General features: G+C 44.8%; 2 long non-coding RNA genes and 1 pseudogene across 3 annotated transcripts; 1 reads left to right on the forward strand and 2 right to left on the reverse strand.

Annotated features, from left to right (window-relative positions):
• Positions 1-1,101: 1,101 nt before the first annotated feature.
• Positions 1,102-3,844, reverse strand: LOC140705472 (uncharacterized). Its single transcript, XR_013543758.1, has 3 exons — positions 3,383-3,844; positions 2,678-2,819; positions 1,102-1,689 (listed from the first exon to the last, which is right to left on the reverse strand). It is a non-coding gene; the product is annotated as an uncharacterized LOC140705472 (long non-coding RNA).
• A 13,756-nt stretch (positions 3,845-17,600) lies between these two features.
• LOC140702333 (small ribosomal subunit protein eS4, X isoform-like) lies at positions 17,601-24,132 on the forward strand (annotated as a pseudogene). Its single transcript, XR_013543468.1, has 2 exons — positions 17,601-17,811; positions 22,548-24,132. The product of XR_013543468.1 is annotated as a small ribosomal subunit protein eS4, X isoform-like (transcript).
• A 22,105-nt stretch (positions 24,133-46,237) lies between these two features.
• Positions 46,238-63,098, reverse strand: LOC144588268 (uncharacterized). Its single transcript, XR_013543759.1, has 2 exons — positions 61,548-63,098; positions 46,238-60,434 (listed from the first exon to the last, which is right to left on the reverse strand). It is a non-coding gene; the product is annotated as an uncharacterized LOC144588268 (long non-coding RNA).
• Positions 63,099-72,089: the final 8,991 nt, after the last annotated feature.

The following is a 72,089-nucleotide window of genomic DNA, read 5'->3' on the forward strand; positions in this document are numbered from 1 at the left end:
TCACAATAACACGGGAGAAACTATCGCTTTCCATCAGCCAAGGAAATAAGCAGCCTTTGCATTGTCTCATTTCAGGAAGTGCCACTGATGGGTCAATTTTAATATTGGGGTAGGGGACATGTTTCTCAGCCCCTACCTGGGTGGATGTCAAGGAAATGCTTTCCATGGTCTTCCCTGAAGAGGATTCAGTCAGTTGTTAAGAGTCTCTCTTGGGGTAGAGAGAAGAAAACAACTCTGATGGGGTCGTTTGTAGCTTCTGGGAATAGCTGATTCGAACTTTGGGGTGCAGCACACTATTTTAAGCAGAAGTGTGCATTAAATGGGTAGAAACACACCCATAAAAAGACTGTTTCTCTTTCCCCTTATATACCCAAGAAAATAACATCCCTTTCTTCTCATTTATCTCTATTATGCAAATAAACCCCTCTTGTCCATCCCTCTCCACTCCCAGGCCCACCCCTTTCCTTTCACAAACCCTCCCGCAATGCCCCCTCTGCTCCCCGCTGCGTGCCCTGCCTACCACAAATCCCCCTTCACCCTCAACGCTCTTCTCTCTCCTCCCCTCAAGCCCCCTTTATCCCCACCCTGCCTTTCTGGCCCAACCCAAGCATGGTCCCTCCCACCCGCCCCGCTCTCTTGTCAGTCCCTCCTCGACGCATCTCATCTAATGCCCATGGCCTTTTCCTGCCCACCTCAAGTGCATTTCTGCCCCCTCCCCTCCCCTCATTCCCTCCTCGACGCGAGCCCTGTCTATCTCCCCGTATTTTTCTGGCCACCATGAGCGTGGATCCCCACCCCCCATTCTGCAGTCATTCCCTCCATGACCCAAGCCCTGTCCATTTCCTCCCCCCGCCCCACAAGTTTGCTTCTCTCCCCCATCCCCCAAGGAAGTTCTGTCATTCCGTGCTTGCCACACCATCTGTCTTTCCCCTCTCAGGTCATTTCCTCCCCAACACACATCCCTTCCTGATGCCAGCTGTGTTCTATTGTTTTTCTTTTGCTATCAAGGGGGCCAACTCAAGTCTCTCATAAGGAGGCATTTTCCTCTCGTTTTGCCAATGGTCGTTGGCCACAGGTTGAAAGAAAAAAGAATGGCTGGACTATGTTTCAAGTTCAGGTTTGGCAAATATAGCACTTCCACATGGTCTAGTGTGGGAACGCTCCCCTCCAGGTCACTAGCTGATGTCTGTTCTTCAGTGCAGAGTACACTCTCCTGGCATAGTGAGAGCGGCTCCTGACGGGGAGGGGTGACTCACCCATTCTGCCTATTTTCCCTTAGAGTTAGAGCGTAACTTCAAAGGATTTCTCCGGCCTATCCTGAGTGGCCATGAGGTAACTAGTGTCCCATCTGAATTCTGTCAACAATCTGTAAGCTTGTTAAGGTTCATTAAAGGGACTTCTCAGGGCCTTGCCTAAGGAATTCTGCTGGCGGACATCTACATGTCCACTGACTTCTTGCTTCTCTCTAAAGTTAATCGCTTTCTCTTTGTTCTGTGATCACCTAAACCTTTAGTCTTTGTTTCCTGATCACTATAGTCTAGGATGTCTCTCAGGAGTGAGACGTTTCCACAGATGCAGAAGCCACTTTGTTTTATATGCCGTCACTCCAGTTCTTTCAACCAAGAGTTCATGTGCTTGCATTTGATGGCTCACTGAGCTTTCTAATGGAATGTGCACATCTCCGACATTCTGCAGGGAGAAAAGAAGACAAAATTGCAATGGTCAGAACACTGATTTTTTTTGCAGGAATAAGTACTTTTGTACTGAAATACTTCTGCTGCAAGTTCACAAAAGCATTAAAGGCAACACACCTGCATTGTTAGAGTTTGCATTTGGAAACACAGCTCTAAGCAGAAAAACACACTGGAGGCACTAGAACCCTGACATTTCCATCCATGAAAAATCAGTCAAGAATATTAGAATATTAGAATGAGATATGTAGAATAGAAATTTAAAATCTGGCACAGAAGATCTTTCTTCTTTACATAAGAAAAGAACTGTCAGAAGAGAATACTGTAAATGTGGGAAAATGCACCTTTATTTTGGCCATTTGACAATCCTGAATCAACTGTACGCTTTGATCTTAACTCCCGAACTCTCTCATTCACTCTTTTTGACTGCTGCTTTTATTTTTTTTATTCTGAAGTAACCTAAGTGATGCCGTGTACACTCTTCTAATCTTTGATCCTTACATGGATGAACACTAGTTTTCACCTATCCATAACCATGTTCTCAACCACTGCGTTACAGTTCTCAACATTAGGTGGAGAACTTTCAAAAAGAATTTACAATGTCATAACATTGTCCAATCCTACGTTTCTTTATCTCTGTAAAGGCGGCTCAGATGCACCCTTTCTCTGAACCTGAAAAGTCGCTTGCACTCTTAGAGAGGCATTTGGCAGGCACATCTGGTTTGCTATGAACGGAAAAGGCCTTGCGACACACGTCCCTTAATAGCTCCTGGACAGACTGTGAAGACAGTCCAATTCCAACCAGCTTTTAATGACGTACTGTGCAAGAACAGGTTTACCTTTGCCACTGTTTTAATGATACTTTGCCCACTACTGATTTTGTTTTAATTTTTTTAAAAAAATGCTGTACATCTGTTTATTTTACGTGCCTTAAATAAGTTTCTTTAAAATGAACAAGAAAAGAAATACTTCCTTCTAAGGTTTACCTGACTTATTCAACAGTTTTCAGTCAAGAGTTTTCATTTCAACCAGACAATCATAGCATTTGGCATCCTGTTTCTGCCATGTTTCTTCCTTGCTACCCATTATGCTCATTCAACCATCGGCGCACAGACGTACTTCAAAAGTCTGAAAACACAATGCACACCAAATGAACCAAAATGACAATGCAGCAGCTGACAAGACATAACATGCAAAACAATAAGTACACCGTTAACATAACAACATATATCTTCATGTATTGCTTCATATGGACAATATGAAATGGGGGGAAAATGTACCTCTTAACACCTAAAACTGAAAAGGAAAGCAGTCAAAAACTGTGCAATCTTTTCCTTATCATACCTTAGATGAAGGGGTTTTATCCCCACCCAGACACTTAAGATCAAAAAGCCCTGCAGAAATGATCAGTTTAGAAGAGACTCTACAAGGGTGACTCCCGCCCCCAATGCCCCCCCCAAGCAAGCTGGGACCTTTGAAGGGAAAAAGAGAGACAGAAAGAGGTGGCAGGCAACAAGGCAGCCCCTGGGCTGGCATTTTCTTCCACCCCCCTCCCCACTCCTGGTCTTTGGCAAACTGCGGAGTGCTCCGACACTGGGGTAATGAAACAAGAACCTACGCTGACCGGGGCCAGGAGCCCAGCCCTCGGTCCAAAGGGTCACCACCCTCTCCCGCCAGGCGCAGCGACCTACCTGCCTTGCCGCGCCCATCCAGCTGCCGATGCCCCTTCCGCCAGAGCACGCCAGGCCGGGGAATGCCAGAGGGTTGCTCGGCAACAGGCTTGAGCCCTGCCTCAGGGCAGAGCAGCACCAGCCTTCGCGGGAATCCTCCCAGGGCGATTTGGGCAGTGAGAGAGCGGAGGACGAGGCTTTCGCTTCACTGGGCGGGGCTTGCAGGCCCTTCACAAAAGAGGCTGTGGGGCAGACAAGGGCCCTGGCCTCCGCCTTGGGGGGACACATCCAGTTGGCATAGGCAGCAGCTCTGGTAAAGCACCCTGTCCACGCCTCACTCTACCTTGGAAGAGGAAAGGCAGACAGAGAGAGAGAGACACCATCAACCTTGAGAACCAGAGAAGGCATGGCTAGAGAAAGAGAGAGAGAGACAGAGAACTGCTCTGCTGCCACCTACAGCTCAGACTAAGCCTTGCATGCAGAGAGAGTCAAAGGCCCTTTTATTGCACCGGCTAGGGATGCCCCCAATGGATGGGAGGCAAACGCAAGGCCATCAAAAGGGCCCACCAGAAATAAAGGAAGCTGAACAAGTCTTCTGCCTAATCAATACTCAAAGACTAAGAGCAAAGTCAACACCGTTCGGGGGAAATGCATTCCCCAGAGTAACCCAGCTTAATTGTTTTTTTTCCTAGACTCTTCCAGGTTCACTATTAGTGAAGTCTCTTACAGAGAGGATGCACTGACCACTTTAGTCATACTTTGAGCCAGGGTGATGCAAAAGCACATCCAGGCTCAAAATCAACCTTAAGGACAAAACCTATTCTGAGATTTAGGCAGCTAAGAGCTGTTCCCACCAAAAACAATAACAGCTTCTTACCTCCCAGCTCTCCCCACAGAGTAACAAGGTTCCAGTGCTCAAGCAGAGTTCCTCATAACAGCAAGCTGGACAACATGTTCCAGCCAGAATAAAGCTGCTGCCCAGAACTGCTGAGCGCAGCCATTCCCTCTGGCTGGCCTTATATCCCATCTCCCTCCATCAGAGCCTGCAGCCTTTCCAACCAATCAGGTGCAGTCCTTTCTGAAGCCAACTAATTGGTAACTCCTGGAAGAGCAGCTCCTGGAGGTCACCAGGTGTGCCTAATTAGCACACCAAGGGAAGCCAAAAAATTCCTCCCCAGTTTCAAGGCTTATAGAAAGCATTCTTCACAGCCAGGATGGCTCCTTCATTGCCTGAGCCTTCTTTCTCTCTTCTCCACTCTTTTTGTAGCTGTGAAATGAATAAGACATCCAAAATATATAAACAGGTAGCTGTTAGCTATAAGGGAGCTGAACACGTAGGTACACTTGAATTCATACAAAATGCATTTGTGACTGTTTGTGATTTTTGAGCTCAAAATAAAATGTGTTTTTGCTCCAAGAAACTCTCTGGTCTTTCCTCTGCCCTGTTTTCTGAGAGGTGGTTAGAGTGGCAGCTTTCCTGGTACCAAAACTAGGCATCTCTGAGTCAGGGAGAGGGACTGAGTTTTAAACTCTTTTGAACTCCCCCACTGCTGGCACCAGGGAGGCAAGGGTCTCTCTGAGGACAGGCAGAGGACGGTGTGGTGATGCCCTTGACACCCCCTCTGGCCGAACGCAGTCTTTTTGACTGATGGGTTTCAAGACGCTTCTCCAGCAGAATCCTGGTTCTGTCCCCTTTGGGGAGACTCTTCCTGAAGCGAAGAGCGTTTGGTCCCCATCGGAGGAGGGGTTTGGGGAGCCCAGCCTCCAGTAATGCCCAGGGAACTTTCACCTATGTGAATGGCACTATGCCTGGATCGGATCATGATGCCCAGGTGCTGGAGGCATCTGGTCTGCTTCCTTTGGTAGAGAGCTGGCCTGCCGCCTGAGGATGGTGGCTGGGTAAGTTTAATGTGTGGCAAATGGGAGGGAACATGGAGGACTCTATACAGATGCTGACGACTATGTTTCCCCCACTCCAGCTGAGTGGGGCTATCCTCTCTGGCCATTCCTGCAGACACCGTATCCTAAGGACCTCCCTGGATGCACCAGCCCCTATAATGAAGCACATGGGCAAACCAGTATGGTGACAGAGTGAGCGATCCTTTGGGATGGGGAAAACGTGTTTCTGTTGTTTGCGGCACGTACAGTGTCGCCTGCTGTGTAAATCAGAAAAGGTGTCAAAAACCTTGCTAGTGTGTGCTGTGCTACATAACTTCCCCCCTAGATCCCCCCAGATGTGGGGGCTGTTATAGCCATGATGCCCCATGTGTGCTTTGAATTTGATGGGAGAAACATCCCAGGGCCGGGATCCACAGGGGGTACAGTTGCAGGACGACATTACCCATGCCTACTTTGGGCCACGAGGCAAGCAAGCTGCTGCAGGATGTGATCCGTCTTGCCCTCTCCCCACTTTTTTGGAACTGCAGAGCTGTCTTTCACATTCCAAAGCATTTCCCAAGGATTCTCCTGCTGAAACCCCCCCTTGCTCCTAGCTACCTCCCTAGATGCCATGCCACCCTCCTTCCGTGGGATGGCCTCGTCTTATTCCCTTTTCCCTCCTTTCTAACTCGTCATCAGTGGCAACTATAGCAAGCAGAGCTGTGCAGAGTCGTACTTTGGGCAACCATTCCTAGGCTGGGCATGTTAGGGATCACAGGGGCTCTCGTTCCTCTGACACAACTCTACACAGCTCAGGGTCTGACCTTTCACTGTCCATCTTCCTGTCTTCTTTTCTGGTTGGGTAATTTTTAGGGACTTAACTTGGGCTCTTTTCCCCATGATTGGGCAGCCGGTTTGGCTCCCACCCACTCCCTCCGCCTCCTGGCTCATGATTGGGGGGCTGCGTGGATCCATCCAACCCTAATCCTGTCCACCCTCAGCCTCCTGGTTAATTTCTGGGAGGGTTGTTTGGGTCCCTTAGAGTAGCATTCTGCACACCCTCAGCCACCTGGGTCCTTATTGGACAGCCGGCACAGGCCTCACCCACTCTCAACCTTGTTCCTAGAGCTCATGATGGGTGGATGGGGCCCTCTGCATTTGTTTTCACTCCCCACCCCATGTTAAAGGCAAGCCATGGGTTTCCTCCATCCTTCCCCTGACATTATGATGGAAAATGGAGTTTATGTTCCTTCCATTTTCCTGCCACATCATCCCCTAGGAGAAAGGCCTTGAGCCTACTTGTGTAATCATGTAATTACAAGAATAAACAAATGACACGTTGTAGATGGCATTTTATTGAGCAGGTTCAAAGAAATGGTGCTTACAACATAGTGTGCCTTGGCACTGGCATTTTGCCTCAGAAGCACCCTTGTATCTTTGACAAAGAGAAAACAGACAGAGAGACAGACAGACAGCAGAGAGACTTGTGCAGAGCGCCTTCGTGTAGATGTGCTGCACCTGACCCATACCTGTCTGACCATACCATTGCCAGGGTCCAGGTGCAAGGCTCAGGCAGTGCTTAGTGAAATGGCTGTGGTCACACACAGCTGAGTGGTTTGGGAGCTGCACCTGTAGCACAGCTACCTGAATAAAAAAGAGAGATGGGGGGACAACAGTCAAAGCCCTAGCCCCGTATGGAAAGGAGAGGGCAGCAGGCCATTGCTTCTTTTGAAGTCGTAGAGCACTGGACATGGCGGTGCTGTTGGGAGGTAGCTAAAGAGGGCACCAAGGGGGCATGGACTGACCTGGCTCATGGGCTTTGGCGTCTCCCTGAAGTCTATTGTTCGCATGCAGAGTTTCAGCTTTCTCACAACAACTTCACTTCAGCCCTAGAAGACACAGGCAGAAGTCAAGTCTTAATTTTTGCTAGTAAGACGTACTCTCATGAGGAAAGCAAGACTGACATTTCATGGCTTTCCTCCCTTCACTTAACTGGGTTTTCTTTTCTAGAAGCTGGAAGCCCCAAGATTCGGGGTGTTTGTGTCTTGCAGCTGTATTCCTGGATGGCTCTACTTGTTAGGCTACGAGGCAGACAGATTAGTGGCTCTACCTGTTAGGACAGTGGTCCCCAACCTTGGGCCTCGAGATATTTTTGGACTACAACTTCCAGAAGCCTTCATCATCAGCTCTGCTGGTCAGGATTTCTGGGAGTGGAAGTCTCTACCTGTTAGGATACGAGGCAGGATACGAGACAGACAGAAGTTAGAGAAGAGATATTACACGCTTTGGAGTGGGTCTTTTGTGTCTTTTGTGTTGCAAAGTGCCATTTCCCATAGTGAGCTGCCACCACCACCACGACTGAAGTGTCTCCTCGTGAGTCCAAAGTGAGTATGCTGCAAAGCCAGAGAGAAAGAGTCCCTTGGCCCAGTACGTTGTCATCTGAGTGAGGGGTATATATACCGGTGGTGGTGTACTGTATCTTAATGTCAGCCGAGTCTGTCTCCCTGAGAGGTGGGAGGACTGGGGCCTTAATTATGTTGGGAGCTCCCATTGGGTTCCATGTGCTGGAAATTACTTTGGAGTATTTTTTTTCCTGGCCTGACATGTGCCAGCATAAGGGTGAGGAGTTTGAGCTTGGTGTAACTCAGCTCCTCCCCTCCCCCTCCCTTTCTCCTCCGCTTCCCCTCCCCCTTTTGGCCCTTCTCCCCACTGATCAGATGGCGGATCAGCCAGCCGGCACAGAGGGTTAGGCCAGCCTCAGGGGGCTAGGCCGGCAGAAGGATAGTTGTCCTGGCAAAAGGGACTTAGGCCCAATCCAAACCTTCTACCGCAAGCCTATCTGGGATTTTGGATTCTGCCCTAAATTGGTGCATTAATCTTATTTTGATATTGTAATTGTCTGCTGATAGCTTAATAAAGATTTTGTCTGCCTTATACTGACTGGGAAAATAATCCATTGAAAATTAAGGCCACATGTGACTAATGCTTCCCTCGCCTCCCATGAAACACTGGAACTCAATCTATCGTGGGACAAAAGAAGGAAGGATAGATCCAGCCTCGTAGTTTATCCCTCATGGCTAGGGTTGCCAGATACATGCGTATGAAAAGGAGGCCATAGAAAGCCAAAAAGGAGGACAAAGGAGGACATATGGGGGGGGGGGGCTCTGTGCACAGGGTGGGATGGGGGGCATGTCACTTTTGGAATTAGGTATTGGGGAGAATAGCTCTTTGATCATGGGGCAATACCATAACCATTTAACCTACTTGAAAGGCCAAGACTGGGAAAGTTACATTTTTTGGACTACAAAACTCAGAATCCACTGGCCACTGTGTTTTCGTGTTTTAAAAAATGTTTTAAAAAATAAAAACAAACAAATCTACATATACACTTACTGGGCTCCCAGGGCCAATGGAGGCAATCTGTTCCTTCCTTTAATGGAGACCCATCCCCCTTGTTTTACTTATTGATTTTTTAATTTTAATAAAAGCATAATAAAGTGAAATAAAAAGTTTTAAAAGTTGTGTGACAGATTTGAAACACTTTTGTGAAGTGGAGAAGACAAGTGTGCTGTCCTCAGAGTCACAAGCCACCGTGACAGAGAGTGGATGTGCGGAGGGCATATTAATAGACATAGAACCAGAGGAAGTGATACCTAGTCGACCCGGGGAAGTGTGCTTGGTGGAGGAAGGAGGGGAGGAGTTGGATTTGATCCTATGGGAGGATATAAAAGGGGGTGAGGAAGCGCGCGTGTTCAGTTGGACGGAAGATGGTGCTATTAGTGGAACTGTAAGTCGAGGGGTGCAAACGGATCCCATGCTCGATACAGGGACGGCCGGAATATCCTAAACCTTCCCTAATCTGCAGTTGGGAGGGGGATTACTGCCAGATCCTACCTTTCCCAACGCCAAAGGAAGAAGATTAAATCCTCTAGAATGGACGGTGGTCGTGTACCCCCTGCAACCATCCTGGGGGGAGGAGAGTGATCAGACCTGGTCCCTCTTTCCTACAGAAGCCTCCAGAGGGGGATTGGGCCCGCCACCCGTGCTGTGGCACAGTATGCACGGTGCGGAGTGCTGGTGTGTGTGTGTGTGTGTGTTTCAGCTCCCACAATCATGGGAGATAACTTTTCCCCCCAAGATGGCGATGGTGGCGGGCGGGTAGCGATTTCACTGCCGTCGCCCTGCTTGCTCTCTTACTTTTCTTCTGCCTATTTTTGTCTCTTCTGTTATATTTTTTCTTGCCCCCCGAACTGCCTTTCTCCCCTACCTGTCCCAAAGCGCTGGGGGTGAGCTCAGAAAAAGCTCTGAATCCTGTGCTGCTGGCTGTGGGGTTTGAGGTGGAGCGGAGCGGACAGAGTCTAATAGAGCTGGAGCTCGGGACGCAGGGGTCGGCTGCAGACTGCTCGGCGGAGCTCCGGAGGCTCCTTGCTTGATCTGGGAGGCATCTTAACGGAGGACGCAGCTGCTGGGGTCTGGAGACCAGAGAGATCCTTCTGATGGAGTGGGTGGATGGAGTGCTAGATCGGAACTAGCCAAGAGGGCGCAGGGTCTTTTACGAGAGTTAGAGGGTGCCTGTGAGGTCGCTGGAGTGTCGAAACGCTGGCGCCATGTTGGAAACCCTTTCTCCAGGTTCTCCTTTCTTCGCTTGCTCTCATTTGTACAGCAAAGATATTTCCCTAGCCGGCTGTCAAGGTTGGAAAATGGCAGGGACTGCGCTCTGCCCAGCTTGGACTTTGGTGCTTCTGATCCAGCCTATGAATTTCATTGCGAACTCTGAGCCCACTGCTGAGAACTGTGAGTCCTGCCCCTCTAGCGAGAACCACATATCAGCACCGCCATTAACACCATTAAGCTCAATAACAACAAAAAGGACAAGGACACGTGGCGGAAAAAGACAGTATTGGGTTATATGTGGGGGATAATTGTTGTGGGTTTTGTATACAATATCATTTTTTTTCTTTTTAAAATAATCTCTTCAATTTGATTTCGTTATTATACTGTATTTGGTCTATGTATGTATGCTTACTTTATGTATGCTATCTATATTTTTTACTACATTGTATATGGTTTTATATATATATATATATATATATATATATATATATATATATATATATATATATATATATATATATATATATATATATATATATATATATATATATATATATATATATATATATATATATATATATATATATATATATATATATATATATATTCTTTTTTTCTTTTGTTATTTAAATCACCTATATTAAGTTAATTTTTCTCTGCTCTTCCTTCTTTTTTCTCTTTTCTCTTTCTCTTTCTCTTTCCCCCTCCCTCCTTTGATATGGAATGGAAGGCCTGCCCTCCCAGCAAGGGCCCCCAAAACATTTCTGTGATCACAGGTAGAGGGAGATATGGCGTTGGCACAGTCCCTACTCATGTCAGAAGAACAATGAACAGATGCTTGAAGGCTGTTCATTGTTCTGAGACTGTGACCAACCCTCAGTATCGAAGTAGCCAGACCAGCCTGTCCTCCACTCTAAACCTGATACTGTTGAATGCCAGGTCTGTATCTAATAAGACCCAGGTGATTTACAACCTTATCCTGGAGGAAGATGCAGACCTGGCATGCAGAACCGAAACATGGATTGGCGGAGAGGGGGGTCCTCCCCTAGCACTTATTTGTCTGCCCGGTTATGCTGTCCAACACCAGGGTAGACTGAAGGGGCAGGGGGCGTAGCCATTATATACAAAAACAGATTAGAGGTGGCTAGGGGCTCTGCAGTGGTAAAGCCGGGTCTAGAGGCTCTCCACGTGTCGATTGGGGTCAGGGATGGTATTGGGATCTTGCTGGGTTACCATGCTCCCTGTGACCCAGCCATTTCCCTACTGGAGCTGGTGGACTTTGTCTCCGTGGCACTGTTGAGATCCCCAAAGGTATTGGTTTTGGGTGATTTCAATGTGCATGCAGGGGCAAAGACTTCCAGGCCAGCTCTTGAGTTCCTGGAAACCATGGCTTCCTTGAACATGTCTCAACATGTCAACGGCCCCACCGACGTGGATGGTCACACGCGTGACCTGATTTTTTCCGCCAGTTGGAGTGAGTGTGGTCTGATGGTGACCGACCTTGAGTCGGTACCCTAGTCGTGGTCAGATCACCACCTAATAAAATGCACCCTCCTAATGGCTCTCCCCCCTCACAGGGAGCAGGGACCTATTTCTATGGTCCGCCCTCGAAGGCTACTGGACCCTGTTGGATTCCAGGATGCCATGACAGGTGATACGGCTGTCCTGGCTGGTGCTTCTGTTGAGGCACTGGTTGACGGCTGGTTCACTGCTGCCACCAGGGCTGTAGACATGATCATGCCTAAACGCCCTCTCCTACGCAGAGCTTGGGCTGCTCCCTGGTTTAACCAGGAACTATGAGCGATTAAGCAGATTAGGAGAAGGCTAAAGCGCAAGTGGAGGAAGAACCCAAAGGATTATAACTGGATAGCTGTTAAGGTCATAACTAACCTTTACCTGGCCAAGGTAAAGGCTGCTGCTCGCACATACTGATGCCAGATACTGTGGACAAAGCGCTTGACCACTGTCGTGCCACCACCTCCTCCCTTGACCCTTGCCCGGCCTGGCTGCTTTGATCAGATAACAACAGAATGAGCCACTGCAATAATTAATGGATCTTTCCTTGAGGGCAGGGTTCCTCCTGCCCTCAAGGAGACACTCATTAGGCCCATAAGAAAGAAACCTAATTGGTGGTGGATGAAATGGGCAATTATAGGCTTGTTGCCAATGTTTCTTTCATGAGCAAAGTGGTGGAGAGGGTGGTGGCTGACCAGCTTCAGGCCCTTCTGGATGAAACAGATGCCCTGGATTCATTTGAGTCGGGCTTCAGGCCGCGCCATGTTACAGAAACGGCATTGGTCGCCCTCCATGATGACCTGTTGAGGGAGGCTGACAGGGGTAAAATATCTCTGTTGGTCCTCCTCAACATCTTGGCAGCCTTTGATACCGTTGACCACAGTATCCTCCTGGGGAGGCTCTTTGAGTTGGGAATTGGTGGCCTGCCGCTTGCCTGGCTCTGTTCCTTCTTGGGGGACCGTCCCCAGAGAATACAGCTTGGGGAGAGTGTCTTGGCCCCGTGAAGTCTCAACTGGGTTCCACAAGGGTCAATTATCTCCCCAATGCTGTTTAACATCTATATGAGGCAGCTGGGTGGGGTCATCAGAGGTTGTGGGTCATCGTGTCATCAGTACACTGATGACACTCAGCTCTACATCTCCTTTCCACCTACTGCAGGAGATGCCGTCCTGTCCCTTCAGAGTTGCCTGGGGGCTGTACTGCAATGGATGCAGGAAAATGGGCTGAGGCTGAAGCCGGACAATATGGAGGTTCAGAGGGTGGGTGCCCCCACTGTTGGTGGCTTGGGTGACTCTCTCATTTGGGGGGTCACCCTTGCCGCAAAGAGTGGGGTCTGCAGCCTGGGGATCCATCTGGACCTGGCTCTCACCATGGAAACTCAGGTGGCGTCGGTGGTCCATTCCGCCTTTTTCCATCTTTGGCGGATAGCCTGGCTGCAACCCTATCTCGATACGGGGGCGCTCACTACCTTGGTTCATGCGCTCATAATCTCCAGATTAGACCACTTCAATGCGCTCTACCTGGGCCTACCTTTGAGGTTGACGCGGAAACTCCAAGTGGTGCAGAATGCGGCGGCCAGACTCCTTATTGGAGCGAGAAAATTCCACCATATTTCTCCTATTCTGGCCGCGATGCACTGGGTACCCATTCGTTTCCATCCTGACTTCAAAGTTATGATGCTTAAGTACAAAGCCCTAAACGGTTTAGGACCTCGATACTTGGTGGAATGCCTACTCCCACCAAGTTCTACCCATGTCACTCGGGTGAGTCAGGAGGTGAGGCTGAGGAGCCTGATGCCAAGGGAGGCCCGGAAGGAAAAAACAAGAAACCAGGCCTTCTCGGCGGTGGCTCCTCACCTCTGGAACAACCTACCTCCGGATATTTGTGCGGCCCCCTCGCTGGGTATCTTTAAAAATCAACTAAAACATGGATGTTTCAGCAGGCCTTTCCTCCAGTTAATCCCTGATGTTGTTCTTTTCATTTCCTCCCTTTTCTTATCATCTGCCTTCCATCTTGTTGAATTTATGTATTATGTAATAATTCTTTTGTATTTATCTGATTATTTTATGTTGTAAGCCGCCTAGAGTGGTCGTAATTGACCAGATAGGTGAGGTATTAAATAAATTAATAAGTAAGTAAGTAAGTAAATAAATAAGTAAATAAGTAAATAAATAAATAAATAAATAACTCCGCATATGCTCCTGGATCTGGAAACACACTCTGCACATGCCCCAGAGTCAGGGGGGTCAGGAAATAAGGGGAGATAAAAGTGCCTCCTGTTCCCTGGCTTGAGGAGGAAGGAGGGACCAGCCCAACCTCTATTTCCCTGGCTTTGAACCACCACCACCCCAAATCCCAAAACAGCCTCCCCTCCAGCAGGCAAACAAGTGCACTCACTTCACTCCGGTTCAGGTTTGCATCCATCCATCCATCCATCCAGCCATCCATCCATCCATCCATCCATCCAGCCATCCATCCATCCATCCATCCATCCATCCATCCATCCATCCATCCATCCATCCATCCATCCATCCATCCATCCATCCATCTCTCTCGCACCTTCCTGCCTTATTCAGCTCCAGGCAGAAGCAGCCATCCACAAACTGGGGATTGATTGCCCAGGGCTGCAGCCCTAAACAATCAAGCCACCTTATCTCCGATCTCTCTGAAAGAACTGGAGGATTTACACGGGCCGCAACCAAGGAAGTAACAGGGAGAGGTTCGGCTGCAGGGAGTGGGGAAGGGGTGGGGTGGGGGTGGAGATACAAAAGCCGGACAATTTGAAGATTTTTATTTTTGCCTGCCGGACGGAGGGCACGTCCTCCTTTTGCTGAATGTCTGGCAACCCTACTCACGGTGACATTTCAGGGAAGGCTGGTGTCTTCAAGGTCAGTGGTTTGGCCAATCTGCTCTGGGTTTTAGTTTAGACCTTGAAAGCCCTGTGTGAGATGCTAAGCTCCTTTTGACAAGAAGGTTCCCTACTTCGTATGGCTCTTGTAAAGTTCAGAATAAAACCCAGAGCCGGTTCACCGACATATTGACCTCTCGAACCCATCAACCTCCACTACGCCATTCAGTTGAGGCAAGAGCCTATATCCTTCTATTGGCTGAGTCTCTCTCTGCATTTTCTCATCATCAAACTGCAGTGCCGTGTTGCTCACTAGAATCTCGAAAGGAGACCACTGGTTCTTTCCAGGCCTCTCTCGGCGTTCGGCCCCTCAGCCGTCTTTCCTGGCTATGGCGAGTGACTCGAGTAGATCTAGGTGGGAGAAGGCATTCCGCTAGGTATCGAGGTCCTAAACCATTTAGGGCTTTATATGTCATTCATTAATACTTTGAAATCAATGAGGAAATTAATTAAATATATATGATATATAATCATTTAAGAAATAATTAATTAATTAATTTTGTGATTAATTATGTAGTTGCTGGCCTATCATTCAGCGGGCTCTCCTCAGGGCTCTAAAAACTACAGAGGAAGACAATACGCACAGTTCTTTGGAGGAAATGCCACCACTTGATTGTTTACAGCAGCAGTTCCTGGCCAGCAGTGGGGGGATTGGATCCGGTGCATCGAGAAGCCCGATGGCCACCTGGCGCCCACGACCGTTCACTTCAGGAGCTGCTGAAGTATCCACCAGAAATGGCCATCTTCTTGAAACCACACGGGTGTGTGCCACTCTGTGATTCTCACATACCTGGGGCAGGTGTTGGGCTTGCTGGAGCAGATCCTCCAAGCTGGACCAGATCCTGCCCCTGCCACAATTCTCCCCCCCCCCGCGTACAGGGAGGTGTGTTCCCTGTTCTGGGTGAGCAGACTCCTATCTTCACCCTTAAGCCATCCAGATCCGACCCCAATGTCCCAAATCTCCGCAAGAGCTCAGCCCTGTTCAGCTCCCGCCAGAGAACTGCAGCTGCAATCCATTTGCAACGGCTACATTGATATCACCCAACCATATTTCCTGCCCCAAGTCTGATAAGTGGATCCCCATCAGCCTGGTAGAGGTGTGACTCCTGAAAAGAAATGCCTGGGTGTTTTATCCAGTGACAAACCCAGCATGCTGTCAGTCCAACAACATACCAATGCAAAGTTTTGGCTTGCAATATCTACTTATCCTTGGATCTCATGCCCCTTGCCACTCCTTCATATCAAGGAGGTCTGACCACATGATATGGGCAGTTGGGCAGCGATCATGAATAACTTCCAGATCCACTTTAATGAAAATATCAGGTCCATCCTCTTAGTTGCCAGCATGTCCCCTTCTCATCCTGTGGGTTTCAATGAGAGGGAAAGTCTCAGTGTCAATCATGGGGCTGTGGGGCCAGGATGAGTGCATGTGTGTAACCAAGAAGGCTTTGGATTTGATGGATCACAACAGCCTTCCTCTGACTTTGAATGCCCCTGCATTAGTCCATACTCATGGATCTGAATTAGGGTAGCCGCCTCTTTCCTTCCTGGCAGGATCCTCAGTTTTAATAGTCACATGGCGAGCAGCAAGAACCTGGCCTTCTTTCCCCCTCGTGTTAAACCTGGCTGCTCCAGGTTGTTAGGAAACATGTTCCATTCCTGTTTGACTAGAACTTGCCCAAATCCACAGATTTGTACATAAACACACTGGAAACAGCATGAGATTGAAGCACTTCAAACACAAGAGAAGGAACAAGTGTCAGACTTGCCCATCTTTTGCACGACTGGAACACCCCCGGTGCCAGAGCTCTCCAGTGGCAGCCAGTCAAGAGAGAAATTCTCTAGGGAACTTTCCTCGTTACCCACAGGATCCCCTCAGAAGACCATAGGAGTACATTCTATCTTCTCTCATTTTTACCACACGTTGTTCATTTTAAGCTGCAACACTCACACGAGTAGAAAGAGAACTAGGGATATTTTTATGTTTGTTTGTGCTGAAAGGTATCCCTGTTACACTGCACATTTGGTGTAGGGTAGACTGGACTGCAAAGGGTCTGATAAAGTCGAGGGGAGGAACGACATGACATTTAACACACTCCTCCCTACCGAACAGCAAACGCCCCTTGATCGATTCTTTCAGCAAAATGTGGTCACATAGCCGCTCTCCGCTTCCCAACCATGGACAAGGGCTGGAGACCAGCCTTGGTGCCGGAGTGACTTGCTGCCCCTTTTCGCTGCTCCTGCCGCCTCCTCTTCACCGCTAATCAGGGAGGCCCAGAGTCACTCACAGCTTCCCAGCCAAGGGTCCTCACCTGTCAGCTGTTCGTGTCCCTTCCTCGGCTGATTGTTGCAGCCGCTGGGAGTTCAGCAAAAGGTGGAAGAAATAAACGTTGGAGCCACAGCAGTGGCAACACCAGCCCTCGAGGTGCAGCACTGTCGCGGTGCGGTGGGGTGCTGGTGCACAGCATTTGCCTCACCCTGAAAAGTTGCTGATGAGCCTTCACTGGCCTTCAAGAACTGTCACACAATTACTTTTGAATCCCAATGAATTGTGCCAAACAGAAGACGTACCCCAACAACATTTCAAAAAAGGTGTAGGACAGCTCTTAAAAGGGAACAAACAAAACCCACCCACCCCCATAAAATCACCAGTCTGATACCTATTTTCATGGTAAAAATCTATCCAAAAGCAAAAGACAGAGATGAACATACACTAAAATTTTTCGCACCACATATAGTTCCAAACGAGCTTCATTTTAATTCCTGGGTGCTGTATCGGTTCACTCTGTAATACCAGGTTATACTGTGCATCCAGGCAGACTGGACACGGGGGGGGAGAGGGTTTGCAATAGTCTACAGAGACTCTATACATGCCAGTAGGACCGTCTCCCTTTCGAGCCCGGGTCTAGAGTGCTTGCACATGACTGTGGGGCACAGGGATAGATCTGGAATGGTGCTGGTGTACCGTTATCCCCATGACCCAGCAGTATCCCTGCCAGAGGTGGCCAAATTCATTTCAGTTGCAATGTTGAGGTCACCCGGATTATTTATAGCTGGGGAATTTCAACATCCATGCTGAACTAGAACTATCTGGCCCATTCCTGGAGTTCATAGATGCCATGACGGCCATGAAGCGATCCTGACATGTCATCTGCCCTGCACGTTCAGCTGGTTACACTCTGGTGTTCTTGACGGCAAAGGTGGAGATTGACCTGAGGGTAGGCACTGTGAACTCCCGCCCTCTGTCACGGACAGATCACTTCCTACTCAGATTCAACCTGTCAATCACAACCCCCCTCCCGGGGGGAGAACAGACCTGTGAAAATGGTCCTCCCTCACAGGCTTTTTGACCTGGAACTGTTCCAAGAGCCTCTGGGGGATGGGTTTCTGGCCAACTGGATAGACAACCCTGTTGAAGCTCAGGTCGATAGATGGTACCTGGAGATGACCCAGGTGGCTGACATGATCGCCCCCAAACGCCCTCTCCGCTCTAGAGCTCACACTGCTCCTTGGTATGAAGTTATCAAGGAGATGGGTAGAGAGAGAGCAGGTGGAGAAGAGATCAGTCCACATAAAATAGGGCTGCAGTCAAAACTACAGCCAATAAATATGCTAATACCCTTAAAGAGGCAAGAAAGACTTTTAACATCCAGAGGATTGGTGAGGCTGTGAACCAACAAGCAGAATTATTCTGGGTTGCCCATGACCTTACCAGTTCTGGCCATTCAGGGCCTCATTTTGAGTTCACCAGTGATCAGTGTGCAGCCTTTTTTAGAACAAAAATTGAGGCCATTCGTGCTGATCTTGACTCTACCAGCAGTTTAGCTGATCCGGGGAGTGACCATTGCTGCTCCATCTCCCATTGCCCAGTTAGTTCAATTTGACCCTGCAGTAAAGGAGGAAGCCTCCAGGGTGATGGCTAGCTGTAGACCCACCACCTAATCGTTGGATCATTGCCCGGTGTGGCTGATCAGAGCCACAAAGGAGGCTATGACTGATTGGTCGTGAACATTATTAATTCACCACTGAGGGAGGGAATGCTCGCTTAAAAGAAACCATCTCCCTCTCGCTTAAAAGAAACCATCATCCAACCCATCATCAAACATCCCCAGTTAGTGTCGGGCAATCTTAACAATTTCCATCCGATACCATTCTTGGTCAAGGTGATAGAGAGGGTGGTGGCCAATCAACTGCAGTCATACCTGGAGGAGCAGGACTGCCTTGACCCATTCCAGTCTGGATTCAGGCCACAATGGGCTACTGAGACGACATGGGTCACTCTGCAGGATGACCTTTTAAAGGAAGAGGCAGAGTGACGGGGCAGAGGCACCCTGTTGGTACTCCTAGATCTCTCAGTGGCTTTTGATAACATTAAGCACGGTATCCTCCTGGACAGGTTCTCCAAGGTTGGGATTGGGGGCTTAGCATTGAGCTGGCTCTGATCATTCCTCGAGGACCACGTCCAGAGAGTTCAGCAAGGGGAGGAGCTGTCATCACTTTCGCCCTTTCGGTGTGGGGTTCTTCAGGGATCAGCACTATCCCTGATGCTTTTTAACATCTATGTTAAGCCGTAGTGGGAGGTCATCAGGTGTTTTGGAGTAAGGCGTCATCAGTATGCTGATAGCACGCAACTCTATAGCTCTGTTAACACCTCTGCAGTGAATGCATTGGTTTCCCATTACGTTCTGGATTAGGTTCAAGGTTCTGACACTCACATACAAAGCCCTCCATGGTTTGGGGCCATGTTACTTGTCAGAGTGTCTCTTATTAATGTCATCTGCCTGGCCCACAAGGTCATCCCAGTTGAATGAATGAATGAATGATTTAATGAATGAATTAATGATAGCCTACATGAATAGAAGTTGGCAAACATGTTGTTATTATTGTTACTCTTATTATTGTGCCTCAAAAAATCCCCCAGCCAGCACGGACCATGACTATGTTCCGATCCTATTTGGGATAGCTCAGTACAATTTCCCCTACGTGCCAACTTAAAAGCAGACCTAAAGGGCAAATCAGAGACGCCTTTATAGATGACAAAGCTTTTCTAGGTTCATCATAGCTGACATTACCCCAGTAAAAGTTTAGTTCCACAATGAAATCAGACAATCATGAACAAGCATTTCAAAATTTTATCTGATTACCTTAAGTGTAGGTATTTTCTTTGTTGCAATAATTCCAGGCAACTTTAAAAGTTTTTAATTTTTTCAAGTTTTTTTCCACATTGCTTCTATATTTTGTACGGTGCTTTAAAATAATCCTTACACCTCTGAGCAAAGTTGTAGGTACAATTGCTATGAATGAGCCATGTCCAAAGTAGTCTATCCTAGAGAGGATGTTGACACCTATCTCATGTCTTTTTATCAGGGATATGGTTGCTCGGCTATGAACGGCTTCAGCCATCTCCTTGAAAGTCACTCTTCAAGTTCTGCAAAGGATTGGCTGGATCCCAGAGGGACCAGGGCATCAATGCAGATAAGTGCTTTTCCTAACAGGCTAAGTTGTGGCTGGGCACATGCATGTTATTTCCCCCATTGTCATCTACTGGGGGGTTCCATCCTTCCTTTGGGCCTCTGATCTCCTGAATGTAACTCATGAGCTGTTCTCCCAAGCTAGGAGTCCTCCTGAAGCTCTCCGTGTTCATGATCTCTATGACTTGGGGCAGAACTAGAAACTGTATGGAGAGAAACATTCTTAAGGGCTGGTTGTGTGAGAGTGTCACTCCTGAAGCTTCTCTCCCCTCTCAAAGTCTGCAAATGATCTTGCTTTGTTTTGTGGTCAGTCTTCCAGACTTAAGCATGGGATGCCCTTGTAACTTCCTTAACTCCTATGGCTGCCCGATTATTTAGGGAACCACTCTATAGCTGTGTGGTGCTACTTTGGTTCCTGAATTTTCCCGTCCTTGTGGTTCTGAGATTTTATTTTCTTATATTGAAGAGAGGTGCTGCTGTATGCTGTATGCAGTGAATTACTACTGGATGTTTGTTGCTTGTCTGGTCCCTCCCTTCAATTGCCAGTATTGAGCCAACAGAGCAGGGGTCCCCAACTCCCCCAGTCCATGGCCTGGTAACCGGGCTGTGGCCTTGTCAGGATCGGGCTGTGGAAAGAGATCTCCTGCCCCCCCTGCATGAACTCCCCCTCACATGCACGCACACTCACTGCACACATGGCCCACCCACCCCCACAGGTGCCCCGTCCCCCCAAAGAGTCCACGGTTTGGAAAAGGTTAGGGATCACTGCAATAGAGGACATAGGTTGTCAGTTCATATACTGTAGAGAAATCTGAAATGTAGCTCAGTCATAATTGCCCCATCCAGCTGTTCAGAAAAGGGTTAAACTGAATGTCTGAGGAAGGTGAGACTTCTAGCCCTTGTTGGTCTCCTTGCATCTGGAGTGACCGTCTAAAGAGGAAAGCTTTGGTCAACATGGGTAAATTGTCTTCCATGGCATGAAGAGAGGCGGCAGTGAGGACCTCTTCGCATATTCAGATGAATCCTTCCCTTGAAAATAGGAAATGCTGATATCTGATGGGTAAATATAAGTATATATATAAGTATATAAGTATAAGTATATATAAGTATATATTTTCTGTTTTCTGCTGTTTAACTGTGCCTTATTTCTGGAGAACTCAACTCAGAACTTCTGACCTTTCAGCCAGATATTTAACTCTCTGAGCCATCTATCCTCCCCAAGTAATATTCACCTGGAAACATGCTGTGTATTCTGGTGGTATATTACAACTTTCTGCTGCAGAAGCTGGGACAGTAGATAGACTTGCAACCTAATGCACCGAGCCTCATGGCACAGTGGTTAAACTGCCGTACTGCAGCCAAAACTGTGCTCATGACCCAGGGTTCAATCTCAGGTAGCCGGCTCAAGGTTGACTCAGCCTTCTATCCTTCTGAGGTCGGTACCCAGCTCGCTGGGGGGCGGGGCAATGTGTAGCCTGCATAATTAACTTGTAAAGCGCCCAGAGCGTGCTTGAAGCACTATGGGGTGGTATATAAGCATCACGCTTTGCTTTTTGCTTATGCAAAATTACATCTAAGTGAGAACCACTATCCACGCTGGAGTGGAAATGGTGGCCCTTTCTTGGCAGAGCACAGCCATGGCACACATGGCACCAGGGCTCGCATCGAGGAGGGAATGATTGGAGGGTAGGGTAGGGTTTTGAACCGCACTTGAGGTGGGCAGGAAAAGGCCATGGGCATTAGATGAGATGTGTCGAGGAGGGACTGACAAGAGAGCGGGGCGGGTGGGAGGGACCATGCTTGGGTTGGTCAAGAAAAGACAGGGTGGGGATAGAGGGGGCTTGAGGGAAGGAGAGAGAAGAGGGTTGGGGGTGAAGGGGGATTCGTGGTAGGCAGGGCACGCAGCTGGGAGCAGAGGGGGCATTGCGGGAGGGTTTGTGAAAGGGAAGGGGTGGTCCTGGGAGTGAAGAGGGATGGACAAGAGGGGTTTATTTGCATAATGGATGTGAATGAGAAGAAAGGAGTTATTTTCTTGAGTATATAAGGGGAAAATGAAACCCAGTCTATCAGAGGTGTTTTTCTCTCTCTACACCAAGAGAGACTCTTAATAATATCAGGAGATCAGTGTCCAGTTGTCTCGTGTGCTCCCAGAGGCATTTGGTGGGGCCACTGTGAGATACAGGAAGCTGGACTAGATGGGCCCTTGGCCTGATCCAGCAGGACTCTTCTTATGTTCTTATAAGCTGCCGAAAAAGGCAGAAGCAGACACATTTGTATTTCTCTCAGAATGGACAATATTATTTACAGCAAATTTGCCGTATGCTTTCTGGGAATGCTTTTGTAAGCATAACTAAATTGTTTATTTATGTCTGAAGCATGATACCAGTTCAAGTCTAAATTTAGCCTCCAGCTACTGCAGTAAATAAAATAAACAAGCCCTGGCACTCATTATGGAAACATGCAGTATATTCTGGTGGTTTGTTACAACTTTCTGCTGCAGAAGCTGGGACAGTAGATAGACTTGCAACCTAATGCACCGAGCCTCATGGCACAGTGGTTAAACTGCCGTACTGCAGCTAAAACTGTTTTCACGACCCAGGGTTCAATCCCAGGTAGCCGGCTCAAGGTTGACTCAGCCTTCTATCCTTCCGAGGTCGGTACCCAGCTCGCTGGGGGGCGGGGCAATGTGTAGTCTGCATAATTAACTTGTAAAGCACCCAGAGTGTGCTTGAAGCGCTATGGGGTGGTATATAAGCATCACACTTTGCTTTTTGCTAATGCAAAATTACATCTAAGTGAGAACCACTATCCACCTTGGAGTGGAAATGGTGGCCCTTTCTTGGCAGAGCACAGCCATGGTACCCTAGCCATAACACAGGTTCCCACAAAGTGAAGGAGTGCCTTCTGTTCACCGTTTTGCCCAGGAACAGGCCCAGATATACCCTGACAATGTCAAAAAGAGCGGCATGCAGTGGTTTATTGAGATTCATGGCTAAGTCCACATGGACATCACCCACTCTGCTGGCTTTATAAATGTAATCAGCATCAAGAAAACCAGTGAGCAGCTGCACCTTGGGTATGACACAAAAGGATGCTTGGCTGTTCACCGAATCTCACCAAAAAAGGCAAAGTACAAGATCTTCATGGGCACCAAGAGGGTCGCACACTTTCTTACTAACAATGGTGAGGCCATTTGCTATCTTGATGGTGTCATTAAGGTGAGGAACACTATTCGGATTAGCCCAGAGACAGGCAAGATTGCAGACCTAATCATGTATAACACAGGCAACTTGGGTGTGGCAACTTGGGTCATACTGATGTGACCATCAACTGCATCCCTGCTGCTTCCATATTGATGCCAATGGTAGCAGCTTTGCCAGTAGGCTGTCCAACATCTTTGTTACTGGTGTGAGTGAGAAGTCTTGAATCTCCCTTCCCCATGGAAAGGGCGTCCATGTCCCCACTGCAGAAGAGAGAGAGAGAGAGAGAGAGAGAGAGAGAGAGAGAGAGAAGAGAAGAAGAAGAAGAAGCTGGGCGCCTAATGGAACAGGGAAGGAGTCCTCTAGAATGCTTGTGCATTTGGTCAGAACCCTGTTTGTCTTCAGGTAAGGAAAAGGTGAGATTCCCAGTGTGGTGTAGCAGAATGAGTGATTGTTTAGCACTCTGGAGACCTGAGTTCCAATCCCTGCGCAGCCATGGAAATTCCCTGGGTGTGTATGTGTAACTAGTAAAACCAGTCCTTAAATCTCTCACTTAGCTTGAAAGCCTTTTAGGGGTTGCTTTAATTCAGTTCTGACTTAACGACTCATAACACACAAAGACCCACTAAATGCAGGAAGGCTTACTTCTGAGTAAATATGGATCCAAGTGTGTTATATTTTTATTTATTTCATCAGATTTATACCCTGCCCATCTAGACAGATAGTCTACTCTGGGCAGCATAACAAAGTTTTAAAAACAGTGTGAGCTGGCAATGTCACGTTTATAATCTCATTTCTTCAAATAAATTGAGGAAATCACTATTCTCTTTGCATCTTCCTGGCGTGCGTACCTCCGATACAAGGATAGAAATACTGACTTATTTTAGACAGTTGTTCTAAGAACTTTGGCTGCTAACTATATTCTTTCTCTCTTCCATGGCGTATTGTCCTGTCCATGCATAATAGCTAATGCCTAAATTTCTTTCTTTGGAAAGAACTTGCTTAGGGTGGCATTCATCCCTTGTAAAACACCAGTGGACTGATCTCCTTTCTTATCCAAAGAGTGTGGGAATACTTCGCTTATCCAACTGTTAGGCTGCCGGTGCCAGGAGAAGTTTGTCATTTTAAAAGGAAAAAAATCATGGAGCAGCATTTCTACACAGGCGCAGTTCAACATAAATATAAGAAGTAAAGAAAGAAGTAAAGGAAGAAGTAAAGAAAGAAGTAAAGGAAGGAAGGAAGGCATGTGAAGAGGAAATTTCACCCTATCTAAAACTCTCTCATACACATTCACTCCCCTTTATACCACAGCTCCACCCCTTATGTCCCACCCTCCGTCACACCATTGGTAGATGACTCACAGCTTTAGCAGTGACGGACAGGTGAGGTCATAGCTGTATGTAACACTCTGTGCTGAAAGAAAACCTGCTGGGACAACCAGGGTTAATGCTAAGTGCTGAGAAAGAAGTCCTGCTTCGTGGCATCCAGCATCCGTGCAGAATATGCTGGCTTGTAGAGATGGGCACAATCCACGGTTTTGCATTTTGGCAAGGTTTGGCAGATTGGGCCCACAGGTGTTGCACAGGTGTCCTGTGGGCACCCACTCAGAGGGGGGGATGGGGCAGGGAAGCCCAGGGTGCTGCCTCTTGAGTGTGCACCACCAAGAGAAGGTGGGTAGGGGCATCTGGGGCAACCACGCAAAACCTGTGGGCCCGATCTGCCAAACCATGGATTGTGCCCATCTCTAGGCTAGGAAAGGGTGCCAGCCAATGTTCTCTCTAAGGTGCTCAGGTGTGCAGCGCTGCATCGGGTGTCTGTAGCTGAGCCAGCTGTTTTCACCCATTGGCTTCCAGTCGTGGCTGGGATTCTGCATGCAGGGGGTGGCGCCTCCGCTCAGTGCTCAGGAAAATTAGAGGGAACGTTGGTGCTGGCCCATTCTGCATTTACACTTGGATGCAGAAGGGAAAAGGCTGGGAGGGCCACGTTGTCAGATGCCTAAAGAGCCTGCAGCCCTATGTGGACCATAGAAGGAATTTTACTTATTACTTATTTGTCTATTTAAAATAATTATATGCAACCTTTCTCTGATAAGCCCATTGGTCATATTTTGTGAATGCTTGCTATAGAGGAAGGGTGGGACTCCTGAGACCCATGTACTGCATGCAGCCTCCCAGTGCCATTTTTGCAGCTTGCATGACCATCAATGCAAAAAATTAAAAATAAAATAAAATTGGAAACATTCTATCTACTGGAGCATCCATAGCGTCTCCTTCTCTCACACTATTTCACGGAGCAGGGGAAAGTGTTCAATTTGCTGACATCCTGAAGTAACTCACTTATGAAGCCACTTCACAATACCAGAAATTGACACTGGAAGGAGGTTTGGCAGCTTTGACATCTGCAAGGTTCAATTTTCGTCCATTCTCAATGGTGCAGACAGAGGGTGCTCTGGGGGCAAATTGGTCTGCTCCATCTAATACACTGGTTCTTAACCTTGGGTTGTTTTGTTTTTGTTTAGTCGTTTAGTCGTGTCCGACTCTTCGTGACCCCATGGACCAGAGCACGCCAGGCCCTCCTGTCTTCTACTGCCTCCCGGAGTTGTGTCAGGTTCATGTTGGTTGCTTCGCAGACACTGTCCAGCCATCTCATCCTCGGTCGTCCCCTTCTCCTCTTGCCATCACACCTTCCTAACATCAAGGTTTTTTCCAAGGACTCTTTTCTTCTCATGAGATGGCCAAAGTACTGGAGCCTCAGCTTCAGGATCTGTCCTTCCAGTGAGCACTCAGGGTTGATTTCCTTTAGAACTGATAGGTTTGTTCTCCTTGCAGTCCAGGGGATTCTCAAGAGCCTCCTCCAGCACCACAATTCAAAGGCATCAATTCCTCGGCGGTCTGCTTTCTTTATGGTCCAGCTCTCACTTCCATACATCACGACAGGAAAAACCATAGCTTTGACTATTCGGACTCTTGTTGGCAAGGTGATGTCTCTGCTTTTCAAGATGCTGTCAAGATTTGTCATCGCTTTCCTCCCAAGAAGAAGGCGCCTTTTAATTTCAGGGCTGCTGTCTCCATCTGCAGTGATCATGGAGCCCAGGAAGATAAAATTTGACACTGCCTCCATATCTTCCCCTTCTATTTCCCAGGAGGTGATGGGACCAGTGGCCATGATCTTAGTTTTTTTGATGTTGAGTTTCAGACCGTTTTTTGCACTCTCCTCTTTCACTCTCATTACAAGGTTCTTTAATTCCTCCTCACTTTCTGCCATCAGAGTGGTATCATCTGCATATCGGAGGTTGTTGATATTTCTTCCGGCAATCTTAATTCCGGCTTGGGTTTCTTCCAGTCCAGCCTTCCGCATGATGTATTCTGCATATAAGTTAAATAAGCTGGGGGACAATATACAGCCTTGCCGTACTCCTTTCCCAATTTTGAACCACTCAGTTGTTCCATGACCAGTTCTAACTGTTGCTTCCTGTCCCACGTATAGGTTTCTCAGGAGATGGATAAGGTGGTCAGGCACTCCCATTTCTTTAAGAACTTGCCATAGTTTGCTGTGGTCCACACAGTCAAAGGCTTTCGCATAGTCGATGAAGCAGAAGTAGATATTTTTCTGGAACTCTCTGGCTTTCTCCATAATCCAGCGCAAGTTAGCAATTTGGTCTCGAGTTCCTCTGCCTCTTCGGAATCCAGCTTGTACTTCTGGGAGTTCTCGGTCCACATAGTGCTGAAGCCTACCTTGTAGGATTTTGAGCATAACCTTGCTAGCGTGCGAAATGAGTGCAATCGTACGGTAGTTGGAGCATTCTTTGGCACTGCCTTTCTTTGGGATTGGGATGTAGACTGATCTTTTCCAATCCTCTGGCCACTGTTGAGTTTTCCAAACTTGCTGGCATATTGCATGTAGCACCTTAACAGCATCATCTTTCAAGATTTTAAATAGTTCAACTGGAATGCCATCACCTCCACTGGCCTTGTTGTTAGCCAGGCTTTCTAAGGCCCACTTGACTTCGCTCTCCAGGATGTCTGGCTCAAGGTCAGCAACTACATTGTCTGGGTTGTCCGGGATATCCAAATCTTTCTGATATAATTCCTCTGTGTATTCTTGCCACCTCTTCTTGACGTCTTCTGCTTCTGTTAGGTCCCTTCCGTTTTTGTCTTTTATCATGTTCATCTTTGCGCAAAATGTTCCTCTAATATGTCCAATTTTCCTGAACAGATCTCTGGTCTTTCCTTTTCTGTTATCTTCCTCTATTTCTTTGCATTGTTCATTTAAGAAGGCCCTCTTGTCTCTCCTTGCTATTCTTTGGAAGTCTGCATTCAAGTTTCTGTAACTTTCCCTATCTCCCTTGCATTTTGCTTCCCTTCTCCTCTCTGCTATTTCTAAGGCCTCGTTGGACAGCCACTTTGCTTTCTTGCATTTCCTTTTCTTTGGGATGGTTTTCGTTGCTGCCTCCTGGACAATGTTACGAGCCTCTATCCAAAGTTCTTCAGGCACTCTGTCCACCAAATCTAGTTCCTTAAATCTGTTCTTTACTTCCACTGTGTATTCATAAGGGATTTGGTTTAGATTATACCTGAGTGGCCCAGTAGTTTTTCCTAATCTCTTCAGTCTAAGCTTGAATTTTGCTATGAGAAGCTGATGATCAGAACCGCAGTCAGCTCCAGGTCTTGTTTTTGCTGACTGTATAGAGCTTCTCCATCTTTGGCTGCAGAGAATATAATCAATCTGATTTCGATATTGCCCATCTGGTGATTTCCATGTATAGAGTCGCCTCTTGTGTTGTTGGAAAAGAGTGTTTGTGATGACCAGCTTATTCTCTTGACAAAACTCTATTAGCCTTTGTCCTGCTTCGTTCTGAACTCCAAGGCCAAACTTCCCTGTTGTTCCTTTTATCTCTTGGCTCCCTACTTTAGCATTCCAGTCCCCTAGAATGAGAAGAACATCTTTCTTTGGTGTCAGTTCTAGAAGGTGTTGTAAATCTTCATAGAATTGTTCAATTTCAGTCTCCTCAGCAATGCTGGTTGGTGCATAAACTTGGATTATTGTGATGTTGAATGGTCTGCCTTGGATTCGTATTGACATCATTCTATCATTTTTGAGATTGTATCCCATTACAGCTTTTCCCACTCTTTTGTTGACTATGAGGGCTACTCCATTCCTTCTACGGGATTCTTGCCCACAATAGTAGATATGATAATCATCTGAGCTGAATTCGCCCATTCCTGTCCATTTTAGTTCACTGATGCCCAGGATGTCGATGTTTATTCTTGCCATCTCCTGTTTGACCACCTCCAGCTTCCCAATGTTCATAGATCTTACATTCCAGGTTCCTATGCAGTATTTTTCTTTGCAGCATTGGATTTTCCTTTCACTTCCAGGCACGTCCACAGCTGAGTGTCCTTTCGGCTTTGGCCCAACCACTTCATTAGCTCTGGAGCTACTTGTACTTGTCCTCCACTCTTCCTCAGTAGCATGTTGGACGCCTTCCGACCTGAGGGGCCCATCTTCCAGCGTCATATCTTTTAGCCTTTTGTTTCTGATCATGGGGCGTTCTTGGCAAAGATACTGGAGTGGCTTGCCATTTCCTACTCCAGGTGGATTGCGTTTAGTCGGAACTCTCCACTATGTCCTGTCCGTCTTGGGTTTCCCTGCACGGCATAGCCCATAGCTTCTCTGAGTTACTCAAGCCCCTTCGCCACGACAAGGCAGCAATCCATGAAGGAGAACCTTGGGTTACTCAGGAGTTTTGGACTGCAACTCCCAGAAGCCTTCACCACCAACTGTGCTGGCTGGGGTTTCTGGGAGTTGCAGTTCAAAAACATCCGAGTAACAAAGGTTAAGAACCACTGATCTAATACATCGTGTGATCACCAGAAGGGGGAGAAGTGAACCAGTCTGTGCCCCCCAAATGCACCAAACAGCACAACAAAAGTCTGTCTGAACAATCCCTGAGTTCACCAGTATGTTTCCTTGCTCTAGTTTTCTTTCTGGATTGAAGAACAACTTGTGTTTCATTGCTTCCTGCAGTTGCAATTGGAAATTTTAAAACACACACACACAAATAAATAAGCAGAGCTGTGGAAGCCTCCTTCAGCTGCCTGTATGCTTCGGCAATGTCCTCTAGGAAAGCTGGCATATCGCCCAATAACACCACACTAGCCTAATGCTGAAAATAATCTATTGAATGGGTCAGTTTTTACATCCTGTGTTTAACTTTTGAGTGAGCCACAAAAAATTACCTCAATAGTCAGAACAACAGTTTCCAGGGCTTTATATGTTATTTTCACTCTTGAAGTAACTCGCTTGGCCTGAGCAGCTGAATCGGCAACCACAGCACAAACGATCTGGCCCACACAGGCTACCTGCAATATATCAGCAGGATTCCACATCCTTATACATATGTATCACATTACACAAAATGCACAGAAAATAGTTGCCCCAGTTGAGAAAGTGTGATAGGCCTGTAGAAGCAGCTGTGTCAGGCAAGCGAAGAGATAGCTCTTTTTTTCTGGACAAAAACATCCTGTTGCTGAAGCTCCACACGTTTCTTCTTACTGAGTAACTAGTGCTGGACAAATGATCGGCAGAGTCCCCTTTGTTTGGCACAGCCGATCACCTCTTGGGAGGGGTAAGCAAGCAGAGACTGTCCCTGCAACTCAAGAGGAGAGTGGCACTATTAAAGTTTGACACCACTGATCATCTTGCCTGGTGCTGTGGTTTGCAGCTGCCTGGTAGGCATGCCCTGGCATTCCTTCGCATGGTCAGATGTGACCATGATGTGATCCTGAGTGGAAGCAAGGAATCTGTAAGTTCAGCTCATGGTGATTTTATTCCGCAAGAACTCACAACAAAAAGATAAGTCCACCCCATTCAAGATCCTTTACTGCTTGTCGTTAGCATTGTGTAAGTTCAAGGTGCTGCTGGCTCTTCTTATTAAGCTCTAAGTCTAAACAGATTGGGATCGGAGTATCAGAATCCACCAAAATTGAAAATTTTTCATCAGAGGCAGAAAGAAATGGTACATATAGTTCATCATTGGAAGAAGAAAATCTTTAATGGGCAATTTTGTCTGTGGAGGTAGATACGGTGGCCGTTCATCCCTTGGTTTGTTTCAGATTAGGTACAGGTGAAATTGAATTAAAAACCAGCCACTCCATGTGAAGAAGCTCCTTGTGGAATTGTCTCATCAATGGGAAACCATCTTTTTTGTTGTTCAGCTGCCAGGGGGGCTTAAATTTGTTCTAACTGGATGGCATTGCTTTTTTCTGCTTTCTGCAGTGTATGCGCGATCACTTGATCCGAAGGCAAAAGGGTGCTCCTACTGTCTCCAGACAGCGTTTCTTTTGTGTGTGTGCAAACACAGCTGTGTCATCTGGACAGATAACAGGGCTTTTGCCAGCACTGACCCAACTTGAAAAAAGTGGATCACAGCAGATCAAAGCATATTTTCCGCACTGTGTAATCACACCCTGATTGCCACAGCTAGAATTTTTCCTCCCTCCCAGCATTTGAAAATTATGTTGTGTATTAGTCTTCAGGGTCCGTGAGAAACACGGGATATCTTTGGTGTCAGGTTTCTCAAAAACAAAATCTGTCTCAGTCATGTCTCTCCAACAGTGTTGTGCTTTCAGCTCTGATGGCTGCTTAACTCTCTCAGTGAAATCAGTGACATTTAAGTATTTCCTCTGACTGGGTCCAGTCCATTAAAAATTCCTTCCCTATTCGTATGTGATGATCCATGTTCCCTGGTACTAAATATTTATATTTGGCAAATAATTTTTTTGGTATCTGATTTATAGGGTATAACAAGCAACATCCTCTCACTTGGAGTTTGAAAAATAAAATGGCTATGCTGGTGGAGACACAGGTTCTGGGAGTTGTATTCCACAAAAAGCAATTTTTTGGACTCCTGCTTTCATTGTTGATAGCCTCTAATGGAAGCAGATCATCATTTTCTGAATGCATAAAATCCCCTTTGCAGAATCTGGCTCATGACTGGAATGGAGGTTGCCCTACCCCCAAGCAATGGGGTAAACACCACCCAGGGGTCGCTGCCACAATATGCACTCTAAAAATATGTAAATACCCACTTTTCTTTTTAAATATTATCCAAAGGTAAATTTTCCCACAAAACATACTTGCATTTATTTAGGTATTAAAAGGTTGATAAACCACAATACCTTATTTGTTGCAAACAAACTCTCTGGTTTTGTGATGTAACAGAATTCATTTGTACCTGGGACATCTTCAGCTGTTATCACATCAACCCCTCCTGGCAAATTGAGGGCTTGTGATGTATCAATTGACCTGGGAAAGAAACAATCAATAATCTTCTCAGAAATGTTAAAGAACTTAGAAATTCTTTCTAGATTCATGATTTCTTGACATTTCAACATTTTATCTAAGTTATTTTGTAAGATGATGGGCAGGTGGGTAAGAAGAGGGTTTTCACTTCTTTATTTAGTAAATGTTACTTCCATCAACCCTGCACAAATTTATTCTTATTATTTGTTAAATCTTACTGTCTTGAAGGAAGATTTAATGTAGGTGTCAATCATTCAACCAGTCAACCATCGCTGGGGTTTCCATTAGCTATATGGAAAGGCTTAAATAGATGGTTACTTCAAAACAACAATCAACTAAATAAAAATCAGCGAACGAAGTAATAATTAGCTAATGAAAGATATATGTCCCATGTGCATATATGCATTTAACGTTTTGGTTCTTTAATCCAGGAGGGGAATGGTGGTAAATATGTGCAGGCAAGTAACCTTCTGAGGAGTACTCCTTAGCTGAGAGGTGAGTAACATCTGAGTATCCAGGGACTACTTTTGGTCTTGCGCCCTTTGGAGGGCACATACCCACTAATAATTTGGGATTCATGTAATAAAATATAGAGCATTGTTTGGACCCATTTTTTTTAAACACAACTCTTGATTTCCTGTCCTTCTCGGGGCGAGGGCTGTATTAAACATATCTCCATGCTCACACAATCTCTGCATGGGCTCTTGAAGTTGTCACAAAGGCCAAAAAGAGTTCCTTCTGCACAGGGTGAATGTCATCACAATAGAGAGCTTCTCCTGTGGCATGCTTGATCGCTGCAAGATGCATCAGGGGACACCCTACTGTGTCATGGGGCAACTGTTCCGGGTTAATATCCTGTTTCATAAAACAACAACAACAACAACAACAACAAGGAAGGTATCCTTAATTAGCAACCTGAAACCTTTGCAAAGAGAACGACCGTGTTATTACAAAATAAACAATCAGTGGTGCCTCGCAATACGAATTTAATTCATTCCGTTAATGTTGTCTTGCGAAACGCGTTTTTCCATTGGAATGCATTGAAATGTAATTAATGTGTTCATATGGGCAAAAAAGTGAGAATAAAGTCAAATTTGATTTACAAAGGGTTTATTAAAGCCATACATATTGTGTAGATGATTTCAAAAATTTCAGTCAAAAAACCTGAATTTTTTAAACATCATAGAAAAACATTTAAAAATCAGCAAACATGAGGCAGAAACAAAAAACAGAAGACATTTGTCTTGCGAGTCATCAACCCCATTGCCAATACTATTTGTCTTGCGAGTTTTTTGTCCTGCGAGACATTTGTCTTGTGAGGCACCACTGTATACGTCTTTATTATGCAACAGACCTTGGAACTGCAACTTACTCCCCATGTAACTTATAATCAAAAACGCAGTGCACACCTAAGAGTTTCAAAATGGGCCAATGTTTACAAACGTTCCTGTTAACAAATTTAGCCAATATTTAAGATCTAAGGCACCCTTAGAACATAATCATGTTGTTTTCAGTAGTTTATTTTGTCACGGTTTTGGCGACAGGAAAAATACGCAGAGTTATTGAAGACACTTACAAGTTCTTCTTCTGTTGCAAGACAGTTGTATTTACAGTATTTACAATTATTTACAGGCAGGCATCACATCAGCATGGCAGGAACTTTTTACACAAACTGACATGGTGGCTAGCAGTAAATGGTGGAGAAGGAAGAGGAAGCTACAAAGACACTGTTCACTTATATACATATACATGGCATCTCTAGTCCAATCAGAAGACACGTGACTTCATCTTCTGCACCTGGTGTCTTTTTATATCCAGACATTGCATCATCTTCAGAGTGACTCAGCATACTCACATCTGTGCACAATGGCAGCTCATTAATAATACATTTATTCAAGTTCAGGCCTACAAAATTTCTATATTCTGACACCCCTCCTAATTTTTTATGCCTGAACAAAACACATTCCCAAACATTTCTCGTGTTTCTGTGTACTCAAAGGCTTAGTCAGTATGTCAGCTATGTTGTTTTCAGTTTTGCAATACTCTAATTCAATCATTTTCTCTTTTATTGCCTCTCTTACATTATGATATTTAATATCAACATGTTTACTTCTGTTTTTCACTCTTTCTGTTTCAGCCATGTGTATACATGTCGTGTTGTCCTCCATTATTTTTATTGCACCATTTGTTTCAATTCAAGAACCATACATTGTCTAACTTTCTTTTAAACACACATTTGTTACCTGTAACCTCTGTGTTCTGTAGGTAGCTTTGTTTCTGTAAACACCTTGTGTTCTTTCATGGATTTCATTTCCTCATTCATGGCATCTTCCCATTTTCTCCTTTCAAAATCAGGAAGTTCCATTACCTCTTTGTAATTTCTGGGTTCTGGGTATACGTGACAAACTCTCACTGCACCCACTCCAAACCTCTTGGGTGATACACCTTTGTTTGCCCTTTCAGACCTCCTAGGACCCCGTGTTTCTGGCTCTATCTCTGACTCACTAATGTGTTTTTCTTCATCTTCGTGTTCTTCATCATCTTTTCCATTTTCTTCATCAGTGGACTTCGTGTCTTCTTCACGTGTTTCTGACTGTCTAATCTGACTCCTTCTTGTGTCATTTAATGGGATAAATATCTGTGAATTAGCATGAACTTTATCCCAATTCTCACCTTCATTGAAGCTAGCAGACCTGGATATCACAATGTTTCTGTTTCCATCCACCAACCTATATGCTTTTGATCCAGGCTCATAACCTAGGAACCTCATTTTCTTTGTTTTAGCTCTGCCCTTTCTCCTTAACTGTTTTGGCACGTGTACCCATGCAGTACAACCAAATACCCTCAGGTGCTTTAACGAAGGTTCCTTACCAAAGAGCATAAAATATGGAGTCTGATCTATGGCAGATGACCAAATTCTGTTCACCAAAAATTTTGCAGTTTTCAGTGCCTCCACCCAGTACCCATGATGCATCTCTGCATCTGCTAACAGTGCATCTTTCATTTCCTGAAGCACCACCAATTGCGCCACCTGGTGGCCAAAGCGTCATTCAATTAATTTCACCCATTTCTTAAATGTTTGAAAGACCTCTGTTTTTGATTTTAGTGTAAAACAGTATGAAAAACATGTGTAATCGTCAATTATCACCAATGCATATTTTGCCCCTCCTAATGTGGATGGAAATGGTCCTATCAAATCAGCGTGTACCAGCTCAAAAAGTCTATTTGTCTTTCTGACGCTCAGTTTCCCTTTTGGAGCCACATGCGTTTTAGATTGCTTACACACCTGGCAATCTAAGTAATTTTTATAATCTTTTATATTTACACCTCTAGCAATGTTCTCCGTTCTCTGCACAGTTTTAAAGTTCACATGCCCCAGTCTTCTGTGCAGCAAATGCATGCAATTGTCATGTTGGGGTTCATTCTTATGCACCATGTATGTGTCTCTATATGTTCTGCTTTTTAACACATACAAATTGTCCTCTTGTTTTGCTTTTGCAACTACTCTGTTGTTTTTCTTCATTATGCATTCCCCTTTTTCAAATATCACAGAAAACCCGCATCTGTCAAGGGCTAAGACACTTAGTAATTGACAGTCAGTGCTGGGGACCAGTAAAACATTAATTATCTCTTCCTTTAGATTGGGAACATATATTCTTTCTTCTGCTTCAACATGTGCTTTCTGTCCATTTGCCAGCGTCACGCTTCTCAGCTCCGTGTCTCCTAAAAAACAAAACATTTCTGGATCATTAGTAAGATGATTTGCAGCGCCACAGTCAATTAACCAGGCTGCAGCTGTGTTCATGGCCTTGAACACCTTATCTGTTGTTTGCTTAACAAGAGAAATTCCTTTTCTGCTGCCTTCTCCGGAGCGTCTGTAAACTGCTGCTGCTGGTTCCCTTCTGTTTGAAATTGTCTCTCCTTTCAAGCAGTCTCTCTGAAGATGATTTCTCGATCCACATTTATAACAGGCTTTAATCATCATGGCACGCCCATGCTGCTCTCGGTCTATAGCTGGCGTCCTCCTTTTCACGCTGCCGTCTGGAATCTGTCTCTATCTCTCCGGGTCAGCTCCCATGTGCCTTCCTTCAGCAGTTTGGGATCTCTCCTTCCAGTGATCCTGCTGCTGCAAAATTCTACTTGTAACGTACTCAAGAGTCAGTTGTGTGTCAGGCAAACTTTCCAAACTTGTAATCAGCATATTAAATTCAATGGGCAGACTGCTCAAAATCACGAAGACCTTCTGTTCCTCTGTAAAATGAACATTCATTAACTGCAGTTCATTAAACAGACCCTTCATTGTTTGTAGATGCTTGGAAGCACATTCCCCAGACTGCATTTGACACTTATACAGCCTTCTGGTTAAAGAGATCTTCGTGCCTGCTGTTTCTCTTAAGTAAATGTTTCTTAATCTGTCCCAGACTGCCTTGGCTGTGGTCAGTCCTTGCACATGCACTAACTGTTCATCTTCAAGGGACAAAATGAGAGTACTCAGAGCCCTCTCTTCCTCTTGTTGTTCCTCCCGTGTTAACTGCGCTGGAGGATTACTCACATATGACCATAAAGATTCTCTTCTTAACAGCATTTTTGCCTTCACTGCCCATGTTCTATAGTTTTTGTCATTCAGCCTGTTCATTGCTAATCCACCTATGCCTCCTGGGCTCAACGCCATCCTGCCTTCTCTTGCAGTTCTCTGTTTCCTTTCCCCTCCTGGGCTAACAGACGAACTGTCTTCTCCCAATTCTTCTATGTCACTGCCACTTTCTCTTCTTTTATTTATATACTTCACCCACGTTACTCACCACCGTCTTGACTTTAAATGGCTTGCGCGGCACACGTTGCTGGGCCCATAACCTCTGTCACGGTTTTGGCGACAGGAAAAATACGCAGAGTTATTGAAGACACTTACAAGTTCTTCTTCTGTTGCAAGACGGTTGTATTTACAGTATTTACAATTATTTACAAGCAGGCATCACATCAGCATGGCAGGAACTCTTTACACAAACTGACATAGGGGCTAGCAGTAAATGGTGGAGAAGGAAGAGGAAGCTACAAAGACACTGTTCACTTATATACATATACATGGCATCTTTAGTCCAATCAGAAGACACATGACTTTATCTTCTGTACCTGGTGTCTTCTCATATCCAGACATTGCATCATCTTCAGAGTGACTCAGCATACTCACATCTGTGCACAATGGCAGCTCATTAATAATACATTTATTCAGGTTCAGGCCTACAAAATTTCTATATTCTGACATATTTGTTGGTAAGTACACACAGGACTACAGTTCAACAAAAAGGTATACCACCTCATATTCCAACTCTAACTACATCAACACAGAAATAAAAGAAGTTCCTTATGTGCCACCATAGATCAGTCCAGGATAGACTTAGCATTTTGTTTAGCATACCAATACATTTATGTTATACATAAAAATATATCAAAAGGTGTCATCAAATCACCCACCCACATCCCCAAGTAACTTTGCCAACTTACTTCCTGCTCAATTGACTAGAGCATAGCTGAACATACTGTGCATGTACTGTGTTGATCAAGACTAGATTTTGACCTTGTCAGTGGTGCTAAGTGTGTTAAGTAAGTAACAGAAAAGCACCGATCTAAGTATGAGTCCCAAAGGAGAACTCCCTTACAGTGTTTCTATAGGATTTTGAAATCTTTGCAGAGTCTAAGGAACAACTTGTGGTGATGAGTAAAGATGGGCATGAAGTACTTCATGCCCCTTCGTCACCAGTTGTCTGTGTAGCAGCACAGATGCCATGCGTTTGCTTTCCCCTCTCCACTGGCAGCTCACCCATTGACCTGCTGATGCATGCTGCTCTGTCCCTCCCTGTCGTGCAGTCTTCCAGTCTGGGCAGGAGCCTGGGCTTCCCTTCTCCACCTCCTCCAACAACTGGCCACTCAAAGGCAACACTGCAGGAATCTCTGCCTTGCCTGCTTGTCTGAGTGGCCAGGTGCTGGAGGAGGCAGAGAAAGGAAGTCCAGGCTCCTGCCCAGACTGGAAGATCACATGATGGGGTGGGATGGAGCAGCACAATCGTGCGGACGACTTATGATAAAGGGTGATGAGCAACCAATGATGGCCATGATCCAGCCACTCCATGCTCCTGGTACAAGTAACCTAGAAAAGACTGGGTTGCTGCATGTGTTCTATCATCCATGTGGTTTTTAATAAAATTTTTGTAATCATTTTGCCAATCAGTTGGGTGATCTTCTAAAATTTGAATAAGGCCTTCCTCTGTATGTTTCTCCTGGACATAAGCTAGGGTGTCTCTTTCCATTTCTCTAGTGTACCCACACAAGAGAGGTAGGCTTTGTCCATTGTTTTTGAAATATCGTACAGCAGTTATAACCCACACAGCTAATTCCTTTTTTCTGCTATAAATCCTATTGGTCATTATGCTATCTTTGAATGTTACTATCGCACATGCTTGGGTATAATTGTAGAATAAGTAGTCCACATTTAGAATTTGGGATGTGGAAGTTAATTCAGGAATTATAGGTTCTAGAGTGCTGATCAAGTTCCATTTTATCCTCAATGTCCTGTATGGGGGGAGTAATAGCTATTTGGTCTAAATGTGTTAGGGCCTGGCCAGTATCTAACTTTTCAGAGTTCCTTTTGGATCTAGAAGATTGTCTTTCTTTCTTTGGTTTCCTCTCAATAAATTTAAATAGATTATAAATAATAATCTATTTAAATACTCTACGCCTGGTGTTGTTGAACGCCAGGTCTGTATCTAACAAAACCTAGCTAATTTACGATCTTATTCTGGAGGAAGATGCAGACCTGGCCTGCATAACCGAAACATGGATCGGCGGAGAGGGGGGTCCCCCTCTAGCTCTCATCTGCCCGCCCGGTTATGCTGTCCAACACCAGGGTAGACTAGAGAGTCGGGGGAAAGTCGCCATCGTTTATAAATCCACCCTGGAAGTAATTAGGCGCTCCTCGGTGGTAAAACCAGGTCTTGAGGCTCTCCACGTGTGGATTGGGGCCAGGGATGGTATTGGGATCTTGCTGGGTTACCGTGCTCCCCGCGACCCAGCCACTTCCCTACTGGAGCTGGTGGACTTTGTCTCCGCGGCACTGTTGGGCTCCCCGAGATTATTGGTCTTGGGGGACTTCAACGTGCATGGGGGGGCAGAGCCCATTGGATCAGCTCTTGAGTTCTTGGAGACCATGGCCTTCTTGAACATGTCCCAACATGTCAATGGCCCTACGCACGTGGGCGGCCATACATTAGATTTGGTTTTTTCCACCAACAGGAGTGAGAGTGGACTGATGGTGACTGACCTCGAGTCGGTCCCCTTGTCATGGTCGGATCACCACCTAATAAAATGCTTCCTCAAGATGGCTCTCCCCCCTCGCAGGGAGCAGGGATCTATTGTTATGGTCCGCCCTCGAAGGCTACTGGATCCGATTGGATTCCAGGATGCCATGAGAGGGGTTACGGCTGACCTGGCTGGCGCTCCTGCCGAGGCTCTGGTGGATGGCTGTTTCACCGCCACGGCTAGTGCCATTGACACGATCGCACTTAAAGGCCCTCTCCTCCGCAGAGATCGCCCGGCGCCCTGGTTTAACCAGGATCTTCGGGTGTCGAAGCGGGTCAGGAGACAGCTGGAGCGCAAATGGAGAAAGGACCCGACGGTTTTCAACCGTATAGCTGTTAAGGTCACAACTAACCTTTACCAGACTAAGGTAAAGGCTGCCAGTAGAACTTACCTCGCTAACCGGATAAGTGAGGCATCTAACCAGCAGGCGGAACTATTCCGTATAGTACGTGACCTATCCGGAGTTGGCCCGGGAGATAGGCCTCCCCCTAGTCTTACCCCGGACCAATTTGCAGCTTTTTTAGATCTAAAGTGGAGGCCATCCGCCGGGATCTCGCTCCTTTTTTGAATACAGTGAGTTGAGTTGAGATGTCCAGCGCTCCGTCTTGCCCGGTGTCTTTTGACTCTTTTCAGCCCGTATCGCCCGACACTGTGGCCAGGACGCTTGATCGCTGTCGTGCCACCACCTCCTCTTTGGACCGCTGCCCGGCCTGGCTAATCAAGGCAGCCAGGCCCTCAACAACGGAATGGGCTACTGTAATAATTAATGGGTCTTTCCTTGAGGGTAGATTTCCCTCTGCCCTCAAGGAAACACTCATTAGGCCCATAAGAAAGAAACCCAGTTTGGCGGCGGACGAAATTGGCAATTATAGGCCCGTCGCCAATGTTTCTTTCTTAAGCAAGGTAGTCGAGAGGGTGGTGGCCGATCAGCTTCAGGCGTTCCTGGATGAAACAGATGCCCTGGATCCATTCCAGTCGGGCTTCAGGCCACGCCATGGGACAGAAACGGCATTGGTCGCCCTGTGTGATGACCTATTGAGGGAGGCCGACAGGGGCAAAGTGTCTCTGTTGGTCTTCCTCGATATCTCAGCGGCCTTTGATACCATTGACCACGGTATCCTCCTGGGGAGGCTTGCCGAGTTGGGGATAGGTGGCCGGGCTTTTGCTTGGCTCCGTTCCTTCTTGGAGGACCGTCCCCAGAGAGTACAGCTTGGGGAGAATGTCTCGGCCCCGTGGAGCCTCAATTGTGGGGTCCCACAGGGGTCGATCATCTTCCCAATGCTGTTTAACATCTATATGAGGCCCCTGGGAGGGGTCATCAGGAGATGTGGAGCACATGCCATCAATATGCGGATGACACACAGCTCTACATCTCCTTTTTTCCAACTGCAGGAGATGCCGTCCTGTCCCTTCGGCATTGCCTGGAGGCTGTACAAGAATGGATGCAGGAGAACGGGCTGAGGCTGAACCCGGACAAGACGGAGGTACTGAGGGTGGGCGCCCCCACATCTGGGGATATGGGAAACTCCCTCATTTTGGGGGGGGTAACTCTGCCCGCCAGGGATGGGGTCCGTAGCTTGGGGATCCATCTGGACCCGGCGCTCACTATGGAGACCCAGGTGGCGTCCGTGGTCTGTTCCGCTTTCTTCCATCTCAGGCTGATAGCCCAGCTGCGGCCCTACCTTGATGTGGGGTCTCTCACCACTCTGGTGCATGCGCTTGTAGTCTCGAGATTAGACCACTGTAATGCGCTCTACATGGGGCTACCTTTGAGACTGCTGCGGAAACTACAGGTGGTGCAGAATGCGGCGGCCAGACTACTCAGTGGGCTGAGAAGATACCAACATATCTCCCCCACTCTGGCCGCATTGCATTGGCTGCCCATCCGATTCCGCATTGATTTCAAAGTGTTAACGCTTACCTATAAAGCCCTAAACGGTTTAGGACCTCGATACTTGGCGGAACGCCTTCTCCCACCAAGATCTACCCGTGTCACTCGTGCGAGCCAGGAGGTAAGGCTGAGGAGCCTAACGCTGAGAGAGGCCCGAAAGGAAAAGACCAGAAATCGGGCCTTCTCGGCGGTGGCTCCTCGCCTTTGGAACAACTTGCCCCCTGAGATTCGCGCGGCTCCCTCGCTGGGCATTTTTAAGAAACAACAAAAACACTGATGTATAGGCAGGCCTTCCCAACAGAAAACCCTTGACAATCTTTTTCTTACTTTGTTAATTATGCTGCCACCAACCATTCCCTGTAAGGAGTCACACAGACCAGGAATGGATTTTACTAAACAAAAGAACAAGGTTTATTTAAATAACAAACAGGGTAAATAAAAGATCAGGTAAATAAGATACTGTAACGTGGCTTAGTCTCAATCATACATACAACAGTTTGGTTCACACAGAACACTTCAAAGTCAAGCACAGACCCTGAACCTATCAGTTCTGGCCACCTATAAAGAAACCTGAACCTATCAGGTATGTACCAACTGACACACAGTTGTACTCAGTCTGACACACAGACTCCCACTCCAGCTTCTTCTAAACTTCTCCACACAAGCTCCACATATTTATACAGTACAGCTCCTCCCCCTGATGTCCCGCCTTCCACTCCCCATAGGATGGAACTTTCCCTCCAAACCCATGACAGACAGGTACCATCAGTGCTGTATGTAACACCTCCCCTCTTTATAAGTTGTTTTGTAGGGGGAAAGCTAAAGTGCTTTTCTCCAAAAAACAACCAGGATCAAAACACACAAAAACAGTTATACAATAACACAATACCATACTTACTCATACTTACACTCTAGGATAAACATATCAATTAGGCATTTAAACATTAACATTTACAATACATCAAGTTACCTTTATTCATACAAACCAAGCATGTTTAATAAACAGGTACATTTAACTTTTAGTCACCAAAATATACATAGTCCATATTTCTTCGCCGTCTTCACTCTTCGGGTCTTCTTGACAAGGCGTCAGCAACACCGTTCATTGACCCTCTGACCACCTTCACTTCAAAGTCATAGTCTTGCAGGTTTAAAGCCCACCTCATAAGTTTACTATTGTGGGTTTTCATTGTCTTTAACCACTGCAGTGGTGAGTGGTCAGTGCACAGAATAAAATGTCTTCCCCAGATGTAAGGTTTGGCCTTCTGGATCACGTATACTATGGCCAGGCACTCCTTTTCCACGGTTGCCAGATGTCTCTCACCTTTCTGGAGTTTCCTACTCAGGTAGGACACTGGATGCTGGTCACCATTTTCATCCTCCTGGCAAAGAACTGCTCCTACCCCGCTGTTAGACGCATCGGTGTAGATGATGAACTCCCGGTCGAAGTCTGGAGCACGCAGCACTGGATAATTGATGAGCGCCTCCTTCAACCTCCGGAACGCCTCCTCACAGTCGCTGGTCCACGGGATGCGGTCATCAGTCTTCTTCCGCGTCAGATCGGTCAGCGGAGTCGCCATCTCACTTAAACCTCGGGATGCACTTTCTGTAGTAGCCCACCAACCTAAGAAATGATTTGACTTTTTTCTTGGTGTTGGGTCTGGGCCAATCACGAACGGCTTCTATCTTGGCCTCTAGGGGTTTGATCACTCCTCCCCCTACTATGTGACCCAAGTATTTTATTTCTGGGCTACCCAGCTGCAGTTTGTTCTCTTTGCAGGGCCTAGGCCAAAGCACTTCCTCCCCTGGGTTAAAGTGCCTCTCCCTGGCTTTCTGGTCATACCAGGTTTTCTGTCTAACCTTCTGAGCTTGCAGGTTCTCTGCTGCTAGCTCTAGGTTTCTCTTTAGGTCATTCATTAAAGAGTCTATATATGTCACAACATCTTGTGGGTCATCCTGGGTGATCTGCTCCCAATTTTGCTTGATTAAATCAAGTGGACCTTTCACCCTTCTCCCAAACAAAAGTTCAAACGGACTGAACCCGATACTGGCTTGAGGCACTGATCGATAAGCAAACAAAAGGGATTGTAGCTTCTGGTCCCAATTGTTTGGATTCTCTGCCAAGTAAGCCCTAATCATGCGCATCAGAGTCCCATTGAACTTCTCCGTTAACCCATTACTTTCGGGGTGATAGGCAGTGGTTTCCTTGTGTTTAATTCCACAGATTTGCCATAACCGTTTCATGAGCTTTGATGTAAACGATGTGCCCAAATCTGTGATTATTTCGGAGGCAAATCCCATCCTGGACATATACCCCACCAAGGCATCTGCCACTGTGTTAGTTTCAATGTTAGTCAAGGGTATGGCTTCGGGGTACCTCGTGGCATGGTCCACAATGGTGAGAATGAACCAGTTCCCCCTCTTTGTGGCCTTGGGCAAAGGTCCCACAATATCCACTCCTATACATTTGAACGGGGTGTCAATCACAGGCAAAGGGCACAACTTCGCTTTGGTCCTGTCACGGTTATTCCCCTGCCTCTGACACACATCACATTGTTTACAGAACTCCTTGATCTGCTTCCCTATTTCAGGCCAGTAAAAATTCTGTGTGATTCTCTGCTGTGTTTTGTTCACCCCTAAGTGCGCAGCAAACATGTCCGAGTGCCCCCTTTGTAAGATCATGGGGCGATACTTTTCAGGTACCACTAGCTGACTTCTGATCCCATCTCCCCCTTTTGAGATATTCATCAGGGTCTCTCTATATAAAATTCCCTTTTTCTCACGAAATCTCGCTGTGGTTTCAGGTGTTAGCTGGGTGTCTGTCACCTTTTCAAAACACTTTTGGAGAGTGGCGTCCGCCTTTTGCTCTTGGCCAAATTTGCTGTCTGTGGTTAAGGTTTCCACCACAGCTTCGGAACTACCCTCATCTGCTTCCGTCTCGGGCTCTTCAGTACCCCCCTGAACTGTCCCCGTGGTGGCTTGTGAGCGTGTAATCACTAGCACCCGTTTCACATGTTCAGCCAGGTCATTCCCCACGAGCACGGCTGCTGGCAGAGTCGATGAAATCGCTAGCCGCCAAACTCCCCTCCAGCCTTGAAAGCTCACAGGTACCTCAGCTACTGGCAGTGAGATCACCTGTCCCTCAATCCCTGCCACCTTCAAGCTCTCATTTGGGATTATATACTCCCTAGGAATAATGTCTGGATGGCACAGGGTCACCTGGGAACAAGTATCCCTTAGCCCCCTATACTGATGGTCAAGTATTCCTACGTCCACCCCTGCGGTCTCAAACAATTGCGAATCTGTCCTCACTAGTAAGCAGCGCTTGACCTCTACAAGAGGACCATTTTCCCCAGCCTGATCAGCAGATGTAACTGTTCCAGATTGAGTAGCCATGGCAACAGGCTCCCTCAGTGGCAAGGAGCTTTGCTCTGTCTGGACACAGAACACAGCTTTTGGCTTGTTTCCACTCAAATCATGAGGCAAATTTTCTTTTAGCTGCTTTAATTTCTCACATTCTGAGATTAGATTGCCCTTTCCTTGACAGAAATAACATTTTCTGCTGTATTTTGAGTCTTTCTCATCTGGTTTTGGTATTCCCTCCAAAATCTGAGGTCTTTGTGGTTTCATGTCTGAGGGCTTCCCTTCAACACGGGCCCCTCCCCCTTGCTGGTTTTTCCCTGGTCCCTGAGAGTACTTGCTGTAGGTTTCTTTGGGTTTACCTACAGATTTCCCCTCAGCACCTAAGGGCTTTCTTATTTGGTAAATAAAATCTGCGATCTCTGCCGCCTCTGTCACCGATTTCGGTCTCCTCTCCCTCACCTGAAACTTCAGTTCCCCCTGCAGGACTGAATAAAACTGTTCCAGCGCTATCAGGTCTTTGAGCTGCTGGTAGGTCTCTGTCCCCTCCTGAGACAGCCATTTCTCTAGCAACCTCACCAGTTGGGCCCCCACTTGGGTAAAAGTCTGCTCTGGTTTCTTTGTGAGTGACCTGAATCTTTGCCTCAGCTGTTCCGCATTTATCCCATGTCTGGCAAACACCAGTTTTTTAAACGCAGCGAAGTCCCTCAACAGTTCCACTGGCATCTCTGCATAGACTTCTGCCAGGCTGCCACTGATTAAAGATCGCATAATGGTCATCTTCTCAGTTTCCCTTACTGAGAAGTCCACAAACGCTCTTTCCACGAGGGAAAAGAACACCTCAGGGCAATCTCCCTTGTGGTACACAGGGAATTTCTTCAGGTCAGTTTTAGACAGGCTGCCTTCCCCATTCCCTGGGTTCCCCTCATTATTATTGTTATTACTATTTCTATTCATTATCTCCAGCTTCTTCAGCTCAAACGCCATTTTCTCTAACTCAAATTGTCTTTGTTTCTCCCTTTCCTCCATTCTTTCTCTCTCTAATCTTTCCTCCATTTCAAATTGCCTTTGTTTCTCTTCCCTTTCTATTTCCCTCATCCTCAGTTCATGCTGTTGGGCTAGGACCATTTTTCTGAGTTCTGGGTTCTGTTCTCCCGTGCTCTCATCCTGCACTGAGCCAAATTCCTCCTCAGAACCTTGGTCTACCTGTGGGCCTCTTACTTCCCCCATTTCTGCCATTTGGCTTCGAGTCAAGGGCATAATCCCCCCCCAGAACAGGCTGCCTTCAAAAGTCAAGCCTCAAAATAAAGCGATGACTTTTTTCCTTTTGCCTCAGGAACAGCCTTCTATAGATTGCTGCTGTTCCTTCAGCACTAACTTGCAACTGTTGCCAGGCAGAATCCACCCCCTCTGCTAGGCCTCTCAGCAGACAGGCTAGATCACTGTTACTTCACACAGCTTTGCCTCAGCCTTTTCCCGCCAAAACGGGTTGCCTCAGAGCTCCCTAATCTAGTCCCCAATCTGAGTTGGCACGTTCTTCCACTAGCGTACCTCCCCGTGAGGTAAGCCTAGAAGATTACCTACGCGCTCTCAGATTTTCCCTGACTAGACCCCCCTTGCTCTGGGCACCCTTGCCAAGGCTTTGCTGGACCACTGGACAACTGGACCAGTCGTATCCCACACGCTGGACACCAATCAATGTGACAACCCCAGACCTACTGGAATATGCCACACTTTAATTATGCTGCCACCAACCATTCCCTGTAAGGAGTCACACAGACCAGGAATGGATTTTACTAAACAAAAGAACAAGGTTTATTTAAATAACAAACAGGGTAAATAAAAGATCAGGTAAATAAGATACTGTAACGTGGCTTAGTCTCAATCATACATACAACAGTTTGGTTCACACAGAACACTTCAAAGTCAAGCACAGACCCTGAACCTATCAGCTCTGGCTACCTATAAAGAAACCTGAACCTATCAGGTATGTACCAACTGACACACAGTTGTACTCAGTCTGACACACAGACTCCCACTCCAGCTTCTTCTAAACTTCTCCACACAAGCTCCACATATTTATACAGTACAGCTCCTCCCCCTGATGTCCCGCCTTCCACTCCCCATAGGATGGAACTTTCCCTCCAAACCCATGACAGACAGGTACCATCAGTGCTCTATGTAACAGTTCTCTATCTTTATTTACGTTTTAGCTGTAATGTCTTAAAATTACATTATTGTTTTTATTGTAAGCCACCTAGAGTGGTCTAATACGATCAGATAGGTGGGATAGAAATAAAATAAATAAATAAATAAAATAAATAAATCCATCTTGTCAGATGACTTTTTTGTCTTGCTTGTGCACTTAATATTTTTAGTCTGTTTTGTACACCCATGCGAACTCCTTACCTGTGCCCTGTTTTTAGCCTTCTTTTTTAGAAGTTTTTTTCCCTTTGGACAAATTATCCAGTGGAAGTCGGGGTGTGGTACCTTAGTCAGTTTGTGTATTATTGTTTCTGGGTAAATTGCTTGTTGCAATTAAGTTGGTTAATGTAGTTAATAACTCATGAGATTTGAAGAGGAATGATTTAATTAACTTCATCTCATCTAGGATATCTTTTACCCAGTGGAACAGTGTGTGATATCAGACTTATCATTTGCCTTGATTATTTTTGGCAGGGGTCCTTTTTCTATTTGGGTGACTCCTTGTGTTAATTCTTTATTTGTTTTAATATAAAGACTTCTACCCCCTTTCTTCCTTTCTTCTCCACCCCACTGGTGTCCAAAGCATTTTCTGCAGCTGCTAGTTCCATTGCCAGGTTAGGACCAGGAGCATCTTTCTTTGATTCTATTATTGTACACCTATTCTCAATTGACCAGTCTAAAGTTTCATTTATGTGTTTAATACCCTCATTTTTGGGAGAAAAGAAATCAGTGATTTTCTTTTGACTTCCTTTCCTCTCTTCTTGCTAGAGAAATCCCATGTTTTTATACCTCTGTCTAGTAAAAACTATTATTCAACAAAATCAAATTATTGCTGTAATAGACTAAATTCAAATAATAATAAAATAATAGGAAAAAGTAAAAATGTAAGATAATAAACTATGATAAATTCTATACATATATAAAACTATAAAAGTATAAAACTATCAATGCAAAAAATTCCAAATTCAATTTGACTAATCAATACTGAGTGCAGAAAATACTCAAATATATATATAGTTATAATAAGTCCATCAACCAGAATTGAAAATAAAAAAACAGTGGGGAGCTCCCACAAACTTAAACGTGATAATAGAAGTATGAACAAACACAGAGCAGGCACTCCCAAATTTTCTTTAGAGTTCTTAAGAAGCCCAGAACTGAGTGTCTGTCTCAGCTCCCAACCATCCAAAAGCAAAGTAAAGCTGTCTTTAGACTTTAGCTGTCTTTAGACTTTGCGGCAACAAATATCAAAGTTTGGAGGGAGTTTCATTCTCGAGGTGGAGAAGTAATCTCAAATGGGTTACCACACCTGCTGTTCTTACTCCGTGAATTTCTACTTGATAGTGAGTACTTGATAATGAGTATCTGCTTGATACAGAAGTTACAAAGCTTTTCAATCAACGTTATAGAAAGTGGGGTGCTTCAGCTGGCTTTCCATGGGTTTGGAGGTTCTCAATGATTAATCAACAGTTGAGCAGTGTAGAGGAAGTGAACATAGGGACTGCCATAAAACTAAAAAGCTTTCATTCCTTGCCTCAGGCAAACCTTCTCTTCCAAGCCTCTTGGCCTCAGCGATGACCCATCCTTAGAGTAACAGGAGTATACACAAACTCTTTAAACAGAGAACTTAGATAAATAATGTCACCAGCTTTGGGTCCCCAGATGTTGTTGATGTCAGCTTCCCAAAGCAGCAGTTATATTTTGGTTGATTATACTTGTCCTATCACCAAAGATATGAACAACAAACCTCAAAGTCTAGCTTGTTTTTGGATTTATTTCTGTTCCTAAGTTTGGCGTCAAGCATAGCAAGAGTACTAATAAATACAGGTTGTCTTGGACAGGATAATTGTTTAAAGAAAACTTTAAAAGATTGGACTGGAGGATGCAGCACAAACTAATGGTGTTGTCTCACCCAACCACAACCGGAACTCCAACTTAGAAATTTAACTATTTCCAGTTTGAAGAACAGAACTTGTGCTGGACCTACAAAGATTTAGGGGGATAGAGAGAGCTTGCGTCTAGGAGGCAATGCCTGCAGCTTGAAGGGATGCGAAGAACATGGCTTGTGCTGGACCCATAAAGATAGAGGGGATAGAGAGAGCTTACATTGAGGAGGGAATGCCTGCAGTGTGAAGAGTTTTGAAAAACAAAGCTTGTGCTGGACCCATAGAGGGGATAGAGAGGGCTTGCGTTCAGAAGGGAATGCTTGCAGTGTGAAGGGATTTGAAGAACAAGCCTTCTGCTGAGCCAAAAAAGATAGAGGGTTACAAAGAGCGCTTATGTCAAGGAGGGAATGCCTGCAGGGTGAATCAGTGGGAAGAAGGTGGTTTGTGCTGGATCCAGAAAGATTGTGGGGGATAGAGAGTGCTTGTGTCAAGGAAGGAATGCCTGCAAGCTGAAAGGGTTTGAAGAACAAGGCTTGTGCTGGACCCATAAAGATTGAGGGAGATAGCTTACATCTAGAAGGGAATTCCTGCAGGGTGAAGTACTGGGAAGAACAAGGCTTGTGCTGGACCCAAAAAGACTGAGGGGGGTAGAGAGGGATTGCTTCATGGAGGCAATGCCTGTAGGGTGAATTGGTGGGAAGAACAAGGCTTTTGCTGGATCTAAAAAGATTGAGGGGGATAGAGAGGGCTTGTGTTGAGGAGGGAGTGCCTGCAGAGTGAAGGGGTTTGAAGAACAAGCCTTCTGCTGGCCCAAAAAAGATAGAGGGGGATAGAGAGCACTTGCGTCAATGAGGCAATGCCTGCAGCGTGAAGGGGTGTGAAGAACATGGCTTGTACTGGACCCATAAAGTTACAGGGGCATAGAGAGGGCTTATGTTGAGGAGGGAATTTCTGCAGAGTGGATTCATTTGAAGAACAAAGTTTGTCTAGGAATAAAAAAGATGGAGGGGGGTAGACAGGGCTTGCGTGGAAGTCGGATTGTCTGCAGAGTGGAGGTGTATGAAAAGCAATGGTTGCGTGGGGACAAAAAAGTTGGAGGGGGATAAACAGGGTTTTTGTGTGTGGTGGAATTGCCTTTAGAGTGGATGGTTGTAAAGAACAAGTCTTGTACTCATCCAAAAATGATGGAGGGTGATAGGGCTTGTGTCAAGGACGGCATTCCTGCAGTGTAAAGGGGTGCAAAGTACAAGGTTTGTGCTTGACCAAAAAAGGTGGGGGGGTAAAAGATACGATTTGCGTCAAAAAGATGGAGAGGGATAGAGAGGGTTTCCGTTAAGGAGGGAATGCCTGTAAAGTGAAGGGGTGCAAAGAACAAGCCTTGTGGTCAACTAAAGAAGATGGAGTTGGATAGATCTTTTGTCAAGGAGGGAACGACTGAAGAGTAGAATTGGGGGGGAAAGGGTTCTGCTTGGCCAGAAATGTAGGAATCCCAGGAAAGGTATAACTGAAGAATGGGTGGGGGATGGGGAAGAGCTTGAGTTGTGGAGGGAATGTGTGGAGAATGGATTGTTGAAGATGCAGGCTTTTGTTTGTCCACAAGCTGGGATGTACTCATGAGGGCTGAGTGTGCAGAAACAAGCTTGTGTTAGGCAAGAAGAGATGAGGGGGGGTATACCTGGCTTGTTTTGTGGAGGGAATGACCGGCAACAATGTGGCCAAAGAACCACATTGTTGGAAAATGTGGGATGATAGACAGGGTTTGTGTTGAGTAGGGAATGACTGGAGAGTGGGGAGGGATGAAGAAGCAGGCTTCAGGTGGCTGAGAAAAATTGGGGAGTGGGCTTAGATAGGAATTTTGTCAAGGAGGGAATGATTGGAGAGTGTGGGATGAAGAACAAGGCTTGCGGTGCAGCAGAAAACTGGGAAATAGATAGGCTTGCATCAAGGAGGGAATAACTGGGGAGTCGGAGAGAGAAGAACCAGGATTGTGGTGGGCCAGAAAACAAGAGGGGATAGACAGGGATTGTGTCGAGAAGGAAATGACTGGAGATAGTGGGGTGAACAACTAGACTTGTGCGGACCCATAATATATGGGGCTGATTGACAGGTTTTGCAACAAGGAGGGAATGACTGGAGATTTGGAGGATGAAGAATCAGGCTTGTGGTCAGCTAGAAAATTTGAGGGGAACAGAAAGGGCTTGTGTCAAGGTGGGAATGATTGGAGAGTTGGGGGTGAAGTGAATAACCAGGTTTTTGATGTTCCAGAAAATATTGGAGAGACAAACAGGGCTTCTGTCATTGTGGGAATGAGCAGAGAGATAAGTGGTAGTAGAGGAGAAGAACCACACCTCTGGTGGCCAGAAAAGATTGGGTGATAGACAAACCTTGCATTGAGGAGGGAACACTTGTAGAGAAGTGTGAAGAACCAGGCTTGTGGTGGGCCAGAGATGTGAAGGGGATAGACCGGCTTTGAGTTGATTAGGACATGACTGGAGAGTTGGTGGGTGAAGAACCAGGCTGGTGGGATAGACAGGGTTTGATGAGGGGATGATTGGACAGGGAATGATTGGACAGTGGGGGAAGAAGAAGCAGAATTTCAGTGGGCCAGAAAAGATGTGGGGGGGGGGTGGAGAGGGCCTACATGACTGGTGAGTGTTGGTAGTGAAAAAACAGTCTGGTGGCAGGCCGGAAAGATGGGGAGATAGACAGGGCTTGCATCAACAAAGTGTGAGAAATGGTTACACCCTTGTTACCTAATATAGTAACCAGACAACCATGAATTCAAGCAGTTCTCCTTTATTAAAAAGCACTTCTGCAAAAGTGGGTGTCCTAACTAGGTGGGCACACTGATCAATACAGATAGCTTGATATTTATTCCCTATTCCCAGCCACATGGTCCCTCCCTTGTTTCCCCATTGGTAGGTCTTCCAAGGCGTACAGCCTATCCGGTACGCCTAAACCAATCATGTGAAGTCCCGCCCCTGTTTACATCTCCCATTTCCCATATTAACTAGACCCCAGACTCCTGTTTATTTTTCTCCTTATTTGGTACATGCTCCTCTTTCCTTAACCTTCTTACGGTTATTCTTACTGATCCATATGGTTTCCTCATTATTGTTGTTTAGTTGTGTCTGACTCTTTGTGACCCCATGGACCAGAGCATGCTATGCCCTCCTGTCCTCCACTGCCTCCCAGAGTTGGCTGCTGTCACCATCTGCAGTGATCATGGAGCCCAAGAAAGTAAAATCTGTCACTACCTCCATATCTTCCCCTTCTATTTGCCAGGAGGTGATGGGACCAGTGGCCATGATCTTAGTTTTTTTGATGTTGGCTTAATCACTCAATCTTCTTGTCAGTACAATAGGGTACCTCCCTTATTTGTACTTTCCTCTTGTAATTTCTCAAGACTTCTCTAAATACTTTATGTTGGCTAAATAATTAACAAAGAGTATCTACTGATTATTTTACCATAACTGTTTACTCAATCATCCTGTCCTTTCTTCTGAATTCCTCCTCTTCTTATTTCATAATTGCTGTATTTTGCATCTTTCATTTTCCTTTATTGTTTCCGTTTTCAAAGCGTGCTAATATTCCTGCTATTTCATTCATAGTCTCTTTCTCTATTTCTGGTATTCCATATGTCACCAGCTGGTATTCCCAACATAATCATGGGAACAAACGCTCCCTGTTGGGCATCTCTCATACATCCACATAAAATGGGTCCACATTGCATAATACAATAACCTATTATCCTAATTATCCTAATTATCCTTATCCTTATCCTTATCCTTATCCTTATCCTTATCTTTATCCTTATTATTATTATTATTATTATTATTATTATTATTATTATTATTATTATTATTATTATTATTATTATTATTATTATTATTATTATTATTATTATTATTATTATTATTATTATTATTGCTGCTGCTGCTGGTGCTGCTACTACTACTACTACTACTGTCTCCAGAAAAAGTGACTTCAACCATCCCAAGTTTGGTAGCCAACTGGTCAATCAGGACAATGGATTCCTTCTTTGCTCTGTATGTGGTATTTCAGCTACTTCCTCTATTTGGCTGATAGACTCTTCAATTTGCTTCCCATAATCAGGGACACACACACAACACCCCTTCCCAATTACTTCCTTGTAATGTTCCTCCTTGTGCAGCCAATGTTATGTCCAATGCCTCCCTATTTTGTAAAGATAACTGCCTCAAGTCACTCAGCTCCAATTTTATTAGCTCCAAGGCTTCTCCTGTTTCATTTGCTAATATTTCCACTACCACTTATATGTGGTGCATGGCATGATTAAGGGACCTTAGATTGCCAAAATGTGTCAATCGATTGTAATCCTTGACATACTGATGTGCCTTGGCAACATCTCTTTTATTCCTTCCTTGTGTTTTTGATAATTCTGTTAAAATTCAGAAGGCAGGCAATTACTGTAGCTATGTAACAGTTCCCATTCCAATTGTTGGGCAGGATGATATAGGCCAGAGATAGCAAACCTACGGCATGTGTGCCACAGCTGGCACGCAGAGAACTTTCTGTAGGCATGCAAGCCATAAGTCACCGGATCGCTTACCCCCCCCCCCACAGCCACTGATCTTTCCACAAATAAAATAGTGTCATCACAATGCAGAAAACATATTGCTACATTGTTGTTCCATAATCCACTGCAAATAGTACCCTGAGATATTTAGGTTCACTCCTCATAGTCTGTTGTCCATGTTCCGTTTGACATCTTTGCTCCATTTACTTTAATGTTTATTTTACAACTACTGTAAATTCTGTGTGCCTGTTCCATTATACCCCCCAACACCAGAGACCAGCACCAGGCCTTATTACTTTAAGAAATCCTCTTGCAGAAGATTCTGCCTTCCCTTCTTGTGAAATTATTAGGATTTCTGTCAATAAATTATATTCTAATCTGTGCCTCACTCTATCAGAAATGTGAATGTGAATAAGGCATATATTGGAATAATCACCACCCGTGACCTTCCCCTGCCCACAAACAGTATGGACCCTGAATACCATAGATGGTACCAACTCCAAATACAATGATTACTACAATTAGTAATACTAGGTCTGTAAGGTGCCAACAAAGGATCCAGAAACTTGTCCAAACACTTCCCATCATTCTGTTATTGTCCAGTAGTACTTATCACTTTGATGCAACCTGTATTCATTAGAACATGCATCCATAAGATTCTGTTCTTTTCCCCAGGTTTTTGGGTTGGTTTACTGTTCCCTTTACTCTAGTATCATTAGTCCACTCTTTTTCTGCCGTTCAGATTGCTGTTTTGGTGACCAAGAGTACTTGAAATGGGCCGTCCCAATCGGCTTCTAATTTTGGGGTCTCTTCAGGACTTTACCAACACCCACCATCCAGGTTGATACTTATGCACAGCAAATTCCTGTGGTGGAGTTCAACTCAAAAGTCCTTCTGAACTGAGGAGGAAAAAAATGGACAGCCCAAGTATATGTATTACTTAAGAAATTTACCAGTAGTTCCAAACTGTGGACATTCTAAACGGGCAATATAAGACAGGCCAAACAACATTTCATATGGTGATATACTAATGTCTTTTTGGGGAGCAGTCCTAATTTTCAATAGAGCAATAAGTCAACAACATCTGAAATGCAGCATTGTCTGTTAGAACTAGGCATGAAGGTTTTACTGTGTGATTTCTGAAGAAGTGGGTGAAGGTCCACAAAAGATTAGATTAAAATATAGCAGTCTTTAGCAGAAATAAAAGCAGCCTTGGATTCCTTAGCCCTCTGCCAGGGCACCTGGGGAGGATAACATCCTTGATGAAATACTGTAAAGAGATCATCACCACTGAGCTGTATGAAATATTTTGTCTTTGCTGGAGGGAAGGTGGAGTATCACAGGACATGAAGGATGCAAACATTGTCACATTGTACAGTACAAGAACAAAGGTGACAGGGCAACTACAATAACTACCGTGGCATCTCTCTTCTCAGCATTGTAGGGAAGCTGCTTCCCTGTGCTGTGCTGAAGAGACTCCAGGTGCTTGCAGACAGAACCTAGCCAGAATCGCAGTGTGGATTTTGAGCTAATAGATCCACCATTGACATGGTATTTTCCCTCGGACAGTTGCAGGGGAAATGTAGGGAACAACAACAGCCACTCTTTGTGGCCTTCATAGATCTCACAAAGGCCTTTGATTTGGTTAGCAGGGATGGCCTTTTTAAAATCTTTCTCATAATTGGATGTCCACCTCGACTCCTTAACATCATCAGGTCCTTTCATCAGGAAATGAAGGGCATTGTAGTTTTTGATGGTTCAGCATCGACTCCCTTTGACACCTGAAGCAGAGTGAAACAGGGCTGTGTCCTCGCACCAACCCTGTTTGGGATCTTTTTTGCTGTCATGCTGAAGCACACTTTTAGAACTGCAACAGAAGGTGTCTATCTCCGGACTAGATCAGATGGAAATCTCTTTAATCTCTCTAGATTGAGAGCAAAGACAAAAGTCCAGCTGAAATGCATGTGGGACTTCCTCTTCGCTGATGATGCAGCTGTTGTTGCCCATTCTGCTGAAGATCTCCAATAACTTATGAACTGTTTTAGTAAGGCCTGCCAAGATTTTGGTTTAAAAATCAGCCTGAAGAAAACACAAAACATGGGCCAGGGTGTGGACTCACCTCCCTCTGTTACCATCTCTACACAAGAACTGAAGGTTGTTCATGATTTTGTATACTTTGGCTCATATATGTTATCTTGTTGTGTTTTAATCTATGTAAGCCGCCCCAAGTAGACGTTGTCTAGAGGGGTGGGGTAAAAATTGAATAAAGAAATTAAATAAATAAATAAATAAATAAATGACCTCTGACACATGGTTGTTGTGGGTTTTTCGGACTCTTTGGCCGGCATCTTCAGAGGACAGCACTGCCACAGAGACTGGTGAAACGTTAGGAAGAACAACCTTCAGAACATGGCGAAAGAGCCTGAAAAACCCACAACAACCATTAGATCCCGGCCGTATTCGCGAATACATCTCTGACACACTTTCTCTAGATGTCGAGCTCGATAAATGCATTGGCAAAGCAGCTACCATGTTCTCTAGACTCACAAAGAGAGTATGGCTTAATAAGAAGCTGATGGCATATACCAAGATCCAGGTCTATAGAGCCTGTGTCCTGAGCACACTCCTGTACTGCAGTGAGTCCTGGACCCTTTGTGCATGGCAGTAGAGGAAGTTGAACACCTTCCATATTTGTTGTCTCCGACACATTTTTGGTATCATCTGGCAGGACAAAGTTCCAAATAGAGTAGTCCTAGAACAAGCTGGAATTGTTAGCATGTATGTATTACTGAAACAGCAGTGTCTACGTTGGCTTAGGCATGTCATGAGAATGGCTGTCGGTCGGATTCCGAAAGATCTCCAGTATGGAGAATTAGTGCAGGGAAAGCGCCCCAGAGGGAGACCACAGCTGCGATACAAGGATATCTGCAAGCGGGATCTGAAGGTCTTAGGAATGGACCTCAACAGACGGGAAACTTTGACATCTGAGCGCACAGCCTGGAGGTAGGCAGTACAGCATGGCCTCTTCCAATTTGAAGAGACATTTATTCAGCAGGCCGAGACAAAGAGGCAGTCCCAAAACCAGCAAAATCAGGGAGTTGGACAGGGGACAGATTGTATTTGTCTTCAGTGCAGAAGGGATTGTCACTCTCAAATTGGCCTTCTCAGCCATGCTAGATGCTGCTCCACGATCTCTATTCAGAGTATGTTACTATAGTCTCTTTAGACCAGGGGTCTCAAACATGCAGCCTGGGGGCCATTTGCGGCCCCCCAGATAATAGTTTGCGGCCCTCGCCTTGCCTGCCCCCCCAAAGCGCCAACACATCCTCTGCTGTCAAGAGTAAAAAAAAAGCCTTGCCTCGCTCGCCGGCTCTCTCCCAAGACAGCACCTCTTGCACCCTCCATCCAGAACTGCAGCCTGCCAGCCAGCCCACCTGTCTGTCAGCTAAGGAAACTCCTGGGCAGCTTCCTCGGGCTCTTGCTACGCTTGGCGGAAAATCTGATGCGGCCCAGCCTCACCCAGACTGTCTCTAGCGGCCCCCAGGTAAATTGAGTTTGAAACCCCTGCTTTAGACTGAAGGATGCCTACACACAATCATCCATAGAAAGACAAGGTCACTTATTAAAAGGAATATGTTAAATGGAAAGGAAAACCCTGATGTTATCATGTAACACAAATCCCATTTGGGTGTGGGAGCTGATCACTCTTTTCAGACCTCCCAGTTCGTTATAAAAGAATTTCAGCATGAGGAGTTTGCAATACTGTGGCACACACGCCTTAATCCAAATTGTGTGACCATTTTCTATATTTTTGAATACTTTCTTTAGTCTATAAAACTGGCTGGATAGCTTAGTCAATTTGGTCCCTGACTCTAAATCCAAAGATTAGGGGTTCAAATTCCCAAATTCTCAAATTCCCCAAAGAAGAGCCAGTCTCTCTGTCCTTTGGTAACGCACAATCTCATCAAAGGGAAAAGTAAAACATGCATTCTCTACATAGAAAATCCTAGAAAGTAGGACAATCAACTGGGACTGATTTGACAACATGTAATTCTGTAATTATTATTTATTAATTCCTGTACCGTGTCCTGCATTGGGGTGGGGGGTGGGAATACAGTTTTCTTTAAAAAGGAAAATGTACTGTTTACATATAAAAGATTGATATTCAAAAAGTCCTTGTTCAAAACAGAGCTGTGCTGAAACTCTATCACTTCTACCTGGTGCTAATGGTTACATTAAATAGCTCCTATGAGTGCAGCACTTATTGCCCTAACCATGAAAAATTTCCTTCACTTGTGATCACCACAAACCAGCTGCTATTGAGGTGCATGAGATCAAACCTTGGCTCACCAGTTTTAATAGTTAAGATGTCAAGTTTCAGTTATCCCCACTAATTGTATCCCCACTGGGTTTTAGGTCCTTATCTTCCAAGTGATGGTGTTTTAAGACCCTTTCAACCCTCCTCGTTGGTCAATGACATTTTTGGATTGAGACACTTCTCATGAAATGTGTAAGGTCCTCCTTAGCACACAGGGCAGCTTCCTTGGTTGTTTTTAAGTTCACCAGCATTCTCCATGCAGGACAGCTTCACCTTTTAACAACTGGATTACATGCACAGAAGGAGGACAAGAAGATATCCCTATGCATGAGGGTACTGAAATGGAGGGTGGGGGAGCATTTGTCTAATGAATTTCAGCTTGATGCTCAAATTGCAAAACAAATAGAGGTCTCTGCTGGGCTCCATCACATCATTCTTACAAAGGATTATGCCTGTAACCTAATTCACAGGTGCAGTAAAACATGCTTTTGCAGTGAAAGCTGGCAAAAATGAAATGCAATATCCCACATTAATAAACCAGAGACTTTTTTAAAAAGAATTTATTTCCTGGCTTTTTAAAATGGGAGTTTTAAAATATCCACAAATCCCAATAGAAATTTCCCAAATATAGAATTATCCAGTGCTGTGGGATTCCAGGAGCACATGATCTGTGCTATGGTTATTGGGAGAGGACTGAAGCAAGAACAGCTTGGATGTGGCTGTAGTTCCTCTGTTCCACAATATTTTGAAGGGTTGTTTTGGACCTAACAAAATGGTGAAGCAAAGATGTGAGTAGGTACACCAAGTACAGAGACATACACACCCTTTAACCTCTCAGATAAACTAACATTGCTCGCTCTGTAGAATGCTAGAAAGCTATGTTCCCGTTTCCAAACTCTTTATTTCAATTAGGCAAGCTGCAAAAGAAAAGCTATATAGGACGATAAGCTTTACAGACATGCTGTGTGCATGTTTTCCAAAAGATGTCCCTTTGCCTTTTGAAATAATAAAGACTGGATTTTGCAAAGAATGTCACTGGAAACCAGGGTCAAAATCATCCATACTATGTGAAAGAAAGGCAGTGAACAAGACAGGGACAAAAATCAACTCATTTGAAATGTGGTGTTGGAGTAGGGCTTTATAAATACAAAAGACAGCCAAAAAAGTAGAAACGTGGATGCTCAATCCAGTCAAGCCTGAACTGATTGAAAAAGAAAGGAAGAAAGAGAGAACAACCTAATGCGAGATGTTGGTTTACAAGATCTGTGTAGAGCTGTTAATGATAGGACATTTTGAAAGTCAGTAACTCTCATAGTCAGCACACATCAGAAGTGATTTAATGGCACAAAGTATCTTGATACTGTAGTTTTTTTCCTTAATAACTAAGCAATTGTCTAGTGACAAAGTTGGTGGAATAGGCCCCCAAGCTCTGCTAACATCGAGGTAGACCATCTCCAGCCACAAAGCAAAAACCAGTAATTTCACAGTTTAAATGAGTGAGCTTTGAAATATTTATCCTCTCTTTTTAGATAGATAGATATTTAAAAGATATATAATAGAATAGAAAAATATACTTAATATATTAATATATTTTAAAAAGAGGATAAATATTTCAAAGCTCACTCATTTAAACTGACAAACAGACATTTAAAAGAGTTTCTCTTTCTGGTGTACCAAAATATAAATAAATATATATGTAAATATTTGTACACCAGAAAGAGAAACTCTTTTTAATGTCTGTTTGGGCAGGAATGAGTTTAGAAGTTTTCTCCTTAGAGTCTTTCAATTTGGTTCCAAATGTCAGATTCAAAATTTCAGACCTTCCATGGGCTCTCAAACGTGCAACACTGTTGCAGACTTGAGAGTGCTTTTTATGTTTAGAACACTCATTCACCTCTGGAAGCCAGAAACACAGACTTCCCCCCTCAAAATTGCTCTTTAAAAATTCAGGTCATCCCCCTCCAATGCCTGGATTCCTTACAAATAAATGAAGGAGCTGAAACTCATCATTCTCTGTCAAGATAAGCAAGTTTGGACTTTTCAATGTACAGTATTTGATTTGTTTTAAATTTACAGACTGCAGAAGGTCACTGCTGTCTGCCTGGCAGTAAAATAGTGTTACATATTTAAAAATAATAACTCAAAAGCCATTTGCCCAAACTTCCCTAAATTTGGCACAGAGCAAAAGCAGACCATCTGTCATATCTGTACCAAGTTCAGCATTGATGCAAGGTCTAGTTTCAAAGTTATAATGTTTGGGGTGCCCCTATTTTTTGAGTTGCCTTATGGAATGCTGAATTTGCAGTTGTAAGTGTTGCCCTTAATTTAGTTATAGATGGTGGAAGATGGGTCTGGCTGATTGGACACACTGTCACATGCACTGGGGGCTGGCATCAGCTGAATTAGCTGTTTGTTTGCTCCTTTTAGTGCACGAATAATATTTTGCTGCACCCAGTCCAAATGATGGCCTTTTTATAATTCACTCATAATTAGAGATGGGGATGACTCACCAGTTTGGTGAGTCCTCCTGCTTCGTGATCCGTCAAAGTTGATGAATCACGAAGCATGAAGCTCCCCCCATGAACCGACGAAGCACAAATTTATTCATTGGTTTGGGGGGTGGGGTTAGACAACCAGAGGCTGTATAAAAAAAAACAAAGCTGACCCCTTCCCACCCCCGCAGCTTGCCCCCCTGCCCCTGTCGCCTCCCTACCTTGGTGGCCACTGCTGCACCGCTGCCACCGCCAGACCTCCGCTGCCAGCGGACCACCATTGCCGCAGTCTCCAGCTGGCCTTAAGGCAGGCTAACAGAATCCAGGCTGCCCTTTGCAAAGATGGAGGCTGTAGCTTCCCTAACCTAAATGAAGCCGCAGCTGCCATCTTTGCAAAGGGCATCTAGCGTCCTTTTCTGCAGGTAGTGGCTGTGGAGGCCAGCTGGAGACTGCGTTATCACCTCAAAAGCAGCAGCTACAAGTAAGTTGTTAACTTTCCAGTACTCTCAGTTTTAAACTTCTATATCAATAAGGATCTGGGAGCTGGTAGGCAGGTTCAGCTGTGTCCCTGTCCGACAAGTAATGATGTAGGAAACTGCAACAGAATGAAGAGATCTTGAAATCTTCTTTCTTTCTTTATATTAAAGTACTGCACAATTTTAAATTATGGTCATATGTGAAATATAGGTGAAATTAAAAACACATTAAAATGGTGTGATAATTAGACTACTTTTGACCAGAAGTGGACTGTTTCAATAGCAATAACTCAGCCATTTGCTAGATCTTCTTTTGTACACATGGTGGGGCATATGAGGATATCGGTTGTATTGGTCTTGGAGTATGGGGATATTGGTTGATCCATTTTTCAATATGTTGGCTTTTATAGACTCCATAGGCCTATGTCAGTAGAGAGCGTTGGCTGGTCTTGGCTGGTGATACGTCATGACAAAGTCCCCAACTGATGCTGGCAAGTAGGAGAGCGGGATGAAGAATAATTTGGCATCCCAGCCGGCACTGTAGCGACTACTGGGGTAACAGGAGGTTAGTGCATGTTCCACACAGTCTGTGACCAGGGAGAGATTTTTCTTCCGTCATCTTTGGCCAACAAATGTTTTGTTAACTGTAGAAGAAGAAGAAGAAGAACACAGACCCATCAGTCTCACCTGTGCTAGTGGCTGAAGATGCAGCTGTCACGATTTCTGTGACAGAACTGAGGCCCATATACTTAACTCTTGCTAATATATTTTATATATATATATACAGTGGACCCTCGACTTACAGACGGCTCGACTTACAGACTTCTTTGGCTGCAAAATTTAGATTTGACTTGCAGCCAGAGAATCAACTTACAGACCAGAAAAAAAAATGGAATAAAAATAGAATAAAAACCACTGGTTATGGGATTAATCGGTTTTCAGTGCATTGTAGCTCAATGGAGATTCGACTTCCAGACTTTTCGACTTGCAGCCACCATTCCAATACGGATTAATTCCTTAAGTAGAGGGTCCACTGTATTAGCAAGGAGGGCCTAGCGTGCTCTGATCCATGGGGTCACGAAGAGTCAGACACGACTAAACAACAACGACGAATATATGTTAGGAACTGGAAGGTGGTGTTGTCAATTTGCTTAACTACACCAATGTCAGTCCCAACCAGTAATCCTACTCACACCTCCACTTTCAGAACTTAAATAACAACCCTTCTCCTTTTGCAGGAAAGCTAGAGTCAGAGAAGGCAGAAACTGTGTTTCCTTCCACACAATAGCCCAATCTCATACTGTCTCCTACAGGAACTTTTTCCAAAACAGTTGCTTATTTTTAGGAACCCTCCGCACTCCTTTTATTAAGCAAATTCCCCTAGTACCCTTCTGTCCAAAACGTAAGAAGCATAAAGACTTCTCCAAGATTCAGCCCCAGAATATCTTTTTCAATAGCAAGACTGAGCTCTACCACTCAGCATGTATACATAGGAGGAAGATGCCAAGCAGGGAGTTCACAGTACACTGTCATTGAAAACATGCTGCCGAGTTTTCTGATGACAGAGTGACCAAGTACAAGAAGCCCTTCCTTGCTGGAGAGCTGTCTCCCTGGGAGTGGGGTGCATTGGTTATATTCCCCATAGTTCTGCAAACCTCAGTGCCTCCACTCTGGAGTCCAGCCTTAGTAGTTATATATACAGGGATCCATCAAAAATCAGTTTTGACAGGTGCCACGCCCCCTGTCGGATTATGTACCTGAGACTGTTGGAGAACGCCTCCACTGCAAATTTCCAAGGGCTGTAGCCCCCTCCGCTATACGCCACTCTTCCAGCTAAGCTGCTTACATTGACCACCCTTCCTTGAGCTCTCCTTATGAAGGGCAGCATGTGCGGAGTCACATCGACTGTTCCAAGGAGGTTGACTTCTACTATCTGTGCAAAGGTCTCCTTGCTTTGCCACTCATTGGGGCCCAGTGGCATTGCAATGCCTGCAAGTCCTGTGGAGAAAGACTCATGGGTAATCTTGCACTTGACATCTATCGGTAGTGATTTCAGTTATTTCAACCTTGTCCGTTATTTCAAAATTAACTAGGTGTTTCTAAAATTGTTTTCCATACCATGTCAACGTAACCTGTAAGATTGATTTCAAATGAATCTTGAAGCCCATTCTCATGGTCAGACCATATTGTGGCACAGTTTAAATTTGTAATGGCTCCCCCTCTCTCTGCAGGAATGGGCACACCTATTGAATTGGTCAAGATGGATTCTTGAAGGCTCTGAGGAATTTTCAGAACAACATGGCTTGCTTTCCTATTGAAACCTTTGGTTCTCTGTGTAATGTTAAGAGGGGAACACAACGTTGAGTAGCCGTGTAAATCCTCACTTGTCTCATCCTTTATGCTTCACAAGAGAGTGGTGTATTTTGTCATGCTCTGGAAGAAGAGAATGAGAACAAATTCTTTTGCGCAAACCAAGGAATACTGTATTGCCCAAATAATGTTTAATGCAGAGGTCACACATCTTACACAAAAGTTGTTTAACTTCTCTCCTTTTAAAACAACTTTCCAATTCTATTAGGCTTTGTGTGGTTTGCTTCTCAAAATGAAGGGGTACTTTGCACAAATTACAGAAACACTGACCAAAAATAGCATTTTTTCACAAGGAATTTCACAGGAGCTTGAAAATTCCTCACTGCCTCATCAAGTTGCGACCCATGAAATCTATGAGACCAAAGAGCGAAACGAGTCCTATTGTCAAAAAGGTCAATCTCTAGCCAAGCATCCTCTCTGGTGTTACAGAGCCCAGCCAGCCTTTTGACCTACCAAATTTGCTGAAGGTTTGAAACAAAGTGACTACAACCAGGCAAAAGTAAGAGCACAGCTTTGGGAATGCTTTGTGAGGGCGAGAGTGTCATAATATATTTGGTGGGCTAGGGAGCAGATACTGTATAATGTCAAACAGGGTGGGTGAAAGTAACTAGAGTTTCAAAAGAGAATACAAGGATTGTACGGTGGTTAGGGAAGCCAATGAGTTGAGGGCAGGGGACAAAGATAATGAGGAGGGATTTGGGAACACGAGGGATAAATCTATGTGACAAGTGAAGTGTATCGGCATTTCTGTATAGATGCATAGGTGTGCTGTGTATGTAAAATTAATAACAATTATGTATCATTGGGTCAGTTTTTCTAGATACAGAGTACTGAGGGCATTATGAACAAAGAGGGAGCCTGTTACCTTTGACCCCAACACATCCTTTCACCCACTCAGTTGCTGCAGCAACACTCTCTGTGCTGGTGACGTCCAAAATGGTGGTCGTGAGTCTCTCCAGCTCCTCTGCCCCCTTCTGGGTGAGACAGGCGGCCAGCACCCGCATACCCCGGGCGTCCAGCTGCCTGGCAAGCGCTCTCCCAAAACCGGAGTCACAGCTGGTGATGAAGACATATTTTTCTGTCAGGTTCTCCACAGTCTGTCTCTCCCGGTACCATTGGCGAAGGAAATAAAGCCCCAAGAGGGCAACCAGGTAGAGCCACATGGCTAAGGCCTGTGAAGAACAGTGATCAGGCAAATAGGTGGCTTTCACTTGCTGAGCATGGCCGTTTTCCCTCCTTATGAACAGCTTTCAGTGCTAACTGCCCTGTTAGTTAGGTGCATCCAGGTCACCCTGTGCTTTTCCTGCTGAGGTGGCAGTGAGGAAATATGGGCTGATTCCAAGCATGGCCCTAGAAGGCTGGCATAGCCTTCTTGTGTTGGGCAGAGTACATCCAGGCATGTTACAACTGCTTCCATAGAGGATGGGCTTCCAGGGTTGGTTGAACTCCTGAGCAGCCTGCTTTCAGGTGGTTCCTCTATGTTGTATGCTTGTGTTTGCTCATTTTCAGGGCAGCTGAAGGCATTTTGCAGTCTGGGGTACAACACCAAATTGTCAACTAGCAGAAGTAGCTATTCCTCCACCCACCCACCCACACACACACACTTCTCAACACACTGTGGCATTCTCATCACATCAATAAACACAAAGGCAAATATATACATGTAGAAAAATTTTCTGCCTCTAGGAAGGAGGAAGGCAGGAATGAGATAGCTGGGGATAGCTTGAGGTGCACGTCACTTGCTCTAATGCATGAACTGCTACCATTAGAGTCACGTTTCATAACACTTGGAAGCCTACGCCGGGTAGGAGAAAACTCCACAGATCTGGGAATCTGGTGGCACTCAAGCAGAAGAGGAGTGAGGACTAGAGACATGTGTAAAGTCTCGCTCGTTCTCTACATGTCAAATATGTCTCTTCCTGTTTCTGCTGAACAAGGAAGAAAGCAAGGATGAGAAAGATGGCAGGAATGTCTTCCCAACTGCATACAGTTTGGGCTTCAATTTCAAGAAAACTTTGATCTGATTCATTCTATGATGGCCTGCAGAAGATAAAAGCTTTACATTAAAATGGTCTTTCTATGCCCAGATACTGTGACAGACACACAGAAACATTATGCATTGTAATAAAGTGTTATAAAGTCATTTGTAAATGATGTATTTAAAAGGTTTAAGCAAAAATTTTAGAGTATATATTTTAATTGTATTTTAATGTTTTATCTTTTTATTGTATTTTTATTGTTGTAAGCTGCCCAGAGACCTTTGGGTAGTGTGGGAGGCATAGAAGTTAAATAAAATAAAATAAAATAGCTCTTTGAATACATTTCTCACCTTTCTTACAACTCTTTCATCTTCGCTTTTGCCTTGGTGATTCCAGGTCTTCTGCCAGATTCTACTTTTGTACTTTGGTTAACAAGATCAAAGTTCAGGGGATGTTTCTTCTCTGGCTTTTGGCCCTGAATTGATTTCCTAACTCATTTGGAGAAACTATAGTTCATGAGCAGAGAAGACAGATTGTTTCATTTATTTAGAAGGAAGAGGGAGGTCTCAGATTAAAGCGTGCAAAAAAAAAAAACTTAGCTAGCTGGTTGGCTGTTTGTGGGGGAATGCCCGTCCCCAAAGTTGCTAAGCTGTTGGCTGATTCTACAAGAGTAGAGCAAACTCTCCTGGGACGTCATAGCTGCTTCTGGGAGGAGTTACTACCCATTCTTCCTCTTTCTCATAGTGATAGGGAGCTAGCTTCAAAGCCTTTCCTTGGGCCAATCCTAATGGCATTATGTAATCATTATCCTATCTGAACTCTGTCAACAATCTGTATACTGTCAACTATCTGTGAGCTTGTAAGGTTAATAAAACACAGTCCTCCTGGGGGCAGGGCAGTCTTATTCGAGGTTCTCTCCTTCGAGTCGCCCATCAGGAGCACTGCTGGCAGACATCCTTCTCTGTGTGTGGCTGACTTCTTTAACTTCTATTCTCTAAGAGTATTTGCTATCCTAATTACTTGTGATCACAAAGCCCATCAACCTTCTCATTTCATGACCCTACAACCGTTGTAGCGAGAACATGGGTCGCTGGACCATTTTGTGCCTCATGAATGAATGAATGAAACTGACCTATATTGAGCCAAACAGTTGGCCCATCTAACCCAGTCTTGTGCATTCTGACAGCATTGCCTCTTCAAGGTTTCAGATGCATTCTTTCTTAGCTATACTTGAAAATCCTTGGTATTTCCGGATGGTTGCCCGCCAAGTACTAACCAGGCCCAACTCTGCAGTAATGTATTCAAATCAGTATATGTTCAAGGTGGCATTGTAGGACAAGCAAAAAAAGCATGTATTAAGTGAATTTTGGTAAATTCTTCAACACATGGCATGACATGAAATTATTCTCCACCTCTACTGACTATTCAATAGGTGTGTTTATTCCGAGCATGGAGTGGACCATGTTGTCTGTCTAATGACTAAGCAGATGTTAAAGAAGGGGGACGGGTAACAATTCAGGGCCTACTTCAGGGCCAATATCGTTAAATAATCAGTGGGAGAGTGAAACCTAGACCTTTAAGAATTAAGAGCACTGAAAGCCATGGATCTGGATGGATGGATCTGTTTGCTTTGGTTCTTCCTGGGTTTATTTTTTAATATATTTTCGATGCTTTAAAAAACCTCCAGTATATGAATGTGGGATATTTTGCTTCTGTACCCATGATTCAAAATGTCAGAAAATGGTCCAATATTGCTGCACATTAGCATGTGCATGTTGCCAGCAGGAAAGGGGATGCCAAGCTTTACATAGCAAAGGCAGCCTGAATGTTGGCAACAGCAAAACATGATGGTGAGGAAAAGAAAACTTTGTCTTTTTCAGGGAAAAGGATGGAGAACCTTCTTCTGGGCAGAGAGGAAGGTATAGGGTAGGGAGTGAGATGAGGTTCATTGCCACTGTGGTATGCTCCATATCAAGGCAGGAAAAAAGAAAGCTGAGTGGAATATGAGTTTTTCTTCCTATTACCTGACATTTTCTTTGTCCTTTGGGCTAACCCCGTTGTTACTGGGCCTCCTCCTCATGATCCATGGACTGTTGGTCGCCCACAGTTAAAAATGGAGTTCTCAGTTAATCAGACACTTCTGTGGGGTAGAATGGGCTGAGTGAATGCCATTAGCCAAATGGTTTTGACTTTTTTGTGAAACCTTTGGAGTCTTTTTCTGCTGCCTCGTATACCCTGGGAAGATTAGTTGGAAACATTGAGAAATACAAATGGCCTTTGGAACTTAGGCACACAATTCCTAGCTATCTCACCGTCTTAGGTCAGATAGCTGAGTCTGTCCCAACAGGATAGTTGAGATTATGACTTATCTGGACAGGCTGGAGTGGCTGAGTGTTCAAGAAGCCCAAATGATGTCAAAGAGTTGTTTGGTGAGAAATTTGGGGGCAAGAATGTTGTTCTGGAATAGGGCAACCACAGAGGGTAAGTGACCTCTCAAGATAGCTGCAGGCAGAGCAGAACAGAAGAATCCCTTCAGAAAATGGCAGTCTTGTATCCTCAGCCTTTCTTCTTCAGCTATGCGTTTTTAGCATTGTCCCTTCCAATCAGTGGTTGCACTTGGTCTTTAAAGAAACCAGTACGAATTTAATCCTGAACTGCCTCTGCATGCTTTCCTATCAATATAGAGCAACTGTGCCCTATTCCCATACAATGAAGAGGCAAGGTGTCCTCACAGGACAAAGATAAAGGCTGCAGGCTTCAATTGCTCAGAGAAGACAGAAAGTGTAGCACCGAGCATAGCTCCCAGGGCTGATACTGACATGTATGGGATGGAAAGGATCATGGAAAGGATCTAGAAGTAACCTGAGCATCTCCAGCAGTGTATCGGAACAAGTGAAGATTGGCAATAAAATGCTGCAGGGTATCTGAAATGCCACATAAACCGAGCACTCCTGTTTAGAGCTCCAGGAGCCTTGTATTATTCTGTGGTTGGATGGGGAAAACTGGGGTGGAAAGAGAAGAGTTTGAGAGGAGGATGAAGAGAGCAAAGGGAAAAAGTCACCTTTCCCCTCTTTCATATTCCTTTGCTATGTAAGACTTCAGGTTTCACACTTTTAGCCGCATGCCTGAGCACTTCCATGTGTTTTATTTTTACACGGCTCAGCAAAAGAGGTTCTCAGCATCCAGTTCTGAGGAGGTTTGCCAGCTTTAGCTACAGGCTTTACATCGTGTCTCTGAATGTCCAAAGTCTGCAGCCAAAGAATGTACAAAGTCTGTTTTGCCCCCAGGGACTCCAACAGTTGTACATTCACCAGGTTCAGGGAAGAGCGACTGTGCCTGATCTCTGTGTTTACTGAATTCCGTCACTAAGTATGGAATCAACAAGGAAATTGCTTGGCTATACAGTGATGCCTCGGTAGACAGTTACCCCGCATGACAGTTTTTTCACTAGACATTGACTTTTTGCGATCACTATAGCGATTCACAAAACAGTGATTCCTATGGGGGAATTTCACTGGACAATGTTTGGTCCCTGCTTCGCAAACCAATTTTCGCTAGACAATGATTTTGACAGCTTCCTCCGCGCTCGCAAAACAGGTGTTTTCGGGACCTAAGCTTCGCAAGACAGCGATTTAAACAGCTGATCGGCGGTTCGCAAAGCGGCTTTCCTATAGCCGATCTTCGCTAGACAATGACAATTCTTCCCCATTGGAACGCATTAAACAGGTTTCAATGCATTCCAATTCACTAGACAATGGTTTCGCTAAACAGCGATTTCAGTGGAATGGATTATCATCGTCTAGTGAGGCAGCACTGTAATGGTCACCAGGAGCTTTGTAAAGAAAAGGAAACAGAATTCCTTTCCTCTCAGATTCTCCTAATATGTCCCCGCGGTATGCAAGAAGCAGAATTTTAAAAACTTCATAGCTTAGATCTCCCAAAGCATGTTTCCCATCTCCAGGGTGATGCATATAATTAATCGTATTTCTTCTTAAAGCCTGTTTGTTTAAGACTAGAGTTCAAACTAGCTCAGGATGGTTTAAGTGCTTCATAACATCACACAGCCTTATAGCTTAAACCTGCATGGTGTTATGCAGCATTTGAGGCAACGAAGAACAGCTTGAACTCCAGTCTGAAGCCAGCAAGATTTCAAATTGGTGATTAGAGTTACCACATTCTAATTCTGCAAGCCCAGGCAGACTAATTTGCATATTGTGCAAACTAATTTGCATTATAGGCAAACCCAACACTTGAATTATTTAATGGCTTATCTACCACTGTTCTAATCTTGGTGTCACATGTAAAGTAAACAGTGATGGAGGACTTCTGGTCTATGCCACAGCGGTACTCCTTGAGTTTGGTGCTCCAAACGAAGAGGGGGTCCTCACGCTTTGGGGCGCCCTAAAAAGGGTGTAGGGAACCCTAAGAGTTTCTGAAGAAGAGGTGAAACTGGGGTTTGAATCGTTAGCGCGGCGGCGGTGGCGTTCGATCGACCCAGCAGCTTCTTAACTCCCCGGCGTTGATGGAAGGGAGGGCTAACCCTCCTACTAAGTTGTGGCTCCGGACAAAGAAACTCAGCAGGATACAAACGACCCTTAATGGTGAGATTCTCCGTGAAACATCCTTTCTCCTTTGAAATTCTGGTCCTTCCTTCTACCCGACCCACACACCCCCTTTCAAAGCGGCTCTGCTCGAAGATAAAGGGGAGGTGTGGAGAAAGAATAAGTCGTATGATTATATTTAAGAGAGAACAATTGAAGCGTTGAAGAGCTCTATTGTAGTGCTGAAATTGGGTGAGAATCCCTACAAAAATAAGGGGAAATAAGGGGGAAAGGGGCTCAGCCTTAATATTAGTTTTGTTGTTATTTACCTGGACTTCTGTATGAAAAGAAGAAACGCCATTTTGGTGAATAAAGACACCACTAGCCCCTCCTTTCTCTCTCCTTCTTTTACTGGCACACTGTCAAAGTATCAAATGCCCAAGGACACTTGAGATAAGCCTGAAGAGTGAAGAAGTTAACCCTTTACTTGGGATTTGGCAAGAAACGGAAGGCTACAGTATATAAACCCTACAGGAACCACTAGAGGGCAATAGAAGACATTAAAGGATATAGCACCTTTTTTTTTGCTGGAACTGTATAAATAAATCTTATTACGTGATCCTCAAGTTCTGGGAATTTGGTGGCGACTGGTTTTTTTCCCCCTCTTTTTATATATATTTTTGGCAACACATTAGGGAATAGTGGTTTCTACAACTGAATTAACTTTGGAGAAAATATTAATATTTTTCTCAACTTTCCCAATATCATTTTCCCTCCCTTTTCCTTCTTTTTTTATGCTGTTTTTGAATTTTTTTTTTAAGGGTATTCTTCCAATTTTTCTGCTACAATTTGCCCCTCATTGCTCTTGTTTTTTCAATATATATAAAATTTTGGGTTTTTTTCTCTCCATAGTTCTCCCATACTTCTTTTTTTCTTGTACTATAGTATTCTTTGATTGTTATTTATTCCTATTATACTTGGAACTGGTTGCGTTTTTCATATTGTGGATTTACCGAATACTCTATAAGCCAGGCTTTATTGGAATACAACTATACAACTATACTATACCCAAAAAGACCTTGGAGAAGCTTCGAAGACTTTAAGAAATTTCTGGATAAGACAATACAGAACTTCAACCTTAACTACTTGGGACTAAAAAACGCTATCAGGACTTTGGCTGGACCTCTGGTATATTTTGGCAGTTTGGTACTATACATCGCTGAACATTGGACATTGTGGGGAAAAATTAATAAGATCCAATCGGGATCTTCGGAACTGTACAAATAAATAAACAATACAGAATCTCAACATTATCTACCTGGGACTAAACTCCATTAGGATTTTGGCTGGATCTATGGTACATCTCAGAACCTTGGACATCGTGGAAAAAGAAAACTTAATAAGATCCAATCGGGATCTTTGGAACTGTACAAATGAAACTTTTCTTGAAAGAATACTAAAAGGAGACCTACACAAAGAACTAGAAATTTAAACTGAATCCTGGATATATATCATAAATAAATACTGTACTTGATAGCAATACAAAGGTTATAAACAAATACTTGACTGTAATAAGAGGGACAGATTAGTAATACTATGTAATACTATGTAATACTATGTAATACTATGTTAAAAGAAAATTGATTTGTGTTATGATTTGCCCTCTCAAGTAATATTTGAGAATATGTGGGATTTATAATACTGGAAAAATATATTGAAGAGGAAGGACTGCAAGGAGTCTCAGAAAATGAGTACTAGCACAACCAAAGGTGTAAAAAAGGCAGGGACATCATCAGGAGCCTCCTCCAATGCATCCTCAACAACAGCAAGTCCAGCTCAGCAGAAAATTTTAGGAGATATGATACAAAAGGAACAACAGAGTAAAGAAATGCAATCTATCCTAGAGATGTTTGCAGACATAAAAATAAATCAACAAAGGATAGAAGAAACGATTGGCACAAACCAAGCCAGGCTAGAGAATAAAATGGAAGAGATTAATCAACAGATAACTACATTAACTAACCAAATCTCAGAAATAAATCAGGAAGTCCAACAGAATAAAATACAAATCCAACAGCTAGACCAGAAAAGCACACAAAATAGCCAACAAATAGAAGCATTGAAACAAGAAAAGGACAAAACCCAAGAAATCTTAAAGAAATACAAAGAAGCAACATTGACAATAGAAATGGACAGAGCATCAAATATTCTGAGATTTCGTAACATCCCAGAAAACAATGATATGGATCTACTGGATGAAATGGAGGAAGCCTTAGTGGAATTTCTAGACATAGAAAAATCACAGATGAGTCGCGAAATCGCGGAGATCTTCAGAATAAACTCAAGTTTTGCGAGGAGGAACAAGTTGCCAAGAGATGTCCATATAACCTTTTTGAGGAGGAAAATTAAAGAAGACATACTGAAACGGTCAAGGGAAAGCCCATTAAAGATCCAAGGTGAAGAAATTGAAGTCTTAAAGCAGATCCCTTGGAAAATCCGAGAGATTCGAAAACAATACCTCTTCTTAACAAAAAAATTAAATGAGAAGGACATAAACTTTAGATGGATAATACCCGAAGGAATTATAGTAAACTGGCAGTCAAAAAGAGTTAGATTAGACAACTTGGATAAAGCCAAAGAATTCTATGAGAAATACATCGCTACAATAGGAAAACAAAGTGTTTCAACAGAGGTAGAAGAAGAAAGGTGTGGGACAAGACAACAAGGGAAAAGAAGGGAGATTGACTATGAAATTGAGGGAAAGAGGGAAACCAGAGCAAAAAACCCAATATAGAAGTGAACATGGAAACAATAACAACAATATTTTCAGTAAACATAAACGGACTAAACTCTCCAAGGAAAAGAAGGGAAACTTTTTCAAAGCTACAAAAAGAAAAAGCAGATATAATTGTTCTCCAGGAAACTCACATTAAAGAAAAAAATTGTAAATTATTAGAATATCCAAAGATAGATAAACTGTTTTATGCCTGTGATCCCAAACAAAAGAAAAGAGGAGTCGCTATATATGTGAAAAGCCATAAGGAAGCCAAATTTATCTATGCGGATCAAGAAGGAAGAACTTTAATGATAGAAACACTGGTAGCTGCCATATATGCTCCTAACCAAGCCCAAGAAATATTTTACAAGAGGCTTTATAATACTCTGAGAGAAAAGAACTACCAAAATATTTGTTTAATAGGAGACTTCAACACTATAGTGGACCCAGTAAAAGACTACAAAAAGAACCATAAAGGGAAAAAGAAAAGAAATACACTACCCAAAACATTTTCTCAAATGATAGAAGAGCTTAGATTGGAGAAGACACAATGAAGACAAGCTACAGTATACTTTTTACTCAACTCGACATGAATCCTGGTCCAGGATCGACATGATTTGGACAACATCTGAG

Source organism: Pogona vitticeps, chromosome 3 (assembly GCF_051106095.1).
Source record: "Pogona vitticeps strain Pit_001003342236 chromosome 3, PviZW2.1, whole genome shotgun sequence".
Classification (NCBI taxonomy): Eukaryota; Metazoa; Chordata; class Lepidosauria; order Squamata; family Agamidae; genus Pogona; species Pogona vitticeps.